Below are 72,089 nucleotides of genomic sequence, written 5' to 3'. Positions count from 1 at the left end.
ATTTAAAGTTTCAAAATAAATTATATACATTTTGATTTGAAAAAATCAATAGTAGTAAAGCATGGTCAAAATATACACTTTCTATCATTCCAACATTAAGAGAAATACATTGAGAGAAAGTATTCTGCTCAAATAAACACTCAAATCCAAAGAACAGAATCAAAAACATCTTATGTAAACTGTTAAGACCTGAGGGTGAACATTCTTAGACTCAATTAGAAAGTTTTTCAGTTGTGTTTAGTTGTAGGTGTTTGAATTCCTGTTTGATAAAAGCACTTTTTAAGAAGCTTTTGTGTAATTTGAGCTATACTGTTTAATTCTATTAACCATTCCATTAAAGCAGCTATTTGTAACTTTGAACATTAGGGTAAATAGATTGTGCAAAGTTCAGACTCACTCACTGTCAAATGGTTGAGAAATTGAAACTTAAAACATAGTTATGATTATTCTGGGTTATGAACTTCTTGCACTTGTTTTGAGCTCAGGGTTAATTAGACCAAGAGCTGATCATAGAGACTAAATGGCTTCCATGTTATTTTCTTGTTGCATCTGTGCTTCTTTGACTCTGGAAGGACTGGAAAAGTACTTGTATGGTCCATGAATTGTAGTCACTCAATTAATTTAAGAGTGTTCAGCTTCTTTTAAACTGCTGACATTTTTACGGTGAGCATGCAAATAAAGCTGTCACAAATGGAGAAATAATTTCCAAAATATGAGTGACAGGGTTGTAATAATTGAGGAGTCATTCAGCAGGCTGTAAGCAGACAAGTTCAATTTCTCTTTTGCAGACCCTTTAGCTTAATGTGGAAAGTTGATGGCAGAGCTCCTCGACATTTCATTTATATATATTCTTTTTAATTTACCCATGGGAATGGCAGATGTCTCACTCCTTCATGTATTACTGGCAGCACATCAGACTGACAGACAATATGACTTACGTGCAAAGATTAATTACATTTTGTTCTATATAACTTGTGAGCTGCTATTATTGTATATTTCTAGAATAGGGTGAGTAGTATAAGTAAGTGTTAGGTCATAGCAAAAGTTTATTATCCTAATTATTTTATATTTAAAATGTAATTAAATCTTTGAAATTATAAAAGTAATATTACAGTATAGAAATAGTTAAAAAGGTATTGATAAACTGAGCACAGTAGGATTATATTATTTTAGTAACTGTGAAAGTATTGACTATACTTTGTAGTTAAGGCACAGAATATTGGGACCATAACATTTTAGAAATGAAATATTTATTATATTTTAACTGAAACCCTTTCAGCTCTGTCTCACTTTGTGGAGTATCTCTGTACCTTTCTCTCGGGTTGTGATTGCGTTGTTTTTCTTCACATTCTCACACCGTTTACAATTCTTAATTGTTGCACTTAGTTTCTAGAGTCAGAATTCAGTGTAGGTTTATGGTGTAATAATGTAGTTCTAGGAATAAATATCAATTTTGTTCTCCTTTTGAAACTCAACAGAAAAGCGTAGGGATATTTCTATAAAGAATCATGATTTTAGGCTTTGGACTTTTCCATTTTTTCTTTGTATGTTTTTCAAGCATACTCCCCCTTTGCTTTCTTACCAACAATGCTTTCAGATTCAGTTTGTAACTGTTTATATTGAAAATCCTCTATACTTCTATGTAGTATATAATTTTAGCCCTCCTTGTATCCTGACATTCTTACACCATGGATTAAGCAAAATATTTTTAATTATATAAACAATCATAACATGGATTTTATGTTTATCTGATGTACATAATTCAGAGTTATGTGCTTGCTTTCCTTCTATAATCCCTGTCTATAATAAGTAAAATATAATTTAAAAGTTAAATCTTTATCTGTATCGTCATGTTGCTGAGCATCAATAGTGTTCTGATCAATTTAGTTATATTCCATCGATATCATCACACATTAATAATGTATAGTTAAAATTCAATTGAATTCAAAATATTTACTAAGAAATAGTCATTTTATTTGTTTAAAAATTTGGAATATTACTACATTCAAATCTCAACCTAAACAAGATTATTTCTATACAATTACCCTTCAACTCACAGCTTTAATTTTTCTGGTAGGTATAATTATAATTAGGTATAAGTGTAATTATTTTAGTTTTACTTCAATATAGTAACTATAAATGCATTTTACCAGAAAAAAAAAACAGAGAATCAGTAATAACATCAGTCAATTCATATCGATTTATGTACATGTATATTTTTAAAATATTTAACAAATTATCTCATCAGTAAATATTGCAGGCTTTCTCAAAATTAAATCTATATAATATGTATAAAATAAAAATGTCTCAATATTCTGCCAAACTAAGATATATATTCAGACTGAAAAGAATCACCTACATAAAATTTGGAGTATGAATAATCTAACCCCTGCTACAGGTGGTGCATTTATTTCACCACACGCTTTATGAGCACTGCTCATGCTGGGTCATAGGCTAACCCCTCATTATATAAAAATAAATTGTAACTCTAATAATTTTTTTCCTCTCTCTCTTACTCACTCTCTCTCTTTCTCTGTGTCTTTGTGTGCCTTTCACCTTTGTTCCTCCTTACAGTGCTTCACCACACTACCAGGTGGTATGTTAAAATGAAACAAATAGGAGATAGTATTGCTCCATTCGTGTATATATATATATATATATATATATATATATATATATATATATGTGTGTGTGTGTATATATATATGAATATATATGTGAGTATATATATATATATACACATATATTTCTTAGTAAAAAGACCCAATAAAGCTATGAAATGGATTCCAGCAAGCACAGTAAAATCCTACCTCTTTGATCTTTTAATCACTCCATGAGATGCTCTGAGCACATGTATAGATATATTCAGGGTTCAGTTCCTCTCTGCTGGTGTGTAAACATGACTTTGAATCAGAATACTTGCCTAAAACACCACTTGTAGTTGTGTAGATCCTTTGGCCTAGACATCCTCTTTATGTAGCTACCCTAAATCACCTCTCTCAAGTTCAAAGCTCCATAAATATCTAAGGCAGGGGAAATATGCCACCAGTCTCTTTGCTAAAACATAATGAATCACCTTTGCTCCAGTTATTCATCTCCATCTGAGCCCACCTCAGCCTGGACCTTATTGTTCATATCACAATCAGCATTTTTGTCAAAGCTATTCAACAAGTCTCTAGGAAGTTCCAAACTTTTCCACATTTTCGTGTCTTCTTCTGAGCCCTCCAATAGCCCTGCAGTCCAAGTACTGCAAATAAAGGGAGCTTTTCTATGTGAGAGATTGATTTTTTTCCTCTTGGGAGCTATCGTGTTAGGCCAACTCCCCAGTTTCCAGGTCCTTGGTGAGGAGGACCTGGTTCCACAGCTTCATCTTAGAATTCTGCTTCTGACAGGGAAGCAGTGGAAGAGCTGCCCTGCTAGGTGCTGGCTGCAATTTGGAGAGGGCCACCTGGAACTTAATTTAATGGGTTCATACATCTTCCTGAGGCATTTTTTTTAACAAATTTTATTTCAAGCTTTGGTTTGAAGTCATAATAAGAAAAACTGATCAAGGGACCCGGAAGCAGTTAACAGTGGAAGGCTAGAACTATCTATGCCTGCTAGGCCTTTCCACTTCTTGGATTTAGGTTATGCTTGCATTTATGGTATAGATGAGGTCTAGGGAACCCTCAAGTTACCAACAGTGGGAGAGTAGCACATAGGTAAACATAGGTAAGTGAAAATGCTCCTACACACCAGGCCTGCCTGCTACATAGGTGGAGGTTGCACTCACATTCATGGGTGGTACATAGAGTCGCCAGACTCGGGGATATAAGAATGGAAGAAAAAAGAGGACACTTTTCTTCTCTGCACCACACACACTGGGTTTTCCCTGGAAGAGAGAGAGGGACTAAGGGACACCTTTTCCCATCTATTTTAGATGGATAACCAATCATCTTTATGCTACACTCCTCTGTAATGTATCCTGAGTCACTGGGACTTTTTGACCCTCAGATTCTGGAGAAAAGCACCTCATATTCCTTTGTACAAAGTTGTGGCCTGATTATCTTCTGAAGAAAAGAGAATATTGGCCTCAGGAAGGATTAATTTCAGTACCATCCTGCAGCTGCACCTTTTCTGTAAACATAAGGGCAAATGGTCCAAGGCCTCATAGGTGCAGGCTTTCTTTGCCTTACAGGGTAATCTGGCCCTTTACCAATGTTGTAGGATGGATTCAGCCCTCCTAGTGGCCATCTCAGGAAAGGCTGCAAAGGGCAATTTCAAGGAACTAGGGAAGCAAATCCTAGAGGTACCTCTAGTGGGGGAGTTAACTCCCTCTATTCCACCCTACCCAGGTTCTCTGCCAAACTTGCCACATCGTTGAAATACTTATTTTAGGCAGGTCCAAGTCTTGCTTCTGCCACTACAACAGATGCCTGGTCAATATGGCTCCATTAAGTTTCAGGTCCCTTTTCTTTACAGGACTTAACGCAAATTAAGGGGGGATCTTGGCAAGTTTTCAGATGACCCTGACAGGTATACAGAGGCTTTCCAGAATTTAACCCAGGTATTTAAACTCCAGAAAGGACGTTATGTTACTTTTGAATCCAACTTTGACTGCTGTGGAAGACTGGCAACCAATGGCTGACTGCTGCTGGTTGCCTTGAAAGTGGCAGAAAATTTGGGGGATGAGCTTTATATTTTATATGTATAAATATATATATATATTCATATAGATATGAATACTATTCAGCCATAAAAAGGAACGAAATAATGGCATTGACAGCAGCAACCTGGATAGAATTAGAGACTACTATTCTAAGTGAAGTAACTCAGGAATGGAACACCAAATGTCATATACTCTCACTCACAAGGGGAGCTAAGCTATGCAGATGCAAACACATAAGAATGGTACATTGGATTTGGAGACTTGGGGGAAAGGATGGGAGGGGGGTAAGGCAGAAAAGACTACACATTGGGTACAGTGTATATTGCTCTGCTGATGGGTGCACCAAAGTCTCAGAAGTCACCACTAAAGAATTTATTTATTTAACCAAACACTACCTGTTCCCTAAAAACCTATTGATATGAAAAACAAATTTAAATAAAAACAGAAGGACAATATATAATGGTAAAAAATTCAATTCAACAAGAAGATCTAACTACCATTTCTACTGAAACTATTCCCAAAAATTTGAAAAAGAGAAAATTCTCTTTATCTCATTCTTTGAGGCCAGCATCATCCTAATACCAAAACCTGGCAGAGATACAAACAAAAAAAGAAAACCTCAGGCCAATATCCATGATGAACATTGACACAAAAATCCTCATTAAAATAATAGTCAACCAAATCCAGCAGCAAATCAGAAAGTTTATCCACCATAATCAAGTTGGCTTCACCCCAGGCATTTTATTTCAGTTTTTTACCTAGGAAGATTTATTGGTCAAAAATCTTCTCAATTCTATTTCTTGATTTTAAAACAATATAGCTAGCAGAACTCTTACCCTTGAGAATATTTTAAAATATTATATGTGCCTTATTTTGTATTAAGTAATCGCTTTTTATGAAGTAACTTCTGAGATTTATTTTAAAATTTTACTTCAGAGTGTACCTGTAAGTTATGGCCAAGATTATAATTCATGATAGAAGACACAGAATCTCCCAGAACTTGGTTTTTTATTTGGAAAAAAAAAAAAGATCTGTGCTGCATAAATGTATGTGTATGTATCTTATGAGGGAAATTTCAAACTAGACAACTAAACACTTTGGTAATGGCCAAGACAAAATTCTTTTTATTGTAATCTGTAAAAATAAGTAGAGAATATAACTTTAACTTTACTATTTAGCCTGAAGGAATTCTGTCTGTCACCATATTTAACTAACATAAGGGGAAATGAAAAAAAATTCTGAAAATGTTTTTATATACCAGGAGCATTAGAAATTCAATAAATCAAAATCAAAACCCCAACAAAAATTAAAAACAAACAAACAAATAAACACAACTGTGTTATTAGTGGAGACATTTTAAAATATTTAAGAATAATATTCTTACAAATATACAGCAGCTTACATTTTTTCATATATATATGATACATTGGACTTTGTGGACTTGGGGGAAAGGATAGGAGCGGGGAGGGATACAAGACTGCACATTGGGTACAGTGTACACTGCTCAGGAGATGTATATAACCCCCAAAAGCTTTGTTTGCTCTAAATAAAATTTAAATAGAAATAGTTGAATTCATTAGCTCATTATTAATACAATTAGTATTAATCAATCTTTAATCAATTAATACGATTATACTTAGCTATACATTTGTATTAATATTGTGTTAAATTTATAGATAAATTAGAAGAAAAATAAGCTTTTTCACTGCAAAACAGAGATCAGGAAACTTTTCCTGTAAAACCTCAGATAATATATATTTTAGATTTGCAAGTCTTATGGACTCTGCTGCACATATTCTGTCATTGTAGTGCAAAGCAGCTACAGACAATACTTTAAAGAATGGGCATGGGTATGTTCCAATAAAACTTTATGTACAAACAGGTATTAGAGACACCACTAAAACCAATGCTGTAGAGACATTTTAAATTTTTCATTTAATTTCATTTAATGTTTTCATTTCAGTTATTGCATTGTGTTCTTCAGCTCCAGGATTTCTGCTTGTTTTTTTTTATGGTTTCTATCTCAATGATATCTCATTTTCTTCATGTAATGTTTTCCTGAATTCATTTATTTCTATTTCAGCTGTTCATTTGTAGCTTACTGATGTTTTTGAGATAATTAATTTGAATTTTTTGCCATATAATTTATAGATCTCAATTTCTTTATTTTTAATTACTGAATATTTATTTTGTTTCATCAGAAGCATCGTATTTTCCTATTTTTTATGCTTTTTATAGCTTTGTTTTGGTGTCTGTGTATTTGAGGAAGAAGTCACCTCTTCTACTACTTATGGACCTGATTTGGAAGGAAAATACCTCCTCAATCAGGCTGATAGAGAGTCTGGAAGTCTTCAAAACCTTTCCTATAGATGTGCTCTTCATACTTCTCTCTCCTTACTGATAAAGATCAGAATTATATGTCTTACCCAATCCCACAGAGCCAGTCTGAGTCCTAAGAGCTGCCCATTTCTTCTCCCTAGGGCAGTGCATGATATAAGGCCTATATCCCTTAAACTACAAATAAATTAAGTGCATTAGGCCATTCCTGCATTGCTAGAAATAAATGCCTGAGATAGGGTAATTTATAAAGAAATGGAATTTAATTGGCTCATGGTTCTACAGTCTTTATAGGAAGCCTGGTGCTGGCATCTGCTTGGCTTCTAGGGTGGTCTCGGGACCTCCTACCATCATGGCAGAAAATGAAGAGTGGAGGGGTGGGGCAGGCACGTCATGTGGTAAAAGCAGGAGCAAGAGTCAACCTGGGGATGGGGAAAGGTGTCACATACTTTTAAACAACCAGATCTTACATGAAAACTCACTCTAGTGAGGACAGCACCAAGCTATGATGCATCCGCCCCCATGATCCAAACACCTCCAACCAGGCCCCACCTCTAACATTGGGAATTGCTATTCAATATAAGATTTAAGTGAGGACAAGTATCCAAGCCATATCAGTAGGCAAGTAAACAATTAAAGGAAATGGATTATAGTCATTAGAAACTGATGATAAAGATAAGCTTTTTTTCCTGGAAAGCATGAATAAGAGATAAAACATAACTTCCAGGATCACTTGTAAACCCCTTCTGTGTCTGGTATAATTATTATTATATTGATTTACTTTTCTTCTATGTAGGCTTTTCAGATTCCTTTTCAGTAAATATTTCTTTCACATCTCTCAAAACAATTAGGGTCAGAGAGAGTTTACACCTCCTTGATTTTTTGTAAGAAAATAAGTGCCTTTGTTAAGTAACTCCAATCTACATAAATAAGAACTTTATGCACACTACTCTTCATATTGAAACAATGGCCAATGTGATGGTGTTATGAAGTGAGGCCTTAAAGAGGTAATTAGGACATGAAGGTTTCTTGCTAGTGAATGTAACTAAGGCCCATATAAAGGAAGCTTGATGCAGCGTTTAGCCTTTTTGCCCTTCTAACTTACACCATGTAAGAACACAGTATTCCTTCTTTTCAGAGGATGCAAAAATAAGGCACCGTTTTTGTAAGCAGAAAAGAGCTATCACTACATGATAAACCTGCTGCAGGTTTGATCATGCACTACTCAGCCTCCAGAATTGTGAAAAATACATTTCTATTTTTTTTATGTTACCCAATCTGTTCTACTTTGTTATAGCAGCACAAATGGACTAAGACACTGGATGGTATTTCTTTATTGTTAATTGCTGGGTAAAACATCTAACCATTATCTCTGAACTAACATGAGTTTATGAGAAAAAGCTATGGAAGACCCGCACTCTTAGTTTTCACTTAGGATCCACTTAGGATCTGCTTTTATAAATGATTTGATATGTACGAAGACATTTCCTTCCCAAAGATTATAAGCACGTTTCTAAGTTTAGTTTATGAGATCTTTCCATTTATAAATTAGAAAAAAATGGTGGGCTTTATAATGGTATAGATAGAATTTTTAAATACATGCAATTTTATTTGTACGTCATCTTTATTGAGGTAAAATTTACAAAAAATACTCATTTTGTGTGTACAGTTTAACAACTAATTACAAAGACATGTAGTGATGTAATTTGTCACCACAGCTTTGTTTAGAACTTAAGGTTAATTACTTTAATGGTTTGGTCTCTGGTGGTCAAACTTGGATGTGGGTTAGGTGATGTAAGTAGCAGTTACATATGGATGAAAAATATTCATCATTTTCCCAGAGAAATGTGCCCTTGACTTTATGAGAATAAACATAGTTAATGATAAAATAATACTTTCTGTTATTTTTATTGTGTGTATATCTTTATACATTTCATATACTCACAGGGATTTGGGGAAGGATTTAGGTCTTTGTGCATTCACTAGCCATTATTGGACCATAGTGTCATTGAACAGAGCACCAGACACCTGATTATCTGCAGCAGAGTCTAACTATAGTCATACATTGTGTGTAAAGGACAGAAGCCCACACAGTATTTTAATGCCATTTACAGCATTTTCTTCTTTTTAGTACTTTGCAAATGTTTTAATAAAAAAAAGTTAAATAATTAACTGTTGCTGAATATTTTAAATATCTGTGCAAGAAACCATCAAAGGATAATATAGAATTTTGGAACTAGCAACTTTGGGAGTTGTTAACAGCCCTAAGTCTAAAGGGCAAGAAAAGGGAGTAGATATCAAATCCAAGTTCTTAGTGGTAATGTCCACAATGGGTTGCCACAGCTTTCTATTAACTAATATTGAACACGATAGTACTAAGAAGCATTCAGTGAGTCTTCTGGATTGAAAATGGTGTTCTGTGTTCATTGTGTGGCAACATCCTGACATTCTTGTTAATTTCTTTTTTGGCCCATCAGTTCAGGAAGAGAAGAAAGGACAGGTTCAACTTCCAGTTTCACAGAATAGTGCATTTACTTCCTGAACAATGCATTTCTTCTTCAGACAACAGGACCTTGGAAACTACTAAATCCTAAGGTCTTGGAGACTGGAAAAAATATTACTACCACATCTATTGCTGGTAATATCATAAGGGGCTACTTCCACTTCTTAGTTCCAGACTTATGCATTCTACTTATGGAGGTGATAACACCCTACACTGACCTCCTTCTTTTGGACAAGAAGGACATTTTTTATGATAGAAGATGTCATATTTTAGCTTTTAGTTAATCTATCTACCAATATAAAGTTAATTGCTTTAACTGATGGGCATACTGTAGTATGTGTTTTCAAAATATTACAAAAGATGATTCATCCTGTTTGTGACTATTTACTACGATAGCCTTGTGTAGGAGAATTTTTAGGCGCAAAATTTTTTGGCCTTAAACTCAATTAATAATTTATATCAATACCCATGTGAAGTTAGCTATACTGATAAATGCATGTCCTCTTCTCAATTGAAAGTTCAGAATATGGCAAAGAAACATTTAAGAATAACGACGGAACTCTAATCATGTAACCCAGTTTATTTTTTTTGAACCAAAGAATGTGAGAAGTAACAACAATCCCCAGTACCTGGCTAGTAAAAAACCCTAACTTGCCACATCATCATGAAGGTATTTCTTATCGAGTATTCCATGTGCTCAGCTCCCTGTGTCCCTCCAAGGAATATCACTGGGCAGAGGACACCTGCTGTCAGTCAAGGCAGACAGAAAAGTTTGGAGATTTAAAACTCTTATTATCCAGTCCAATCTTTTTTGTTTATATAGCTATGTAGCTTTTTGAGGAAAAACATGTTTAACCTGTAGGTATTTAGTATGTGGCTTTATGCTACATTTCAGTGAATTGAGTTTTTGCTGCAACCTGAGTAGAATTAAAATTGAAACTTAAGTTCAAAGTTCAAATGTAGTACATATGTTAACATCAATGAGTATGTTTACATACCTCTCATTTTGCAAAATGTATTCTTTCTTTAGAGGTAATGTGTGGCATATCATCACAATGAAAAAGACATTCACGAAGTTCAGGAAAAGTGATATTGTAAGAAAAATTGAGTGTTGGTGTAATATTGTAAAACATGTATTTGGCCTTCCACCCACTTTTCCAGCATAAAACTACTAAAATCAGTAGAATCTCCAAAATGATGTGTTTTTGTAAGCTAACTAATTGACTGATGGCTGGCAATTCCTATGTAACTTCGAAATGAAGGACAGTCATTGGAAAGACCCAAGCAGGAGTAGAGAGTTGCGACTTTCATCTCCATCCCCCAACCTCCAGGGAGGATAGAGAAATTAAAAGTTTAGGTTGATCGCCAATGGCCAATGTTTTAATCAATCATGCGTACATAATGAAGGCTTAAAAAAAAAAAAAACCTCAAAAGGACAGCATTCATAGAGTTTCCAGATACCTAAACCCACGGAGGTTCCTGGAGAATGACACATCTCAGGAGAGCACACAAGCTACACACCCCTTCCACTGTACCTGTATCACATGTAATAATTTTTATAATAAACTGATAAATGTATTTCATTGAATTCTGTGAAATGCAATAGCAAATTGATCAAAACCAAGGAAGGAGTTGGGGGAATGCTGATTTGTAGCTAGTTGGTCAAAGCATAGGTAAAACATACTGGGGCTACTAATTGGCATTGAGGAGTGTCTTGTTTGTCTGAACCCCTAACCTGTGGAATCTGATGCTATCTCCCAAGCATTGTCAGAATTGAGTTGGAGGACACCCAGTTGCTGTCTACTGGAGAACTGATTCCTTATTTGATGTGTGGGGAACACCCTTTATACATTAACACTTGGTCACAGAAGTCTTCTGTATTGATCATTGTTTAGTAAGTGAATAGAAACACTTTGAGATTAGCTTTTTGCACACAGTACAGACACACTGTACAGCCATCATGTCCAGGAGTTGGCAGAGATATTACCTCAATTAAAATACCATGTTGCATATCATTCTCAGAGTAATGGTTTAGTACATAATTTAAAGTTAAAACATTTGCTTTCTATTATGGTTGGAATGTGTGCTTGCCCTCCAAAATTTATGCTGAAGTGTAAGCTGCAACACAAGAGTATTAAGAGATGGAGCCCTTAGGAGATAATTAGGCCATGGAGGTTTTACACTCATAAATAGAGTAGTGTTTTATATAAAAGCTTGAAGGTGAGTTTGTCCCATAAGTCTCTCCTACCATCTGAGGACAAAGGGACAAGGCCCTATCTTGGAAGCGAGAGGAGCCCTCACTAGACACTGGACCTGCTTGGTCCTTGATCTTAGACCCCTAACCTCTACAACTGTGAAAAAAAAATTCATCCTTTATTAATTACCCAGCTTCAGGTATTTTGTAAAGCAGCATAAATGATATAAGATACTATCTAAATCAGAAGGATATACAGACATGAAGGATGGGCCTACATGCCTTCATAAGTGTGTGCTCAATTCAACATGAAGGGGGATTCCTACTAACAAAGGATGTCTACTCCATACATACCCCTACTTTTCTGGAGTCTCTGGGAAAGAGGGAATGAGGAGGATTCTGGTGCAACTATACATTTCTCCCTCAGATGATCTCAACTTTTTTTTTCCTGCACTTCTCACAGTGGTCGCAAGACCAGGGATGCAAGTGTTCATGCCACAAGCAAGGATAATCCCTAAGCCAGAATTTGCAACTATAACTTTAAACCCTTGCGTCAGAATTTTTAAGGACCTTAAAAAGTTGACTGTGCATTCACCGTATCTGGCAAGGTTGGAACTAACAGTAAATACTACTATGTTGAATTGTGGTCAGGATAGCCCATTAGTTCTGTATTTATATAACCATACACTATATAAATGGTAGACTGGAAGGAAAGAACTTTCTAGACTAAGATTGCTGCCAGCAATCAGGGCTAGCCCAGTGGGTGGACCTCACAACACTTCTGGTGGTAGAAAATTTGGGGTAAAAATAAGTTACAGATGGAGGGAAAGAGAAATCATCGCTGAAGTTAAAGGAATGAATAAGTGTGTTATGCAATGAAGGTAATCCAACAATATATTATTATCTCCAGAAAGGCTCAGAGCAAGAGCATAATATGATCTCTTAGCACAATTATACTAGATGTCTGGAATTGTGAAGCTATATGTTTGCCAAGATCAGCTGCACTTTTGGAACCTGACAAAGTCAAACAGCAGCCTGTAAAATTGCATGACATTAATCTGGGAGACACTCTGGTTGTACCATATGTTAATGAACTGGATCAACTGTTAATAACTAAAAGGAACTCTAATAAATAGCCAGTTTTTTGACTCCTATTTTTCAGGCTCTCTCTGCTAAAGAAGATATCATTTTTTTTGTTTATTTCCTGGAAGAAAATGTAGGGACTTGCTGTCTACTAGAATTTTAAATGGTGTTTTTTTATGACTCTCGGAAGACAGATCACTGCGTAACTGTACATTTTGATCACAAAATGCTTAGAAGTTTTATAATGGACAGTGACAGCCCACCCAGCAAGGCACAGTGCACTAATCACAAACACATCACCTTTGATTTATGGATAGAAAGTTATCCACAAATGTGAGTTTAAAAACCAATGGGTTTCTGGCAGAATTAAGCAGTGGACATTTTATGCTGAATCTGAGTTCCCCTGGGAAACAGCTCCACCCTAAAATAAGGAAGGATATGGGAGGCCTTTTGGCATACAAATGAAATTACATTTTTCTATGACTACCCCTTATCTATACTTACTATGGGGCATCTAACATTTTGGGGTGCAAAACATGTATTCTAACTTTACTCAGGTTATTAATATACAGAGGAAACAATGTGCTTGGTGGATTGACCAATACTGGTTCATGAAATGGAAAAGTGTCTTAGGAGAGACGAGTGCCATCTTATCTATCCCGGGAATGCCTGAATTTGTTTTTAGTGAGGAGCAGCATTCAGGGAAAATATAATTATAGGAAATTTTCTTCCAGGAAATAAACCAAAAATGAGAGTCAGGCTGGAAAGATAGTGAGGCTTTAGCGAACTGTGTCAGGCAGTCTAAGCAATATTGGATAATGCTAGAGCCCAGCCCCTGGAAAGATCCTGTGGGTCACTCTAGTAAATTATTCACCCTGAGAATGGGGTCATAATTTGTAGCCAAGCCAGTCAGTAGTTAATGGATAGCCTGGAGACTCACTACTTGCAACTGGCGTCTGGATTGAAGACCAGTGAGATTAAGCCCTTTACTTGTGGCATCTCACGCTATTGTCATGTATCTAGCGGCTTACTTGAATTAAATTGTGGGAAAAACAGTTGTTGTCAGCTGAGAATTAAATTGAACCATTGTGAAGGTAAAACATCCACATATTGGTGGCTGGAAGTTCTGTGTTGTGAGTGAATATATAGAAAATCAGTTTTTTTCCCCTAATCATTTTCTAATGTAGGGGTTTATAGGTATAAGTTTTCCTCTGAGCATTGCTTTCACTGCATCTCCAAAGTTTTGACATGTTGTGTTTTTATTGATTTTAAAGTATTTTATAATTACCTTTGTGATTTCTTTTCTGACTTATTGGTTGTTAACATTAACAGAATAAAAACTCGACTGCTATATACTTCCATCACTCTTCTTTTTCTGTTACTGAGGTGACAAATTATATCTCTATATATTGTGTGCTTAATAATACGGATTACTAATTGTCTTTTAAGCAATTGTCTTCTAAATTATAAAAAAAATAAAAAGTAGAATCACAACCAAAATTACAAAAATATTATATTTTATAATTGTTATGAATTTACCTTCACTACACATCTTTATTCCTTTACATGTGTTCACATTGCTGCCCAGCAGCCTTCTATTTAGAACTAAAATATTTTCTTTAGCATATTTTGCATGGCAGGTATGGTAATAGTAAATTTTCTCTGCATTTTAAAAATCTGAAAATGTCCTAATTTCTATCTAATTTTTGAAGGACAGTTTTTCAGGATGTACAATTAACATTTTTTTTCAGTACTTCAATTATGTCAATCCACTGCTTTTTGGCTCCAATGTTTCAGATAAGAAATTGGCTGATTATCTTACCAAGAATGACGTATTTATGATGAGTCACTTCTCTGTTTTCAAGTTTCTCTTACTGTTTTGACTATGAGCGTCTTGATTATAATGTGTCTTAGTGTGGGTTTTTTTGAGGTAATCCTACTTGGGGTTTGTTGAGCTTCTTGAATTTCTAGATTTATGTACTTTATTACATTTTTGTTATTCTCTGTAAGTAGTTTTTCAAATATTCTTTGCATCTTTTCTTTCCTTCTTCTCATTCTCAGACTTCCACAGTGTATATTTTGGTTTATTTGATAATACCCTACAATTTTCTTAGGTTCTGTTTATTTCTTTTCCTTTTTTTTTAACTGACTCAATAATTTCAATGACTCTTTCTTCAGGTTTGCCAATTCTTTCTTCTATCTGCTAATATCTGCTTTTGAAACCTTCCAGTAAATTTTTCACTTCCATTATTGTACTTTTCAGCTCCAGAGTTTCCTTTTGGTTTCCTCTTTAATTTCTCTTTCTTGATTGATATCATTTTGTTCATTCATTGTTTTCTTGTCTTGGTCTATTGATTCCTTTAGTTATTTAGATACATTTAAGACAGTTATTTTAAAATCATTTGTGTAGCAATTTCAGTGTCTGTGCTTTCTCAGAAATTGTTTTTGTAAGTTTATTTTGTTACTTTGAATGGGCAATACTTTCATGTTTCTTTATATACTTCATAATTTCTTTTGAAAACCAGACATTGATTTTTTAATGGACTATGAAATCAGATTATCTTTCTTGTTTAGGGTATTTTTAAAAATTTTTTAACGATTTCTCCAGCCTCTATACAAAAGACATGTTGTCTCTCAGTCCTGATGTGCTGCCAGATACATATGAAGAAGGATTAGGAAGCCCAGCATTGACTATCATGAATAACACTGCACACAACATGGGTGTGTCAATATATTTTCAAGATCCTAATTTTAATTATTTTTGGAAAAATACCCCGAAGTGACACTGTTGGACAATATGCTAATTCTGTTTTAATTTATTTCAAGAAGCTTCATACTCTTCTCCATAGAGACTTCACCATTTTTTATTCCTATAGATAAGGCACAAGGCTTACTATTTGTCTATATTCTCTTTAACATTCATTATTTTCTGTTTTATGGAAAAGTTACCTTTCTTATGCTCACTTTAGACTTAGTTTTCCTTTTCTTAGTTCCTTGATGTGTAAAGGTAGGTTGCTTATTTGAGATGTTTCATCATTTGTAATATGGTTATTTTTTGCTATAACATTTTCTCATACTACAAGTTTTTGCTGTATGCATAATTTTTGATTCCTTCTTCACATCCTTTTTTGTATCTTTTATGTGTATTCTTTGTGTTTAGAATGAGGATTACATGAAGCATTTTAAAATTATAACAAACTATTTTAAATGAAATGAAAAAAACTTTAAAATTTTACTTCAATCACATGTAAAACTTTGTCCCTTTACATCACCCATCCCCACTTAATATTCTTAATATCACTGAAGATATCTTCTTATATTGTTATTAATTTATATACACTTATAGCTATTTTATGCTTTTGTTTTTTAAGTTGCATATCAGAACTAAAAGTAATTTATGCACCAACATTAACTACAGAACTCCATATTTGATAATATATTTTCCTTTCCTAGTGAAATATTTATTTTTGTGTGCTTTTGCTTAGCATACTTTTTTTTTTTTTGATATAGAATTTCACTCTTTTTGCCCAGGCTAGGGTGCAATGGTGCAATCTTGGCTCACTGTAACCTCCACCTCCCAGGTTGAAGTGATTCCCCTGCCTCAGCATCCCAGGTAGCTGGGATTAAAGGTGCTTGCCACCATGCCCAGCTAATTTTGTATTTTTAGTAGAGACAGGGTTTCACCATGTTGGCCAGGATTGTCTCGAACTCCTGACCTCAGGTGATCTGCCCACCTCAGCCTTTAAAAGTGCTGGGATTACACGCATGAGACACGGCGCCTGACCTGCCCAGCATACTTTCATTTCAATCTGAAGGACTCCTTTTAATATTTCTTCTAAGTCTAGCGTTGATTATATCCCTCGTCATTTTTTTTTTTCTAAATCTGGGAAAGTTTCACTCCTCTATGATTTTTGAAGGACAAGTTTGCCAGATGTTATTCTCATTTGAAAAACTTTTTTTAAAATTTCCTTGCAGCACTTTGAATATATTATCTCACTTACTTTTGGTTTGCATGATTTTTGCTGAGAATCTTATTGATAATCTTATGGGAGTTTCTTTACATGTGGTAAGTCCCTTTTTTCTTGCTGCTTTCAAGATTTTCTTTTTGCTTATGACTTCTGAAACATTACCTTGTGCATTGTTGCAGACTTCTTTGGATTATTCCCATTTGAACTTCACTGAGTTGTTCTTGAATTTCTATGTCTATTATGCTCTGCAAAATTGGTAATTCTTTGTTCACAATTTCTCTCAAATATAATCTCTGCCCCAATATTTTACTCTTTTTTTACTAGGACTCTTATAATGCTTTATTGGTTAGCTTGATGGTGTATTTTAAGTTGCTTAGGCTGACTTCACTTTTTTATTGTGAATTTTTTCTTTAAATTTTTGCTCCCCTTCCTGAATAATTTCAAACAACCTATGTTCTTAAGTGTGTATTTTTTTTTATCTGTTTGATAAAGTCTTCTTGTGTTCTCCTCTAGTGAATGCTAAAAGTTCAGTTATTGTATTCTTCAGCTCCAGAATTTTTGCTTGGTTCTTTTTTTATAGAGTTTCACCTTTTCGTTAATGTTTTCATTTTTATAGGCACTATTTTTATTATTTTATATAGTTGTGTTCTCTCTTTGCTAATTGAGTATTTTAAAATGATAATTATGAATAATTTGACAAATAATTCATAGATCTTCATTTCCTTGAGGTTATTTTCTAGAAGTTTATTTTGTTCCCTTCATTGGGCCATGGTTTAGTGGTGTGTGTGTGTGTGTGTGTGTGGGTGTGGGTGTGTATGTATGCCTTGCTGCCTTGTGTTCTTTTGCTGCAATTTGGATATTTGAAAAAATAGCTGCATCTCCCATTATTTACTACTTAGCTTGATACAAAAGACTGTCTTCACCAGTCAGCCCAGCTAGAGATTCTGCAGGTCTCTCAAACCTTTTCTGGGACTGTGTCTTCTCTCAGCTTCTGTATGTAATTACCCAGATAAACTTTTTTTTTTTCTATTTTATCTTTAGGAGTTTGTAGTCTTTTGCTCCCTCTGCTGTCATTCTGTGGTAGGGCAGCCTTTTTAACACTGCCACTCGTGGTTTTGTTCTCAGTAGATCACAGGCATCCGAATTCTGCTAGTTCCTGTGATTTCTTTGAGTTAGGTGTTAGAAAATAGCTCCTTGTGCAGCCCCTCCAAAAACTAGACCATTAAAACACACTTTACTCTTCTCTTTCTTTCCTGTGGGAGAAGGTATGGCTAGGGAATTTTCTCCTAAGTGTGCCATGCTGTACTGGCTGTACTCTACAGTGAGCCAATTCTGTGAAATTTCTTAGCAATTTTAATGAAGTTCTTCTTGGCTTTGCTCTTGCCTGGGGTGCTGAAATCTTTGAAATTGTTTCTGGAGTATTTTCATAAAGGCAATTTGGTATATATATATATATATATATATATATATATATAATTTGTTAAGTCCATTTCTCTGTGAAGAGGAAAGGAACATGGCTTTCCTATTGTGCCAACATCAGTCTCCCTCCACCTACACACCACATATCACTTTCAAAGGATATGTACTGACAACAAGGCAATACACTCTTATGTTCTATATTAGGTAATGAGACTGTAGGCACTTATTTAAGTACTTTATACGATTTTGTCAGTTTGTAATATTTCATGTAATTTAAAAAGACTAGAAGATATCCCAAGAAATTCTTGCAATTAGAAAAAATAAAAATGGCATAGTTTTGGTGATGATATAATAATCCATTTGGCCGTTATTTGATTTTAATTATAATAATTTATATAGAAATTTATATTTGTATTAATAAATGGGGCTATAATTTGATTTACATGTCTTCAGACCATGCTCAACCTAATGTGAACATGCTCCAAAGGTTTACTTATAGCTGAGTAGTCTGGAATTTAAAATTTCTCTTTTTTTTATAGAAACATCTTATATAAATGTATGGCTAACTGGCAAGATTCCAAAATAGTAATATGTAAGTACTGACTAACTATAAAAACAACAGAGCTGAAATATTAGTAGATAAAATGTATACATAAAATCATTAAATATATAGTAGTCTTTAAAATCCTTTACAGGAAATCAGATGAGAAATTGATGAAGAAGTAGCAATAAGTAATATGGAAAATCTGCTTGTGGTGTTCAGGTCTATGATCGCAACCATTCCTGTGTAATTTATTTTGTTTCTTACATTGAGAAGTTGACTAAAGGCCTATAATGGCATGTGTCAAAGAGAGTTGAGCCCATTAATATACAGTTCAATAATAATACTTGTCCCATGAATCTATTAAGTATTAAATTAATGTATGAAAGTCATATAACATGATTTCTGGTAAATTCACTGTAAGAAATCATATATAATAGTACACTAATGTAGCCTTATTAGAACATTTGTACATAAAAAAACAAATAATAACGATAATTTAAAACTTATTTCCCTTTGAGGAAAGCAAAACTTGAAGATAAAGCAAAATAGATTTTAAGGAGATAATTGCTGCTTATAAATAGAATGGATAGAACACACAGAACAAAATATGAAGTGGAAGAAAAGAGCAAGACACTCATAATGCAAAAATACTTCCCTCCACAAGTTGTTTATGAAAAGAGATACCACGTATACTCATTCGCAGATGGTGAATAGGTGACACTGTTGAGATAGATTAAAATAATATGAAAAGAGATTGTGACTAAATTCATGTACACCTGTCATGGAAACAAGAAGTGTCACCATTTTGTAAAGTATTAACACATTGGAATAACTCTATTTTTTTTTTTTTTTTTTTTAGTTTTCCACTACTTTGATGGAAACTGTATGTAGATTTGATATACACAGACAGCTTGTATTTAATTTGGATAATAACTAATGGAATGACTGATAATTAATTAAATATCAATGAAAATAATAACTGTGTTCACTCTTTATCTAGACCTTAACCTAGTGTTTCCAATGTACTGCACATTGGAATCTGCTGGAGATCTTTATAAAACATAAAATCTGGCTCTTAATTCCAAAATCTGTTTTCATTGGTATGCAAAATGGGCATCATTTTTGTCAAAAGCTCCCAAGACTGTTTCAATACACAGCAAAATTTGGAACAGCTGCCTTTATTTGATATGCAAAAAACACATATTGTCTATATATATAGGAGAAATGCAAGTTTTTCTGCCTTCCCTTCTGATAACATATGGAAACATGACCCTTTCATTAAAAATATTCTTTCTCTCGCCTCCTTTCAATGATTCCCATGGGTTTTAGAACTCTATCCTTTGAGTTCCCTATTAAAAAAACAGCGTATCCCTGGACAATGTTGTTAGGGCAGCATAGGTGGTCAGTAGAAAACATACCAAAGGCCAATGAGATTCTGATTCCAGTTATCTCAAAAGACAATGCCAAATTGAAGGCCAAGGAAAGTCTTATGAGAAACCATTACTGAGAAGCCTAAAGTCTTCTATGCTACAGGTGGTCAGCTTCAGAGACCAAAGGGAGCCTCACAGTGTATGCAGGCTCAGCTCTCTGGATGGCCTCCCACCTTCACAACATCTTAGCCAATCACTGCATTTAATTAAAGAGAATAGACAGCCTTAGAACAAATACAAACAGTTCTCTCTAGATTACAATAAAATGACAAGAATCATAGTACAAATCAGTATTAATTATTAAAAAAATTTTAAAGACATACCAAATAAATTATTGTGCATTCTAAATATATACACATAATGGGGCCAGGTACGGTGGCTCATGCCTGTAATCCCAGCACTTTGGGAGGCCAAGGTGGGCGAATCACGAGGTCAGGAGTTCGAGACCAGCCTGACTAACGTGATGAAACCCCGTCTCTACTGAAAAAATTAGCCAGGCATGGTGGCATGCACCTGTAATCTCAGCTACTCAGAAGGCTGAGGCAGGAGAATCGCTTGAACCTGGAAGACAGAGGTTGCCATGAGCCGAGATCTCATCACTGCACTCCATCCTGGATGACAGAGCGGGACTCTGACTTAAAAAAAAAAAAAAAAATTATATACACATAATGGCAATAATACTTAATTTTTCCTTTATATACTTGTTTTAAAACTGCAATTAATTTATAAATATACCCTTTTAAAATTTGTAAGGATTTCAAAAATTTTAGTCAGGCAATTGAGATCATTAATATCTTTAACAAATCAAGCACAAAAATTAAAACTTCAACTAGATATGCCACTAAGAATGTAAGAGATTGAACAGAATAAAAAATGTAATAGACAGGCATACCTCATTTTACTGTTCTTTGCTTTTTTTGAGCTTTGCAGTTATTGTTTTTAAAAAAATTTGAAGGTTTCTGACAACCCTGCATCCAGCAAGATTTTTAGTGTTATTTTTTCAGTATGTGTTTTCTTTGTGTTTTTGTGTCATATTTGGGTAATTTTCACAACATTTTAACTTTATTTATTATTATTATATCTCTGATGACAATCTTCAATCAATGATTTCTGATGTTACTATTATAATTTGGCAGAGAGTTGGGGGGTACCACAATCCACGTCCATATAAGACTGCAAACATAATTGGTAAGTGTGTATATTCTGACTGTTCCACCAAATGGCCATTCTCATCTTTTTTCCCTCTCCTTGGGCCTTCCTATTTTTTGAGACATAACAATACGATATTAGACCAATTAATGACTCTTCAATGGCCTTTACTTGTCCAAGTGAAAGGAAGAGTTGCACATCACTCACATAAAATCAAAAGCTAGAAATGAAACTTAGTAAGGAGGGCAGATCAAAACCTGGATAGGCAGAAAGCTAGACTGCTTGCCAGTTAGCCAAGTTACAAATGCAAAAGAAAAAAATTTAAAGCAATCAACAGTGCTATTCCAGTGAACACATAAAAAGATAAGAAAGGGAAATAGCCGTATTGCTGATACGGAGAAAATTTTAGTGGTCTGGATAGAAGATCAAATTATTCTCAACATTCCCTGAAACCAAAGCCTAATCCAAAGCAAGGCCCTAACTCTCTTTAATTCTATGAAGGCTGAGAGATGAGGATTCTGCAGATCAAAAGTTTGACACTAGTAGAGGTTGATTCATGAGTTTAAGAAGCCATCTTCATAAAATAAGAGTGTAAGGTGAAGCAGCAAGTATTGATAAAGAAATTGCAAGTTATTAGAACAAAGGGGCTACAGGCCCCAGGCAACTCCAAAATCCAGCAGGACACTCATTAAATCTTAAAGCTTCAGAGTAGTTTCCTTTGACTCCATGTCTCCCATCCAGGGCACACGGATGCAATGGGAGGGCTCTCAAGGCTTTGGGCAGCTCTGGCTCTGTGGATCTGCCTGTCTTTTTCTCATCTTCCTGTCTTTTTCTGAGCCCTCCAAACTGTTCCAACCTCTGCCCATTACCCAGCTCCAAAGTTGCTTCCACATTTTCAGGTATCTTAATAGCAACACCCCACCTCTCTAGTTTCCTGTATTCGTTTGTTGTCACATTGTTCTCACATCTTCTGTATTCCTTTGTTCTCACATTGTTCTCACATCTTCTGTATTACTTTGTTCTCACATTTGTTCCATATTGCTGTAAAGAACTACCTGAGACTGGGTAATTTATGAAGAAAACAGGTTTAAATTACTCACAGTTTCCCAGGTTTTATAGGTACCGTGGCTGAGGAGGCCTCAGAAAACTTATAATTCTGAGAAGGTGAATGGGAAGCCAATATGTCCTACCTGACCAGAATAGGAGGAAGGTGGAAGGGAGCTGCTACACACTTTTAAACAACCAGATCTTCTGAAAACTCCATGACAAGACAGCACTTGGGGGGTTGTCCTAAACCATTAGACGTAGAATGCCCTCAAACTTCTCCATTTTACACAAACACTTGCAAATGGAAGCTCCATGAAACCAAAAAATTGCCCCAATAGAGTTTTTCTCCTTGTCTTTCCTCATTCTTAAATTTTTTCCCACTTACTTTCTTAAAAGGAGGAACCAAGCTGTGGCCTAGGGTTTCTTGTGTGGTGCATCAATGTGTGGTGCATCAATGTGTGATGATTGTAAGTGAGACCCCACATGTTTTAATGTTGAGTTGTTTCTCCCTTCTTACATGTATTAGTGACTCTTCGAAATGCTTGTTCTTCAGTGCCATAAAGAAACAGCACTTGAAAATAAATTTAATTTCTTCAGCAAGGCCATTTTTTAACTTTCTGCAGAAAGAGTAAACGCACCAGCAGTTTTGCCACAAGATTACACCGAACAAAGGAGACAGGGTCATTTATAACTTGATACGTCCATCTTACTGCTGTGTCCAGTTTCTATTGGCAGGAATAGGACCTCACATTCTGTATTTGTCCTGATTGGCTAACAACTTAGAACTTTATAAAAGAGCGAAAGTCAAAGGAGAACAAAGGAAGAAGGATGTAACTTGTTGAATGTTGAGAAAGGTTAAAAATATCTTCAAATAACTCTCAACAAACCAGGTATTGATGAGATGTATCTCAAAATAAGAGCTATTTATGACAAACCCACAGCCAATATCGTACTGAATGGGAGAAAACTGGAAGCATTCCCTTTGAAAACTGGCACAAGACAGGGATGCCCTCTCTCACCACTCCTGTTCAACGTTGTGTTGGAAGTTCTGGCCAGGGCAATCAGGCAGGAGGAAGAAATAAAGAGTATTCTATTAAGAAAAGGGTAAGTCAAATTGTCCGTTTTGCAGATGACATGATTGCAAAGTTAGAAAACCGCATCATTTCAGCCCAAAATCTCCTTAAGCTGATAAACAACTTCAGCAAAGTCTCAGGATACAAAATCAATGGCAAAAATCACAAGCATTCATATACACAAAGAACAGACAAACAGTCAAATCATAAGTGAACTCCCATTCACAATTGCTTCAAAGAGAATAAAATACCTAGGAATCCAACTTACAAGGGAAGTGAAGGACCTCTTCAAGGACAACTACAAACCACTGCTCAACGAAATAAAAGAGGACACAAATGGAAGAACATTCTGTGCTCATGAATACGAAGAATCAATATTGTGAAAATGGCCATACTGCCCAAAGTAATTTATAGATTCAATGCCATCCCCATCGAGCTACCAATGACTTTCTTCACAGAATTGGAAAAAAAAACTACTTTAAAGTTCACATGGAAGCAAAAAAGAGCCAGCATTGCCAAGACAATCCTAAGCCAAAAGAACAAAGCTGGAGGCATCACGCTACCTGACTTCAAACTATACTACAAGGCTACAGTAACCAAAACAACATGGTACTGGTACCAAAACAGAGATAAAGACCAGTGGAACAGAACAAAACCCCAGAAGTAATACCACACATCTACAACCATCTGATCTTTGGCAAGCCTGACAAAAACAAGAAATGGGAAAGGATTCCCTATTTAATAAATGGTGCTGGGAAAACTGGCTACCCATACATAGAAAGCTGAAACTGGATCCCTTTCTTACATCTTATACAAAAATTAACTCAGGGTTGATTAAAGACTTAACTGTTAGCCCTAAAACCATAAAAACCCTAGAAGAAAACCTAGGCATTACCAATCAGGACATAGGCATGGGCAAGGACTTCATGACTAAAACACCAAAGCAATGGCAACACAAGCCAAAATTGACAAAAGGGATCTAATTAAACTAAAGAGCTTCTGCACAGCAAAAGAAACTACCATCAGAGTGAACAGGCAACTGACAGAATGGGAGAAAATTTTCACAATCTACCCATCTGCCAAAGGGCTAATATCCAGAATCTACAAAGAACTTAAACAAATTTACAAGAAGAAATCAAACCACCCCATCAAAAAGTGGGCAGAGGACACTTGAACAGACACTTCTCAAAAGAAGACATTTATGCAGCCAACAGACACATGAAAAAATGTTCATCATCACTGGCCATCAGAGAAATGCAAATCAAAAACCACAATGAGATACCATCTCACAACAGTTAGAAAGGCAATCATTAAAAAGTCAGGAAACAACAGGTGCTGGAGAGGATGTGGAGAAATAGGAATGCTTTCACACTATTGGTGGGACTGTAAACTAGTTCAACCATTGTGGAAGACAGTGTGGCAATTCCTCAAGGATCTACAACTAGAAATACCATTTGACCCAGCCATCCCATTACTGGGTATATACCCAAAGGATTATAAATCATGCTGCTTTAAAGACACATGCAAACTTATGTTTATTGTGGCACTATTCACAATAGCAAAGACTTGGAACCAACTCAAATGTTCATCAATGATAGAGTGGGTTAAGAAAATGTGGCACATATACACCATGGAATACTATGCAGCCATAAAAAAATGAGTTCATGTTATTTGCAGGGACATGGATGAAGCTGGAAAACACCATTCTGAGCAAACTATCGCAAGAACAGAAAACCGAACAATGCATGTTCTCACACTTAGGTGGGAATTGAACAAGGAGAACACTTGGACACAGGGACCATCACACACTGGAGCCTGTAGTTAGTGGGGTGGGGGGAGGGGGAAGTGGTAGCATAAAGAGATATACCTAATGTAAATATGGAGTTAATGGGTGCAGCTAACAGGTGCAGCACACCAACATGGCACATATATACATATGTAACAAACCTGCACGTTGTGCACATGTACCCTAGAACTTAAAGTATAATAAAAAAATTAAAAAACAAAATAAAAAAATAAAAATATAAAAGAAAAAAGTAAATGACCTATCCCTCACCCCCCCCCAAAAAAATACCTTCAAATAAGCGAGAGGAACAGACTATATCCTAATGCTTGCTTTGACCAGTATAAGCATGCCAGAGTAAATATTTAGGCTACATTGTAGGAGCTAAGAACATAAAGTACATAGATTTCTTTATTATGGCTAGCAGATATTTTAAAATGTCAGCACTGGTCTTTGAATAAATTTTGCTTCTAAGAGAATTTACTATTTATTCTTAATTAGATGGGGAAGTAAGTCTTTGAAGAGGAACTTCTACTTTACTTTTTACAGTGAAGCAGCCTAGGGTCACTGGAGCAGTCATGTTGTTTGAAGTATCACCGGGAGTTCTTTGTCTCAAGACCCAAAAAATTAAGGATCATGAACACCAACGGTAATGTTGGAAGAGAAGTTTAATAAGCGAAAGAGAAAAGCTGTCTACTATGAAGAGGAAGCCCGAGAGGGTTTTCATTTCACAGTTGAATGCAGACTTTTATATACAAAAATAAAAGCTAATGAGGCAGAGTGTTTCGTGTGCATAATGCATGAAAAACCGGTTGGAATGGATGTCTTATTTGCATACATACAAATTCTTGTTAGCTCCACCTCTTCCCTCTAGTGTGCATGCAGGTCCTTAGCCTGAATTACTGCATGTTGTTTTATTTTGCTTATTGACTCTGTGTCACTGCGGATGTGTCTGGTTCTGTGTAACTTTCCTTATCTATACAGCTACAGGTCTGTCTTAGGAAAGCACCCTGTGCAAGTTCCTTTATCTGAGTATGTCCGAAAAGAAAAGGAATGTGGTCACTGAAGACCATCGTGAATAGACAGAGCTCACTGGTTGCACAGAAGACAAAGGCTTTGGACTTCTCTTCCTTACCTGCGCTTGCAGCTTGATTTTCTCCAGACTGTTATTTTTGGGGGAGGGCTTCTACCAAGAACCTTGTCCTAACTATTTGCCTAACTGGTTCCTTATTTTCTATTCTCATTAGTTCCCTCTCCAGACGTCTATCACCTCCATGACGTCTCAAAACACTGAGTGATCAGCTCTTACATACATTTGCTAGATGAGCTTTTTAAACTCATTGTGTTGGGGGGGTTCTCTGTTTGGCCACTCTACATCGTGAAGGTTTAACACCCCAGACATTCCAAATAGGCCCCTTTCGCTTGGAGAAGCAAAATGTCCTTTCTCCTCAGTGCTGAGGAGCTCAGTCTCTCATCTCTCACTGATCTACAAAAATAATAGTTGAGCTCCTCATGCAAATGTGCGGACAAGCCATTTGAGCTTATCTTTGGGAGAAAAGGCAATGGAGAGTACCCCTTAGAACGTACTCCTGAACTATAATTAGGATTCTAAAAGACAACTTCCCAGGAGAAAAAAAAAATTTCAGAAAAAAACGACTATCAACCAAAGGGAGGTCGAGGGCTCAAGAAGACTTACCAGTCCCACTGGAGAAGAAGCTCAAAATTGGAGAGGCATTCAGTGGGCCTCTGTTGCTACCTTAGCTTCAAGTTCAGGCATGTTTTATGGTGTCCTGAGTTTTGTCTGAGGCCCCACATATTCAAATGTCAAGTTGCTATGATGAAAAGAGTCAAACATTTAAAAATATTTAAAGAGTTTTATTCTGAGCCAAATATGAGTCAATGATGGCCTGTGACATAACACTCAGGAGATCCTAAGAACATTTCCCCATAGCGCTCAGGCTACAGCTTAGTTTTATACAATTTAGGGAGACATTAGTCATCAATCAATACAGGTAAGTTATACATTGACATGGTCTGAATAGGCAGGACAACTGGGAGCAGGGGCTTCTAGGTCATAGGCTAATTCAAGGATTTTCTATTGGCAATTGATTGAGTTATATTGTTGTCTAAAGATATAGAATTAATAGACAAGAATGTCTAGGTTAAGATAAGCGGCTGTGAATAAGTTTTATCATGCAGATAAAGCGGTCAGGCAACAGGCTTGAGAGAATATAGATTGTAAATGTTTCTTATCAAACGTAATGAGTCTATTCTATTGTCTTTAAGGTCTGTGTTGATGGTAGTGCTTTTAAGATTTTCCCTAATTCAAAAAGGGAGGAGGGTATAATGAGGCATGTCCTATCCCACCACCCCACTTCCCATCATTGTCTGAACCAGTTTTTCAGATTAAGTTTGAAATGCTCTTTGCTGAGAGTAAGGGTCCATTTAGGTGGTTGGGGATGCTTAAAATTTTATTTTTGGTTTACATCTACATAGAGTTGTTGAATAATTAGAACATAATGCTAATATTTTACCTAATGTCATTATCAGCCTTCTGCTTATTAACACAGAAACCAAAACCGTGTCTTTTAACCTATACATTTTTTCCTGTCTCAGATATTTTCAGTAAATACAAATTTCAAATTAATTTCTCACATTTACTATTAACAATTTATGTTTTATTCCATTGGCTTGACATGTCTCAGTAACTAATATACAATTTTTATCATTTTCCCTGTTTCTAAACTCTTATCTTTACATATCACTCTATGTTGAGATGCAAGAATTTCTTGCTAAGGAAAAGCTTGATCTTGTGACTGTCCTTTAAAACTTGAGTAAGTAATTATTTGCCTATAAATTATCATTCAAACTAATAATTGTTTATTTAAAACTAATTTCTCCTGTTTCAAACTAACTTTGTTCTGTAACGTCCTGCCCTGAACTTTCTCTGTGGTCACTACTCACTGGAATGACTTTTAAATATCCTATACTTTCGTCATGCTTCTATTGATTGTGAAATGCTTCCTTTGGCAACAATAAATCCTAATGAAGCTTTCTTCTCACCTCCTAAGTCAAATGTCTTACTAAAGCTTTTATTAATTATCAGATATTAAAGCAATTGTGCATTTTTCTCCTCTGAAATACTGAACACTTTGCACTTATTATATAAAATTAATAAAAATAGTTACCCAAAGTCTCCAAGTGTATTCTCAGTAATTCTTTGTATTGTCCTTCCTTGTGAGCAAAGGATGTGAACCATGAGTTCTTCTAAACCATCTGGCACCTTGGATTTAGTGTGGAATTAATGTAAGTGTGGTTGTGTGCATATGTTTCTGCACATGCATTATTAAACCTAAAGAATTTTAAAAAATTTCTTTATCATCAATCCAGATAATAAAAGTATCTTTATGTGTTTTATTTCTAAGCTCTAGAAGGTTGGAACAAATTTTCCCTGATACATTGCAACATTGCATTTCTTTTTGATATCTTCAATAAATGTGAAGCTGGCAACCAACCAATGAACTTTATTTACTCTTAAAATATTAATTTTTAACTTCTGTGCTTATATTGTCATTTCAATTTCATGCTTAGTAACTACAAAACTATTGCAGATCATTGTGTGAGGGAAATGTCATCATGAGGCCCGAGAAGTCAGCTTTGGTATTTCTGTTCCTGCAACTCTTCTGTGCTAGTTGTGGATTCTGAGAGAAGGTCCTGGTGTGGCCCTGTGACATGAGCCATTGGCTGAATTTCAAGGTCATTCTAGAGGAGAGCATAGTGAGGAGCCATGAGGTAACAGTATTGACTCACTCAAAGTCTTTGTTAATTGATTACAGGAAGCCTTCTGCACTGAAATTTGAGGTGGTCCATATGCCACAGGATAAAACAGAAGAAAATGAAATATTTGTTGACCTAGCTCTGAATGTCTTGCCAGGCTTACCAACCTGGCAATCAGTTATAAAATTAAATCTTTTTTTGTTGAAATAAGGGGAACTTTAAAAATAATGTGTCAGAGCGTTATCTACAATCAAACACTTATGAAGAAGCTACAGGAAACCAACTACGATGTAACGCTTATAGACCCTGTGATTCCCCGTGGAGACCTGATGGCTGAGTTGCTTCCAGTCCCTTTTGTGCTCACACCTAGAACTTCTCTAAGAGGCAATATGGAGCGAAGCTGTGGGAAACTTCCAGCTCCACTTTCCTATGTACCTGTGCCTATGACAGGACTAAAAGACAGAATGACCTTTCAGGAAAGATTAAAAATCCAGTGCTTTCAGTTTTCTTCCACTTCTGGATTCAGGATTATGACCATCATTTTTGGGAAGAGTGTTAGAGTAAGGCATTAGGTAAGAGATTCTTATTTTATTTTTAATTTAATTATCAAAATAAATATTTTTAAAAATTGCCGTACATCGTCTATGACACATATATGCAGGTTAATGAGTTTTTATTATAGAAAATGTTATAGCTGTTCTTCATAAAGAAAGTAGATTTGTTCTAAGTGTAAGGTAACCTACTTCCTTAATACCAGTAATAAACTTACAAATGATCATCATTAACAAGGAGATTATATTTTGTATTTCCTCCAAATAGCCCAAATCTACATCGCATATTTTTGAGAATCATTGATTGTTTTGACTGTTATACCATTTCTATTGAAACAAGATGCTAATCCTTCTTTTCTCTCTCATCAAAAATTTCAAAAAAAAATCTTCAGAAAGTCCTCTTTATTTTCACACAGGTGGTTAAATTGAAACATTTTCTAGAATTCTCTAATTTCTTAGTTGATTACTTCACAAAAACTTGAAAAAATATTACAAAAAGTTAAATGACTTATGGTCTTGTGGCGCATGAGATACAAATTTTACTTTACTGATATATATCTATTTGACTTATTTTTATTTCTTTGCTTTACTGATAAAAATTGTTTTACTTTGCAGTTTTCATACACAGTTGTGATCAGAGCTGGTAAATGCAAGACATGATTTTAATCCAAATATGTTTGAGAATTATGTAGAAACATGAACAAAGGAACAGTCATAATAGACACTAAATTATTGTTTAAAGTATTCCACTGAATTCTAATACATAGATTGTTTCACCGAACTAATATTCAGAGGATCCCACTTCAAATGTCCTTAGCCTTAGACATGTTTTGAAATTACATGTATTGATTTGCTCTAATTAATTTTGTATTCAGTAAGCTCTGCCTAGCTTAACATTTTATTTCCATAAGTTCTTATGCATAGGCATATTTCATTTTATTATCCTTTGCTTTATTGTGCATCACAGAAATTGCAATTTACAAATTAAAGTTTTTTTATTATACTTTAAGTTTTAGGGTACATGTGCAAACGTGCAGGTTAGTTACATATGTATACATGTGCCATGTTAGTGTGCTGCACCCATTAACTCGTCATTTAACATTAGGTATATCTCCTAATGCTATCTCACCCCTCTCCCCCACCCCACAACAGGCACTGCTGTGTGATGTTCCCCTTCCTGTTTCCATGTGTTTTCACTGTTCAGTTTCCACCTGTGAGTGAGAACATGCGGTGTTTGGTTTTTTGTCCTTGCAATAGTTTGCTGAGAATGATGGTTTCCAACTTTATCCATGTCCCTACGAAGGACGTGAACTCATCATTTTTATGGCTGCATAGTATTCCATGGTGTATGTGTGCCTCATTTTCTTAATCCAGTCTATCATTATTGGACATTTGATTTGGTTCCAAGTCTTTGCTATTGTGAAAAGTGCTGCAATAAACATACGTGTGCATGTGTCTTTATAGCAGCATGATATATAATCCTTTGGGTATATACCCAGTAATGGGATTGCTGGGTCAAATGGTATCTCTAGTTCTAGATCCCTGAGGAATCACCACACCGACTTCCAAAATGGTTGAACTAGTTTACAGTCCCACCAACAGTGTAAAAGTGTTCCTGTTTCTCCACATCCTCTCCAGCACCTGTTGTTTCCTGACTTTTTAATGAACGCCATTCTAACTGGTGTGAGATGGTATCTCATTGTGATTTTGATTTGCATTCTCTGATGGCCAGTGATGATGATCATTTTTTCATGTGTCTTTTGGCTGCATAAATGTCTTCTTTTGAAAAGTGTCTGTTCATATCCTTTGCCCACTTTTTGATGGGGTGGTTTGTTTTTTTTCTTGTAAATTTGTTTGAGTTCATTGTAGGTTCTGGATATTAGCCCTTTGTCAGATTAGTAGGTTGCAAAAATTTTCTCCCATTTTGTAGGTTGCCTGTTCACTCTGATGGTAGTTTCTTTTGCTGTGCAGAAGCTCTTTAGTTTAATTAGATCCCATTTGTCAATTTTGGCTTTTGTTGCCATTGCTTTTGGTGTTTTAGACATGAAGTCCTTGCCCATGCCTATGTCCTGAATGGTATTGCCCGTTTTCTTCTAGGGTTTTTATGGTTTTAGTTCTAACATTTAAGTCTTTAATCCATCTTGAATTAATTTTTGTATAAGGTGTAAGGAAGGGATCCAGTTTCAGCTTTCTACATATGGCTAGCCAGTTTTCCCAGCACCATTTGTTAAATAGGGAATCATTTCCCCATTTCTTGTTTTTATCAGGTTTGTCAAAGATTAGATGGTTGTAGATGTGTGGTATTACTTCTGAGGGTTCTGTTCTGTTCCTTTGGTCTATATCTCTGTTTTGGTACCAGTACCATGCTATGTTGGTTACTGTAGCCTTGTAGTATAGTTTGAAGTCAGGTAGCGTGATGCCTCCAGCTTTGTTCTTTTGGCTTAGGATTGACTTGGCAATGTGGGCTCTTTTCTGGTTCCATATGAACTTTAAAGTAGTTTTTTCCAATTCTGTGAAGAAAGTCATTGGTAGCTTGATGGGGATGGCATTGAATCTATAAATAACCTTGGGCAGTATGGCCATTTTCACGATATTGATTCTTCCTATCCATGAGCATGGAATGTTCTTCCATTTGTTGGTATCCTCTTTTATTTCATTGAGCAGTGCTGTGTAGTTCTCCTTGAAAAGGTCCTTCACAGCTCTTGTAAGTTGGATTCCTGAGTATTTTATTCTCTTTGAAGCAATTGTGAATTGGAGTTCACTCATGATTTGGCTCTCTGTTTGTCTGTTATTGGTGTATAAAAATGCTTGTGATTTTTGCACATGGATTTTGTATCCTGAGACTTTGCTGAAGTTGCCTATCAGCTTAAGGAGATTTGGGGCTGAGATGATGGGGTTTTCTAGACATACAATCATGTCATCTGCAAAGAGGGACAATTTGACTTCCTCTTTTCCTCATTCAGTACCCTTTATTTCCTTCTCCTGCCTCATTGCCCTGGCCAGGGATTCCAACACTATGTTGAGTAGGAGTGGTGAGAGAGGGCCTCCCTGTCTTGTGCCGGTTTTGAAAGAGAATGCTTCCAGTTTTTGCCCATTCAGTATGATATTGGCTGTGGGTTTGTCCTAGGTAGCTCTCATTATTTTGAGATACATCCCATCAATACCTGATTCATTGAGATTTTTTAGCATGAAGCATTGTTGAATTTTGTCCAAGACCTTTTCTGCATCTATTGAGATAATCATATAGTTTTTGTCATTGGTTCTGTTTATATGCTGTATTATGTTTATTGATTTGAGTATGTTGAACCAGCCTTGCATCCCAGGAATGAAACCCATTTGATCATGGTGGATAAGCTTTTTGATGTGCTCCTGGATTCGGTTTGCCAGTATTTTATTGAGGATTTTTGCATCGATGTTCATCAGGGATATTGGTCTAAAATTCTCTTTCTTTGTTATGTCTCTGCCAGGCTTTGGTATCAGGGTGATGATGACCTCATAAAATGAGTTAGGGATGATTCCCTTTTTCTATTGATTGGAATAGTTTCAGAAGGAATGCTATCAGCTCCTCCTTGTACCTCTGGTAGAATTTGGCTGTGAATCCATCTGGTCCTGGATTTTTTTGGTTGGTAAGCTATTGATTATTGCCTCAATTTCAGAGCCTGTTATTGGTCTATTCAGATATTCAACTTCTTGCTCGTTTAGTCTTGGGAGATGTATGTGTCGAGGAATTTATCCATTTCTTCTAGATTTTCTAGTTTATTTGCGTAGAGGTGTTTATAGTATTCTCTGATGGTACTTTGTATTTCTGTGGGATCGGTGGTGATATCCCCTTTATCATTTTTTATTGTGTCTATTTGATTCTTCTCTCTTTTCTTATTTATTAGTCTCACTGGTGGTCTATCAATTTTGTTGATCTTTTCAAAAAACCAACTCCTGGATTCATTGATTTTTTTGAAGGGTTTTTTTTGTGTCTCTATATTCTTCAGTTCTGCTCTGATCTTAGTTATTTCTTGCCTTCTGCTAGCTTTTCAATGTGTTTGCTCTTGCTTCTCTAGTTCTTTTAATTGTGGGGTTAGGGTGTCAATTTTAGGTCTTTCCTGCTTTCTCTTGTGGGCATTTAGTGCTATAAATTTCCTTCTACAAACTGCTTTGAATGTGTCCCAGAGATTCTGGTATTTTGTGTCTTGGTTCTCGTTGGTTTCAAAGAACATCTTTATTTCTGCTTTCATTTCGTTATGTACCCAGTAGTCATTCAGGAGCAGGTTGTTCAGTTTCCATGTAGTTGAGCGGTTTTGAGTGAGTTTCTTAATCCTGAGTTCTGCTTTGATTGCACTGTGTTCTGAGAGACAGTGCAATTTGTTATAATTTCTCTTCTTGTACATTTGCTGAGGAGTGCTTTACTTCCAACTATGTGGTCAATTTTGGAATAGGTGTGGTGTGGTGCTGAGAAGAATGTATATTCTGTTGATTTGAGGTGGAGAATTCTGTAGATGTCTATTAGGTCTGCTTGGTGCAGAGCTGTGTAGAATTCCTGGATATCTTTGTTAACTTTCTGTCTCGTTGATCAGTCTAATGTTGACAGTGGGGTGTTAAAGTCTCCCATTATTATTGTGTGGGAGTCTAAGTCTCTTTCTAGGTCTCTAAGGACTTGCTTTATGAATCTGGGTACTCCTATATGGCGTGCATATATATTTAGAATAGTTAGCTCTTCATGTTGAATTGATCCCTTTACCATTATGGCCTTCTTTGTCTCTTTTGATCTTTGTTGGTTTAAAGTCTCTTTTCATCAGAGACTAGGATTGCAACCGCTGCATTTAAAAAAAATATTACCCAATAGGCTGTACAACGATGCCAATACATAATGTCAAGTTGCAAGGCATGGATAATGGGAGAATGTGAGATGACGCTCTAATGGGTATAAAGCTTCCTTTTGAAGTGAAAAAAATTAATTTGGATCTAGATAGTGGTGGTAGTGGCACAACATTTCAAATGTGTTACATGCCAATGAATCATACAGATTAAATGCTTAAAGTGTATAATTTTGTGGTGTGAAATTCGTATATCCGTTTTTTTTTTTTTTAAAACAATTAGCTGACCAGATGTGATCGACCAAGAGGCCATAGTTTGTCAGCCCTTGGTTTATGCTCCAAGTTTAATTCCCACATGCTTGAAATAGTAAATGTGGGCATTTTTATCATTTGCATTAGAAACATAGCATGTTTTGAAACTATAATGTATTATGCAATTATGTGAACACTAAAATTATTATTGTGGAAATTTTTTGACTTGTTTAATGATAATAGTACAAATTTTATTTTGCTGTACAAATTGTTAGTGCTTTGCAATATTAATGAATTTGTTCTTTAAATAACACATGATATTGATAATGTGATGACAACTATTTCCATTCCATTAGTGAGGTAGCTGAGGCAAATAAAGTTCAAGTAACTTATCCAGTCCCACATCATTATATAGTGGTTCCCAAGACTTGAATCAAGGCCATCTGGATCCAGAGCGCCAGCTCTTAACCACCATGTTATATTGACTCTCCCATTTGGGGTACAGATATTTTCCAAGTGTAGTATCACAGTTTCCCACTATGTAGATATATATTAATTGTAATTTTATTACAAATGTATAATTTAAAATATGTAGAATTATTATTCCAGGTGTGTATCACTGCATAACAAATAGTTTTCAAATGTAGGGCCTTAAAACAACTGTAATCATTTATTATCATGTCTCAGAATCTGTGTGTTAGGTGGGCTCAGTTATGTGTTCCTTCACAGAGTTTCTTAGGTAGCTACTTTTCTGTGGTGCCCGGGTCAATAATTATCTGAAGATCATTCACTTAAATACTTAGAGATTCATGTTGAAAGGCTCCAAGTGCTAGTGGGCTACCAGGATTCCTTAGGCATATATTAGTGTCTCTCTACAAATTGTCATTTATTATGGGGACTACAGGTTGAGTTATTTAGTAATAGTGAGCGAAAAAAAAAGACATGAAAAGAAGAAACAGAAAGAGTGAAAGAGAAACAGAGAGAGAATATGCTGTGTTTCCAGCAGTGCTTTGAAAGTTTAGCTGCATTATTTTCATTACATTCTTTTTGTTGAGATAGTTACAAAGTTTGCCAAACTTCAAAGGGAGGGAATATTAATTGATAGGAAAATTGTCAGTGTATTTATAGTCATGTCTCAAAATAACAACAAACATAACCCTTTGAAGAAGGCAGCAGAAGTTATTAAACTATTGTAAAATTCATAAAATATTAAAAATGGTACAAGAAAAAATATTAAAATTACATGAATTTAGGTTTCTACAATTATTGCCATTTTTAAACATTGTGTTATATTTATTCATACATATTTTCAAAAATAGAACAAATGTCCTAAAAACAAGCTGCAAGTGGATAAAATAATATATGAGAAACATTGTCAAGTTTTTTGAATGACACTAGCGAATTAATAATGTGATGCCACATTTTGAAACTTCCTGTCTTAAATGGATGTGTTTATTTCACAAATTAAACTTTAAATATCATAATTAATACATGAAAACTTTCTGGAAAGTTAAACATTGCAGAATTATACAGAATAAAAATTTAAATTCTCATCCTTGTAATTACACGTGTTTTTCGAGATTCTTTCTTCTTTGTACCAGTTTGCATATATTTTATTTCATTCCAAAAAATACTTTTTTGTTTTTCTGGAAACTACTTTTTCTGTTTAGCAATGTGATAGTCAGCCTGTTTTCTGCAATGGCTCCACTCATACATTTGTTGGAGGTACATGTGTTCAGTGGCTGAAAGCCATTTAAGTGCTGGAGGAATCATTCTGTTCATACATGCGCTGATGTGCATGGATTTTTCATGACAGATTCCTAAATGTAGAACTTCAGTTTCAAATGGCATATTTACATTTTATTATAAGGGTTATTTCAAATTATACTCCCTCAAAATAGATTTCTCAGGTTTTTATAGGGTGCAAATCTTCTCTATGACATCAATTTGTTGGCATTACTTCTATTTTACTGAGCATCAGTAACTTTTTAATCTTTTATATCTTATGGGCCATTTTTACTTTGAATTGCTTCTTCATATTTTAATCACTTTTTAATTAGATTGTCTGTCAGTTTTGGTTAGTGATTTGTAGTTCTCACTGAACAATGGATACCAATCTTTTGTTATGTGTGTTATAGGATAGGTTTTATGTGAATTAATTCAGATTTATAAGCATGATAAAACAACATTATTAATCTTTGGCACTATATAAGTTCTGTTTTTCTTTATATCTGTATTAATTCCTAGATTATTTGTATAAAATTTTCTATAATCTCTCTATCTCATCAATGTTTTCGAGTGTGTGTGTATATGTATATTACATGATTTATCTATGTCTATATAATTATAAAAATACATATATGTATATATATATGTTTTTAATCAGACCTTATGCTGTAGAATATTTTTGGGAGAAGTGATTAATGCAAGACTTTTTAGAGACAAAGACAACTAGGTTTCTGTTAATCTGGACTAGTTTGATCATAAAGCGCTTCCCTGATGTGTAGATTAAAGGATATTTATGGCTTGATTTAGCTATTTTCCACAAAATTTATAAACTTTTTGTATCCTTTGTATATATTTTTTGACTCACTAAAAATTTATGTTTCCATATTACATTTTTAGGAGGGATGAATCAAAAATCTCTGTGGAAAATAAAAAAATAGATATGATCATTTAAAGTACAGTTATGTAGAATAATAATAATTATTTCAAGCTGTCTTCAAAATACACATTGAATTTCACCACACATATATTAGCTAGTTAATTGATGCTGTGTCTTGTTTTAAAAGAAATGGACATATATGTGTACCTGTGTATTTAGCAAGATTGAAAAGTCACTAAGTCCCTTTAGAGTATAATTTCTATATTATCACAACCTAAAATAAAGGACTTACATTTGTTATTAAAAGTCAAATATGATAATAAAACCCATATGAAATTTAGGATTGTTTTTTCTAGTTCTCTTAAGCATGATGATGGTGTTTTGATGAGAATTGAATTGGATTTATAGATTTCTTTTGGCAATATGCTCATTTTCACAAAGTTGATTCTACCCATCCATGAGCATGGGATGTATTTCCATTTGTTTGTGTCATCTATGACTGTTTTCAGCAGTGTTTAGCAGTTTTCTTTGTAGAGGTCTTTCACCTTCTTGGTTAGGTATATTCTTTAGTAATTTGTTTTTTCTTTTTTTTTGCAACTATTTTCAAAATGGATGAGTTTTTTATTTGATTCTCAGCTTTGAAACCTGCATAGCCAAAGAAAGACTAAGAAAAAGAACAAACCTACAGGCATCACATTACCCAACATATTACAAGGCATATTGCAAGTTACCAAAACAACATGGTATCAGTATAAATACAGGCATATCAATCAATGGAACAGAAGAGAGATTCCAGAAATAAAGACAAATACTTACAGCCCAATGAACTTTGACAAAGCAAATGGAAACATAAAGTGGGGAAATGACATCCTATTCAACAAATGGGGCTAGAATGATTGGCAGTCCACATGTAGAAGAATGAAACTGCATCTTTGTCTCTCCCTTATAAAAAGTCAACTCAAGATGGATCAAATAATGAAATCTAAGACCTGAAACAATACAAAATTCTAGAATGTAACATTGGAAAAACTCTTCTAGACATTAGGTTAGGTAAAAACCTCATGACCAAAAATCCAAAAGCAAACGCAACTAAAACAAAGATAAATAGTTGTGATTTAATTAAACTAAAAACTTCTGCCAGCAAAAGAAATAATCAGCTGTGTAAACAGACAACTCACAGAATAGTGGAAAATATTCATGAACTATGCATCTGACAAAGGGCTAATGTCCATAATCTTCAAATGGCAAAAAAAAAAAAAAAAAAAAAATCCACAAGAGAAAAATAACCCCCCCAAATTAGGCTAAGGTAATAAATAGACAATTCTTAAAAGAAGATATATAAATGGCCAACATATATGAAAAAATGCTCAACTTCACTAATTATCAGGAAAATGCAAATCAAAACCACAATGCAATACCAGTATACTCCTGCAAGAATGGATATAATTTAAAAATCCAAAAATAATGAAATACTGTCATGAATGTGGTAAAGAGGGGACACTTTTATGCTGCTATGGGAATGTAAACTAGTACAACTACTATGGAAAACCATATGAAGATTTCTATAAGAAATTACAGTAGAAGTACAATTTGATACACCTATTACTCTACTGTGTATCTTCCCAGAGGAAAGAAAATTTTTATATGAAAAAGACCCCCACACATACATGTTTGCAACAGCACTATTTGCAATTAAAAAAAAAAAAGAATGGAACAAGCGTAAATGCCCATCAACCAACCAATAAGTGGATAAAGAAAATGTGGTATACATACATACACACACACACAGATGTTGCAGGAAGTCAGGGACCAAATGGAGGGACTGGATGAAGCTGAGGCAGAGGAACATAAATTGTGAAGATTTCATTTTAATATGGACCCGTTCTCTGCTCTCGAACCCTGTTTTCTGTTGTTTAAAATGTTTATCAAGACAATACATGCACCACTGAACATAGACCCTTATCAGTAGTTCTGCTTTTGCCCTTTGCCTTGTGATCTCTGTTGGACCCTTATCAGTAGTTCTGCTTTGCCCTTTGTCCTGTTCCCTCAGAAGCATGTGATCTTTGTTCTGCCTTTTGCCCTTTGAAGCATGTGATCTTTATACTTACTCCCTGTTCATATACCCCCTCCCCTTTTGAAACCTTTAAACAAAAACTTACTGGTGTGTGGGCATCATGGTCCTACCAATATGTGATATCACCCCCGGCAGCCCAGCTGTAAAATTCCTCTCTTCGTACTCTTTCTCTTTATTTCTCAGCCATCCAACACTTATGGAAAATAGAAAGAACCTACATTGAAATATTGGGGGTGGGTTCCCCCAATATTTGGCACACCAACATGGTTTTCTTTTTCCTAACTGCATGTGGGAACCCGATTCCCTTTGGTAAATGAGGAGAAACGTTCATCTCTCTGGTCCACAGAAATGCTTGTTCGGCTCCCTGACAATTGGTGAGTTGTCTGAGTATTGTCTGGGGTAACTATGGGTCACATGGAGTCTAAACATTATTTCTGCTATATTAAACTCTTGTTAAAACAGGGAGGAGTTTGAGTGCCCATGGAAAATATGGTCACTATATTCAGGGCAGTGGAGGAATACAGTCCTTGTTTTCCTGAAAAGCGAACGTTAGATGTGGAACTATGGGATCATGTTGGTGCAAAATTCCAGGAACTGGTCCTGACAGGAAATTATGTTCCCATCACTGTTTGGGGTGATTGGACCTTGGTACGTGCTGTCCTAATGACATACCAATCCTGTGACCCCCTGCAGTTACCACAGTTTTCTGAATCTGGTGACCCTCTACCTCTTCCTCAGCTTTTCTCTCCCACTTGGCATTCGTTATCTGCTCAGCCTCTTCCCTTGCCTACTTTTCCTCCACCTGATGATGTTGAGGATTCAATATCTAACTCCGGTGACTTTGGCTTAACGTTCCCCCTGCTGATCTTATTTCTTTTCATGAAGAGCCAGTATTTGTAGCTCCCACAGCCCCGACTTGGACAGCCTGGGACCATATCTACATTAACTCTTCCCTCTCCAACTCTTTGCAGTCTTAGCCTCCAGAGCCATCTAATCACTTTAGGACCAAACCACAATTTACCTGTAATTCTGCAAGTCCTCCCCCATCCACTGCAGCCCCTCACCCTCCTGTAATTTTGGTCCCTCAACCGGTCACTTTGCCATCCACTCAACCTGCTTCTCTGTACCCTTCTTCACACGTGGATGCCCCTGCCACTCTGGTTGCACAGGATTGGGCCAATAATCACCAGTATGTTTCTGCCTCTTCTGCTCCCCCAATGCCTCTTTCTCACACTCTTATACCAGTCCGACCTCCTCAACCTCAGTTTGCCTTATCTACACATAATTTTCCTGTCACTTATATGCCAACTCCATCTCATGTGCCTGTTCTTGAAACTTTCATGCAATGCTTATTACTCCAGAATAAAGAAACAAGTGGATTAGAGGCGTGGGCTCATCCAGTTGTGCTGGAATCTCCTAACACTCAAGGGGTACAAGTGTGTCGATATGTGCCACTCAATCTTACCTTTTTAAAAGAATTCAAGGATGCTTGTACTCAGTATGCTCTTACTTCTCCATATGTTAAAATGGTATTACAAACTCTTTGTACTGAGGTCATTTTGCTTCCTTTAGACTGGGACTTCTTGGCAAAAGCTGTTCTAACTCCATCTCAGCATTTACAATTCCATACCTGGTGGTCAGAGGAGGCCTGTCTACAGGCTCAGCTAAATCAGGCTGATGGCATTCTAATTACTCAGGCTCATTTCACAGGCTCCAATAATTACTCTGACACTACCACCCAATTAGGCTTTTATGCTCTCACCATGGAACAAGTAACAAAGGTTTGTATGAGAGCTTGGGATAAATTTCACACCCTAAGCCAAGCTCCTGTTTCTTTTACTACTGTTAAACAGGGTCACAATGAATTTCATCCTGATTTTTTGGCTAAATAACAAGACGCTGTTCAAAAATCTGTCTCTGATGAGCACGCTCGAGGTATTCTCCTTCAAATGTTAGCTTTTGAGAATGTGAACCATGAGTGTATAATGGCCATGCGTTCCATCCAATGAGAAAATTTACCTGATCATGAGGTGTTGCCTGCATATATTAAAGCTTGTGAAGGCATTGGATCAGAGACCCACAAAGCTATTCTGTGGGCACGGGCCATGAAGGATGGCAGCTAAACTGGCTTGACTGATTCTTTTCTTGGAGCCTGCTATAATCGTGGTCAACTTGTTCATACTCAAAAAATTTGCAGTGTTTAAAACTTAAAAGCTACCATGCCAGCTCAACAAACATGGCCAAAAGCTCCTGCTACTGTTTGCCCTCATTGTCATAAAGGTAAACATTGGGCAAGTACTTGCCACTCTAAGTCTGATACAGATGGAAATCCCTTGCCACAGAATCAGGGAAATGGGAAGCAGGGCTAGTCCCAGGCCCCAATATCAAATGGCACACCTCAGACTCAGACCAATGTTGCATTTCCGATTGAAGAGGTCCTAACGCAGCCCCCAGTACAAACAAATTTACCTACAGCAAACCCAGATGGGTCCCAGCCTCTTCTTCTGTCACAGTACACTGCTTGTCTACCTCCACAGTAGGGGGCAGGGTGGTTGATCTCCATAGTACCATTCCTCTAAATTTACTACCTAATTCTTGTCTTTTAATTGTCCCCACGGGGGCCACTGGCCCTTTACCTCAAGGTTCCATGGGCCTGGTGTTAGGTAGGACATCCACCTCTGCTAAAGGTATCATAGTTCCTACTGGTCTCATTAATTCTGATTCCTCTGATGAGATTAAACTTATGGTGTCTGCCAAAGTTCCTGTTTCCATTCCCATTGGTGAGTCAATTGCTCAATTACTTTTATTACCTAATATTGTTTTAAACAAAGGAGATAAGACAGGGGCCTCTGGGATGGGCTCCCACAGTGAAAAAGCCGCTTATTGGATTAATGTAATTTCTAAACAATGGCCCACCTTCACCATACACATTCAAGGAAAAAGGTTTGAGGGCATAGTAGATACTGGGGCTGTTTCTATTATTTCCTCTAATGTATGGCCTTCCTTCTGGCTTAAACATCCCACTAACATGGGATAAGTAGGGGTTGCAAAAGCTGATGAAGTTCACCAGAGCACATTTATCTTGCCTTGCACTGGCCCTGATGGTCAAAAGGTACAATTCAGCCTTATATCACACCAATCCCCATTAATCTTTGAGGCAGAGATTAGCTGGCACAATGGGGGGCTGCAATTAATATTCCACATAACTCTTATAGTGTTCCCAGTCAATATATAATGGAAAACATGACGTTTGTTCCTGGAATCGGTCTTGGTCCAAAACATGAAGGAATTACTAAACCTCTTCAAGTCACTATAAAAAAAGACAAGGCTGGTTTAAAATCATAATTCAACCACTCCTCATGCTCAATTACATTTAGCATTGTTTACTTTAAACTTTCTAAATGTTCCTAAAGACAATACCCTGACTATAGCTGAACACCATTATACAGGCAAAAAATTCTCCCTAAATGAAAGCAAGCCAGTGTTATGGAAAAACTCCCAGATCAATACCTGGGAATCTGGAACAATTATAACATGGGGAAGAGGATATGCTTTTGTTTCACCAGGAGATCATCAGTCACCGGTCTGATTGCCCACTAGAAGACTTTAACTTCGTGTGAATACTGACAAAACCACAGGGAAGAGACGTCTGCGTCAGAGACCACACTCCTACCTGGTGAGATCTGTGCCGACTTGTCAAAAACTGGCATGCCAAATCAAAATGGGTCTGGTTCAATCCTCCCTAATGGCAACGGAGATCCCTCTAACTAATCCCACTTCTCCTAATTCCCTTTCTTTTTCTCCTTATGAACCTAAAAATCTCACCATTTCTATTAGCCTGAAAATGACGTCCCTCTGTTCTTCTCTTCCTCCTTCAGCACTGGATCTTGCTTCCAATAGGTTTCATTTAATAATTCTCTTCTTTATACTTTCTGTGTCACCAGTTTCCCCTCAAACTGAATGATCTGCTTCAGAATTATTCCTACTGGGCTTAAGTGCCTTTTCCTCCACTTATTCAACCTCTCACCTAAATGGATGCTCCTGTGGAAATCTAAAGTAATGATATACGTGTGTATATATGTGTGTGTGTGCATGTATTGGGGGAACCCACCTGCAATATTTCAATGTAAGTTCTTTTTATTTTCCATAAGTGTTGGCCGGCTGAGAAATAAAGAGAAAGAGTAAAAAGAGAGGAATTTTACAGCTGGGTCATGGGGGGTGACGTCACATATCAGTAGGACTGTGATGCCCCATAGCTACAGATGACTGTTGTCCCACTCAACCAGGAGAAGAAAGCACTGCATTTAATGTTACTATGGGTTATAAGTACCCTCCCCTGTGCCTCACACATGCACCTGGTAGTATCCATTTAGAAACTCAAGTCTGGGCTGTTTATCTTCTGGAGATATTAGCTACAGGGGAATGGGGACATTTGGTCTCCGGCACCTCCCTTTCTTCTTTAAGACAAATGAAAAGGGGAGTAATAGGAGATACCCCATACCATCAATATAAACCTGTAGGAAAACAATGTCCTAAAAATTTTGAGTGGCCATCTAAAACTTTAAATTGGGAAGATTGTGTTCACTCACATGCAGTAATATTAAAAAATGACTCATGGTTTAGTAATAGAGTGGGCACCAAAGGGCTGTTTAAAAAACAATTGCTCCTCTGATGGAAGGGAATGCCTGGAGGCTACTTATTTTATTTCTTATTGGAAGGAAGAGGATCTTCATCCTACTTTGCATAGGAGGTTCAGCTCATTCTTTCCCTTAAAATGGGAAGATAAGGGCATAACTCACCTGAGGCCTCATATGATATTCCCCTTTCTGAGCCCAGAACACTCAGAACTTTGGAAAAAACTGGATATTGCCATGTCCAGACTGCGAGTATGGGAAGGAGAAAATTTTCTGTCTGTTGTCCCAATTACTGCCCCTCACATCCGTGATTATGAACCCCATGATAAATCCCGTTTGAACCCTTTTCCTCTGTTTGATGCCGATCCCCCTTTATGGGACTCCAATTGGCATTATGATGATTCTTCTCAACCCAGGTATGCTCCTCTACCTCTTCAGCATCCCCAGGCACCTTGGATTGCTTCTTTATGGCAGAGAACATTGGGCGTGGCCACAGCCACTCCTTTCCCTCAGTATCAGTGTAGATTCAAACATTCTGCTTTTTTTACCTCCAAGTTGTGTTTTTCTATACAGTGTTGTGTTAAGCTTCCTTACATGCTGTTAGTGGGAAATATCAAAATTTGGACAAAAAATCAAACTGTCCAATGCACTAATTGTCATTTATACACTTGTGTTAACTTGTGTTTTGACTCCAGGAAAAGTAAAATGTTAGTTTGAGCTCGAGAAGGAATCTGGATACTGGTAACTTTACCCAGACCTTGGGAATCTTCCCCCTCAGTACATTTAATTAATGAAGTGTTACAATGAATTCTCAAAAGATCTAAGAGATTTGTTTTCACTTCATTTGCTGTGATCATGGGCCTAATTAGAGTCACTGCACTGGCAACCACTGCTGGAGTGGCATTATACCAATCTATTCAAACAGCTCATTTTGTCAATGATTGGCAAGTCAATTCCACCCAAATGTGGAATTCTCAACAAGGGATTGATCAAAAATTAGCTAATCAAATTAATGATTTAAGACAGTCTGTTATTTGGCTTGGAAATCGGCTGATGAGTCTCAAACATCACATGCAAATGCAGTGTGATTTGAATACTTCTGATTTCTGTATCACACCATATTCCTACAATGAGACTGATCATTCATGGGAAATGGTCAAAGGACACCTTCTGGGTAGGGAAGATAATTTATTCTTGGACATAGCTAAATTAAAGAAACAAATTTCTGAAGCCTCTCAAGCTCATTTATCCATTGTGTCTGGAGCTGAGGCGTTAGATCAGGTGGCAGAAAGTATTTCTGGACTAAACCCCACAACTTGGATTAAGTCTACTGGGGGCTCCATGGTAGTAAATTTTGGAATAATATTTCTCTGTTTAATCGACTTGTTTTTAGTGTGCCGGACCAGTCAAAGATTCCCGTGTCAAAACCTAGAGAACAAACAAGCCTTCGCACCATGGCACATTTATATAAAAACAAAGGGAGGGATGTTGTGGGAAGTCAGGGACCCTGAATGGAGGGACTGGCCGGAGCTGTGGCAGAGGAACATAAATTGTGAAGATTTCATTTTAATATGGACCTTTGTCAGTTCCCAAATAATACTTTTCTAATTTCTTATGCCTGTCTTACTTTAATCTCTTAATCCTGTTATCTTCATAACCTGAGGATGTATGTCACCTCAGGATCACTGTGATAATTGTGTTAACTGTACAAATTGCTTGTAAAACATGTGTGTTTGAACAATATGAAATACGTGCACCTTGAAAAAGAACAGAATAACAGCAATTTTGAGGGAACAAGGGAAGACAACCGTAAGGTGTGACTGCCTGTGGGATCACACAAAAACAGCCATATTTTCCTTCTTTCAGAGAGCCTATAAATGGACGTGCAAGTAGGGAAGATATCGCTAAATTCTTAGCCTAGCAAGAAATATTAATATTAGTACTCTGGGAAAGGAATGCATTCCTGGGGGAGGTCTATAAACAGCCACTCTGGGAATGTCTGTCTTATGTGGTTGAGATAAGGACTGAGGTATGCCCTGGTCTCCTGCAGTACCCTCAGGCTTATTAGGGTGGGGAAAATCTCCACCCTGGTAAATTTGTGGTCAGACCAGTTCTCTGCTCTCGAACCCTGTTTTCTGTTTAAGATGTTTATGAATATATGCACCACTGAATATAGACCCTTATCAGTAGTTCTGCTTTGCCCTTTGTCCTGTTCCCTCAGAAGCATGTGATCTTTGTTCTGCCTTTTGCCCTTTGAAGCATGTGATCTTTGTACCTACTCCCTGTTCTTACACTCCCCCACCCCACCTTTTGAAACCCTTAATAGAAAACTTGCTAGTTTGAGGCTATGCTGGGCATCACGGTCCTAACAATAGGTGATGTCACCCCCGGTAGCCCAGCTGTAAAATTCCTCTCTTTATACTCTTTCTCTATTTCTCAGCTGGCCAACACTTATGGAAAATGGAAAGAACCTACATTGAAATATTGAACGTGGGTTCCCCTGATACACACACACACACACACACACACACACACACATATATACACATGCATATACATACTACGTATATATATACACCATGGAATACTACTAAGGTGTAAAAAGAAACAAACTAATGGCATTAACAGCAACTTAAATGAAGTGGGAGAGCATTATTCTAAGTGAAGAAATTCAGGAATAGAAAACTGAACATCGTCAATTGTCACTTCTAAGTCGGATCTAAGCTATTAGGATGCAAAGGCATAAGGATGATGTAATGGGATCTAAGGATTCAGATGGGAGGCCGGGAGGGGGTGAGAGATACAAGACTATACATTCAGTGCAAGGTACACTTCTCACATGATATGTGCAACAAAACGTCAGAAATTACCACTAAAAAACGTATGCATCTAATCAAATACCACCTGTTCCCAAATAACTATTGAAGTAATTAAAAATATCAGAATAAAATCAACCAGACAAATATTTTTGCATATCTGGAAAAAATAGAATTTGCTCATGAAACCAAAGATGTGGCAAAACAGTTCAATTTTACAGTAGGAAGCAGGTAAGAGTGGCTATATTTCTAATTCCACATAATTTCCACTGAGAAATGACATGAGCTCTTAAAACAGTAAACATTTGGCCATCAATTTTAGCAAAAAATGTGACAATGAAGCTGCATGCAGTGTAAAAGTAAAGGAATACTACTTATCTCAAAATATCAAAAGGAAGAGAGAGACTTTTTATACAATTTAACTATATAATAGTTTCTTTAGCAACAGTTAAAACAACAGAATCCTGTTCAAAATGAAGCCAAATTATTCTGAGGATGTGACTACTGATACTGTCAGTAGACTTCTTAATGTTCTTGTGTTTATGTAAAATGTGTGAAATATAGTTAAGCTGAGTAAATTTTTTCATGTAACTTGTGAATTCAAACAACAAATCTCAATATAAGTGCAACAAATTTCAATATGAGCTCAAATGGCTTTATATTATTTTTTAATTTCCCTAGTATTTTCTTCATTGCCACAAAATATTTCTAACCATTACCTGGGTGGTAAATCTCTGAAAAACAAATTTTTACTTGACAAGGGAGATTTGAAAATTTTTTTTTTTTGTCACAGGAAGAAAGAAATCTTGCATAACAATCTTTTCTTTCTTGCTGGAATAAACTGAAGTTGTCCTATCTATCTGGTTTTCCAGCTTCAAATGTCAGACATAACTAATCTCTTTTTCCCTTCTTCCCTTTTCTAGCAAACTTCCAGAAACAAAACAGACAAAACTTTGTGATGATAAATATCACAGTTGCCACACAAGCCAGGAGAAACCCAATCACATCCAAAGAGTGGTACTGGAACCAGGTGAGGTCACGGGCTGCAACTCGAAGGTGTTTGGCTCCTTTGTGGCGCATGACAAATTCAATCCAGAAGACTGCTCGATCCAGGGGCTTTACTGGTTGATCATGTTGAATTCTTGATAATTTCATAATATTCTCTTTATATCTGAAGGATAAAAATAAAGATACCAACACTGAAAGTAAGTTAATTTGCCTGTACATATCAAGTCTATGAAAGGCTTTTAAAGCATCAAATAATTCAAAATAAATGTCAAAGAATTGACAGAGAATTTGTGTATTTTAATTTGAGTTATCATAGATAGTTTGGCTTTTAAATTGGACTTTTCTCATTGACAAACATTTTTAAAGCAGAAATGGAAGGTCAGGTGAGAAAGTTAATTTTTTTCAAGCAGAGAAAATATAAGGCCTTTTAATTGGTTTTTAATTGTTTAATGTTAAGTTTTTGTGGGTCCATATTAAGTGTATATATTTATGGGGTACATGAGATGTTTTGATACAATATGAAATAATCACATCATGAAAAAAGGGATATTCATCCTTTAAGCATTTATTCTTTGTATTATGAACAATCCAATTACATTCTTAGTTCTCAAACAGGCATATGAGTACATGCTCAACATCATGAGCCATTTTAAGTGCTGTAAGAAAGACTATGAAAATGCAATGTGAGAATTATCATCTGTAAGTTCCTAAAAAGGAATTTTATCAGGGTGAGTGACATACCCTCATAGCTCGTCACTTTTCTTCTACATTACTCTTTTGTCTCCTACTGTTTCCCACCCTGTAGCCAGAATGATTTTTTGAAATTAATGTCAGACTATGGCACTCTTCTGATTAAGATTTTTGGCTGGCTTCTCATTATTTTAATCATAAAATTCAACTCTGTTATTTGGTCTACAGAACCCTACATCGTAAGACACTGGCAAGCTTTTTTCTAACACTTTTCCTCTGCACACTGTCTTCTAGATTGGCCTTCTAATTTTCTTTAAACTTCCAAAGGTGTTCTCATCTTAGAACTTTACACGTTTTGTCCCTTCTCTCCTGCTCTTGGAGTATTCTTTCTTGCTACAACCCAAGGCATGTGTCTGTCCCTTTTTGTGGCTCTAAGTGTTACCTCTAAGAGAGGCTTTTACTGGACAATGATGGAGCCTCCAGGATATTCTCTGTTTTCTGTGCTTATTTTCTATTTGATTCCTAGAATTTTGTAAATGATTTATATATCTCATAAAATATACATTTAAATATAAAACACAAAAGATAAATATACATACACTAAGTGAATAGTTCAAAAATGGAAGATCATCTTGAACATTATCTTGAGGTGAAGATACCAATTTACCTACTGTTCAGGTCCTGGTATAAGCTATCACAACCTGCCTACAATAATTCTCTTTTTCTGAACCATTTAGTGACTACTTTTGTCCTCCAACTAAGGATTAGCCTGACTTCAAATAACAACATTAGTTTTGCTCGTTTATGTAATTGAATTACATATTATGTACTCAAAAGTGTCTTTTTCTTTAATGTAGCAGTTCTTGGGTAATTCCATTACTATGTAGTATTCCATTGATTGATAAACCGCAGATTATGTCTTCATTTTATGATGAATAGATATTTGGGTTGCTAACAATTTTTGGACACTGTTGATAATTCTGTCACGAACACTCTGCTATACAGCATGAGATTTATATATTTATGTATATCTGTTGTGTATATAATTGAGAGTAGAATTGCTGAGATAAAAGTGCATGCAAACTTATGAGTTACTTCTTGACTTTAAATTTTTTTGAAGTGTATTTTGTTAATTTCCAAAATTTAAAGATATTTTAGTAATCGTATTTTTAACCTCCTTTATTTCCAGTATGGCTGGATCATATAGTCTTCATGATATTGAATCTTTTATATTTCGTAAGTCTTGATTTATTGCCCACTACACATCACTTCAAGGAAAGATTAAATATTTGACGTACTCTAGGAAAATGTGTCTTCAAGTTGATATATACAATACATACATGTGTATTGTTTATGTATATATGTGTGTATATCATTTTAGATTGTAAGACTCCATTTGTTAATTGTGTTCTTCAAATGTTTTATGTCCTCACTCATTATTTGCTCCTTTATTAAAAGTCTGTTTAGATTGAGTGAAAGTATTTGTATAATCACATTTAAATCTACCACATTGTTTTATGTTTCTTTTCTATTTGTCCAAGCTGGTTTGTGTTTCTTTTCAATTATTTCCCATCTTCTTGAAAGGTACATTGATCATTCGTTATCCTTCCATTTTCTTTGGGATAAAGTATTTTTAAAGTATTCCTTTAGATGATACCCTCCTTACACAAAAACTTTATTGAGAGTAGTTATAAATGCTGAATTGATGGTAGCTGGACTCTGCAAGTAATTTTTCACATTGTTATCTTTGGGGCGTGAACAAAATCAATTATTAAAAATTTAACTTAAAGTTATATTTTTTGTGCTTCAAAGACCATCATCAAAAAGTAAAAAGTTAGTGCACCCAGAATGGGACAAAATATTTAAAAATTATATATCTGATTTGTCCCATAATATATAAATAGTTCTTAAAACTTAATAATAAGACAAATAGAAAAGTTAAAAATGTTCCAAGCATTGGAATAGACATGTTTTCTAAGAAGATATATGAATGATCAACAATCACAAATAAAGATTCTCAACATCTTCAGCAGTAATGAAAATGCAATCCAAGACCAGGATGAGAGATCATTTTAAACCCTCTAAGAAGGTTGTATCAAAAAGAAAATAAGAGGTCTGGCAACAATGTGGAGGAATTGGAACCATGTTGTACTGCTGATGGTAGTGATGAATGCAACAAGTACTTTGGAAAACAGTTTAGCAGTTCTTCATAAACATATAGTTCTCACATGAGGCAGCAATTCCACTTATAGTATCAACTCAAAAGAAAGTAAAACATGTTTATGCAAAAACAAGTATAGCAATATTCCTAGTAGCCACAATTGGAAACAATCAAAAGGCCAATGAACTGACAAATGAACAACTACATTATGACATATCCATACTATAAAATATTACACAAGTGTAAAGGAAATGAAGTATTATAACACAAAACAATATGAAGTAAAATAAAAACCATAAGAAAACAACAAAAAATTAGGCTATGTGAAATGTCATTTACACAGCACCTGAGACTGTATGATTCCATTTATATGAAATATCTAGAGAGAATAACTTATAGAGAGAGAAAACAAATTGGTGTTAGACTAGGACCAAGCAGTTATGAGAAGTGATTTTGGTGTCATTGCAGTTTCTTTTGTGTTGATAAAAATGTTCTAAAATTATATAATGGTGATACTTTAATGACTGTAAACATAGTAAAAATATTTGGATTTTATGGCATAAATAGGTGGATTTTAAGCTATCGAAATTAAATCTCATTTTCAAGTCTGTTAAAATAATGATGATAAAAATTAATTTTTCAGCAAGAAAATAGTTATATTCTGAGTCATTTTAGATATTTAATTAAAACATTTTATTATATTATTTCAAGTTTATTCTTCCTTTCTTCTATGGATTCATTATGTTAAAATTTTAAGAAATGTATTTTTTATATTATCTATATCATTTTAAAATTATTTTCGTTTAGAAAATTGCTTCACTAACTGGTTACTCATTAGATGTATGGGATTCAAACACAATTTTTAAATAACAGATGATAAAAACAAAGCAGATTTCAGATTGGTTAAATCATTTAAATTCTTTCAAGATTACTCTCTTATAAAAAGGATGAAACTCATGCTCACTATTGACAAGAGAAGCTGTCTACAAATACCACCTACTGAAAAACATTGTTCTACTCACAAAGGATCATTAATTACTGTCTTCAGTGCATTCAGCAGGTCTGTACTCGACATTGTGTTGAAGTCCAATCTAACAGCTGCTCCCTTGGCCTTCATGTGAGCAATGTTATCAGGCTGATCCCAAAACAATGGAATGCCCACCATAGGGATCCCATGGTAGATTGCCTCATAGATGCCATTGGCTCCACCATGAGTTATAAAAGCTCTGGTTTTTGGATGACCTAGGACTGGATGAATTTTAGCAAAATTATTCATAGGAATAAAATGAGATGAACAATGAAAGGCTCTGAAAGTGACAGTGTTTTCTAGATAACACATTGAACTAATTTGCTATTACTTTTCAGACTTCAGATGAAAAAGCACGTACTTGTTTAGGAGATGTAACTGAAAGCTATGTGGTGTGTGTGACTTCAGACTGCAAAACTTAATACAAGATTTTCAGCGGGACTAATGAAAAGTGCATTCGAGATTTTTTAAATGTGCACAAAAGAGGACAGCAAAGAGATGGGCATGAAATAAAGTTTTATTTTAAGTACAGTCACAGAGTGTGATATGCGGGGTATGCAAGGCAGCAGGCAGTGGGTTGGTGGTGGTGCTAGGATTGAGGAAATACAGGTCACACTTCATCATGAAATGTGTCGTTACTTTAAGATTAAGATTAGGAATTTAGTCCTCCAGAAAATACAGAGTCACTGGTGATAGAAGAGCTATTATATTTACTGGCATTTGAAATAATCCTGCAGGAGAGGAGAAAACAGGTGTGAAGTTGTAGAAACAGGAGACGGAGAGACAGCCCAGGGAGATATTGAAAAATTCTGTGAGATATAATAGCACCTGAAATAAAGATTATCTCTGATTCTGACCATAAAGAATGTGAGTATATATCATAAAATGCCAACAATTCTACCATATTCTTTTCCCCTAGGACTGGAAAATAAATACAAAGAAGTTCTTTTTTGTTTTCCTGTAACAAATATTCAATAAGCATGTTTCATTAACCCTCTAATGTGCAGTTACTAATATATCCAGTATTTGTTCACCAGAGTGTTACCTAGAAGGTCATTCTGGGGTATCCACTTGTACAGCCGAGTATTGAGACCTAAGGCATCTGGTTTATTCCCGTCAAATCTCCACAGAACCTGTTACAGTAAAGAGAATATCTTATTCCATGAGTGGAACTCAAAAATTATAGAATGTTAGAACTGTATAAAGGGTAGGAATGAGATCAAGGGATGTTAGTAAATAAATCTACTCAAAGATTGATGTAAAAAGAATACTCACATTTTATTTTCTTAACTTTTATAATGATTTAGATATATAAGAAACCATGATTTTCCAAAACAGTACTATAGAAAAATAAGACTATCAATGAAAAGTTCAAATATTCAAAAAATTGTTACACTGTTTAAAAGAAGACCTACCTGTGACCAACCATCATATGAAGAAAAATAACATCACAGATCATTAGAGAAATTCAAATCAAAACCATAATGAGATAGCATCTCACACCAGTCAGAATAGCCATTATTAAAAATTCAAAAAATATCATGATGTTGGCGAGGTTGTATAGAAAAGGAATGCTTATACTCTGTTGGTTGGAATGTAAGTTAGTTCAACCATTGTGGAAGACAGTGTGGCCATTCCTCAGAAACCTAGAGGCAAAAATACCATGAAACCCAGCAATCCCATTACTGGGTATATAACCAAAGGACTATAACTGGTTCTTTTATAAAGATCCATGAACATATATGTTAGTTGCAGTACTATTCACAATAGCAAGGACATGCAGTCAACCTAAATGACCATCAATTATGGAATGAATAAAGAAAATATGGCATATATACACTACGGAATATTATGCAGCCATAAAAAAACAAAAATATGTATTTTGCAGGGATAAGGATGGAGCTGGAGGCCGTTAGCCTTAGGAAACTAACATAGGAATTGAAATCCAAATGTGACGTGTCCTCACTTATGAGTGGAAGCTAAAAGATGAGAACACTTGGACACATAGATGGCAACAACATACACTGAGATGTATTGGAGGGTGGAGGGTGGGAGGAAAGAGAGGATCAGGTAAAATAATAAACGAATATTAGTCTTAATACCTGAGTGATGACACAATCAGTACAACAAACCCCCATGACACAAGTTTACCTATCTAAAAAACCTGCACATGTACTCCTGAACTTAAAAGTTAAAAATAAAAGTTAAATTAATTTAATTTAAAAAATAAAAATATTCTAAAAAAAGTGTAAAAAATTATAGCGAGTCATTGTAATTCTAGTGTAATAAAACAGTAACTATTTAGTAATGACCTGTATGTTTGTTTTATGTATTTTATATTAGTTTTCATCTCCAAATTTAATTGTAATGTATTCGTTTGTTTTTGAATAATATGAGAAGTAGTTTAAATGTATCTACTTGTCGGTAGGTTATTATATTAGAGCCTGTTGTCCTTTGAATGACAAAATAGCAAGTCTATAAAATAAGATACTTATAAGAACTAAATAAATGCTGCCAAGATTTTATGTATAACTTCATTGGAATTACAAATTATCAAGCACTATTTCCCAGAAAAATTTCAAGCGACAATTTTTGACACAAATTCAGAATATTACCATTATTGTTACTTTTGGATTTTTTTTTTGGCCTAGAAATGAGGAACCTTTTGGTATCATGAATAAAAATAAAGCTAATGAATAAACTCAAAATTGTACTTTGCTAAATTTGGTCAACTGATTATTAACACTTAGATAACGTGCTACAAAGCTTTGACAACAGTGATTAATATGTTCTGCTATAGCCAAGACATTCTTATTTTAAGTTACTAATTTTGAAACTCCAAAGCAATCCTCATAAAGTGAACAATAATTTACAGTGTTTAACTTTTATTTGCTACATCAGTGTTACAGTAACTCAGGTTTCAGCAAAAAGTTACAGGTCATTACAAGATAGCTTTATCAGATAGGAAATTAAAAAGTCATTCACAAATACACAAAGGTCCCTGGTTTACTCTATACAGAAGAAAATATATTCCTACTATGTTCTATGGAGGGGACATCTGAACCTGTTCCCCTGCCTCTCTTCCTTCTCTTTGACTCCTTCCTATATTTCCTTCTGCTGCCTCCATTGGGAGGAGTTGTTAATCTGGTAGTTAGTGCTGAGTCCTTGTGGGGCCACATTTTATACTGGACAGGATCCACCTTCAGGTCAGGATCCATCTCCATCCTTTCTCTTTCATCTTCCTGCTTCAGGCAGTGTTCTCTATTTGTTGTCACATATTTCACATAAGCATTTGACTTAAAGTACAAACAGAAATAGTACATTCCTTAATTGTAAACATTCACCAAGAGCTTCCAGAGTACGGTAAGTAATAGAGATGGCCCAAGAGTAAGTCAAATCTTCTTCACTCATTGGATACTGCTGAGATTAGCAAAACAGCTTTGAAGAAAATGATCATAAGTCTTCCTTGTATTTCTACAAAGATGCAGTTCTGGATATATATTTTTAGTTGAAAACACTTGAAAGTCATTCTAAAGACTACATTAGGCACCATTTTCACTTACCTGAAATATATTCAGTTAATTTCAGCAGTATGTATGACTCTTAATATCAGAAATTAAAAATAACCATGAGTCTCAAGTTCCCTGTTGTGGATACCTATGGAGTACTGAGTTCCCACTGATACTAATAGGAGCCACTCCTGAATACCAAGGGTAGTAACTCCCCCAGGGCCACATGTAACCACTAAGTCTGAGGCACGACTATTACTTGTGTTGGTGGAAGCTATATAAGCATATTTAAGGATGTATTTGTCTGTAAAGAGTTCAATCTACTCTTAATATTCTTTCTATGCAGATCACAAACATTAACAGCCTCTTTCAGCAGTTTTCCACACCAGTAAGGCCCTTTATCTTACTTTTTGTGGGATCTTGGCAAGGGCTGTTGCAATTACATTGGCCCTTTCTGCTGTCATGTTACTTATCACTGACCCCAGAGAAAACACCACAACACCATTTTCTCCAGAGCTCTGTACAAACTCCTCCATTTCCTGTGAAAATAAATAATTGTTTCATCACAAAAGAGTATCACCACAGCAGGCACTACTGAAAGAATTGGTACCAAATATTAAAGAGAGAAAATCAAGTATTTTGAGGAATTATTGGAGTTAATAATATTTTTTAACTGAATCATTCAGTTTCTTTGCAAGAAGATGTTTGAGATAGTTGGACTCTGTTAAGGATATTTGTGTAAATATGTGTGTATATGTATGTATGTGTCTGCATGTGTGTAATGGAGGAAAGAAATGGAGCTATTACATTGTAGTCAGGGAGATAATGTTAAAAAATATACCCAGACCCTTCACTTATAATACTATAATTACTAACATAAGTTCTTGGAATAGTGGCACCACTCGGCTTTAATCCTATGTTTTTGTTCTACTAAATCACTTGTGTTTATTTCAGGCAGGTTTTCTGTAGAATTCTTTTAGTTTGAAGCCATTAGTGGTCTACTTCCCTAAATATGAGCACTGAGGAAAAGATATTCACAGTTGGGATAATTTTATATCTACATTTATGTTCCTCTACAATGCTTTATGCTTCACTTAAAGTTTGTCAGAGTTTTCCAGTAGTTTTTCAAAAAATAAAAAATGAAAATAAAAGCTGGTGGTTAAGAATCACTGACATTCCTGAGTCTAGTATTGTGATTTGGAATTTTTATGAAACAGTCTTGGGAGTCTCATTTATCATATGGAATTGTAGAGTTTATAGTTAGTTGTTGAATAATTGTACCTTTTGGGTTTTTGTTTAGGTGGAGCACCTATTGCCCTGAAATCACACTGTTAAATTGATGTGCTATTTATAACTGCATGTGAGGAACTCTCATCAACACTTTGTTGTGTCTCAGAGGCAGCACTGGCACCAGAATAGGAGAGGCCACCAGGCCTTTCTTCAGGGGAGATCTTGTCTCTCTTTTGAGTAGCTCACGCACACCACATTACACTCCTGGTGAAGATGTGCTTGGCTGCAATTGATTGAGAATTCTTCTGACTTGAGTTCCGCAATGTATACCGATATTTAAATTTAAGTATTTTCAGATTTAATCATTGGGGTAAAACTTTTCCAAATGGTTTTTAACAAAACAAAGAAAAAAACGTCTAAATGTAAACAGTGCATCACATATGGCAGAGTGTTTTCTTAAAATATGATTTTTAACCTTACGTTAACATGAGAGTCCTTGTACTACTATTCCACGTAATACCTGGGGCTTGTAGGTGTTGTGTGTGATTGCAGTTACCTGTAGCCACATTTAATGTAACTCGTTTTCAGTGTTTCATCTCACTGGCTTGATATCAGAGCCTTGTTTTTCTACCAGGTGTTGAAGGAATCTAATCTCTGTTTAGAGATTCATCACCGATATTGACTGGTTGTTTCTCCTTTTGTGATAATATTATAAAAATAACACAAAATTAATGTAAGAAATTGTATAAAAGTATGAAAAGTTTTTTAAAAAATAATTTTTCTAAAATTTCTACCTACAGATATTATTTATAGAAAATATGTGTTTTTTTATTATGGATTTTGTCCTATTTATATAGGTCAACGTGTACATGTGACACTTATTTAGAAAATTTTAATCTTATTATATATACATTTTATCCTGCAAAAACTTCCACCTTGTTATATTTATCATTTTCCAACTCACTTTATTTGTACTATGGCTGATGGTGTAATTGAACATTTCATTGATAAAATTATTTTAATGCTATTGTATGCACATACATTTTAATCATTCTTTCATATAAGATGTTGGATTACTTCTAATGTTAATTTTGTGAATATTTTCCCATAATGTTTAATAGATACACCTTGATTTTTTTTATGATTTCACATGAATATATTACAAAATTAATAACAATATGCATTTTTAAATCACTTGATACATTTTGTGAAGTGTCTTATTCTCTTAAAATATATAGAAATTATCTGAGAATGTAATATATAATTGAAAAGAAAGCAACCTGGGTTAGCAATTATTTTACATAATAAACAGTTAAATAGCTGGTTTCACAACCGTTGACTTGCATTCAAAGCTTTCTGCAAGTTAATAACAAGACCTAGTATTAGTAATGACCACTATTGTACTACTAGTCAACCTTTTTTCTTGTCCTTCTACACCTCCTACTCTCTTCCTCCTCCTATTTGCACTGTCAGTTTCCCTTAATGTGAATGGGAAAATCTTTCAAGAGTAATGTAGAGTGACATAGATTTTTCATTAGTCTTACTTCAGCTTTTCTCTCTTGAGAAAGTGACTATATAAAGCCCATACAATTTGCATTAAACATAGATACTGAGTTTTAACCATGGAATAAAATCTCAGTTTTATGTAAGCAAAAATGTTCTTTTAAGAGGTTGAGTAATAATGCATTGAAGAAGGCTTACTTTGTATATATGTCTTAAAATGTGATATTCATTTAAAATATATGAGGTTCTTGTGTTCCTTCAAAAAGAATATAATCTTATATGCTGACGGAAGTTTCTTCATATTGAAACTAAGGGCACTATTCACATGCAAGTGGTAGAAATTATTTCGTCTTTATTATGCATGCATTGTTCACTATCTCTGTGCTTCTCTGTCAGACACCTATGATGTTGAGATAAGTTCATCCAGAAAGCTTTACTGAGTTGCTTGTCATAAGGCATACATCATCTGCTCTAATAGGGTATGTTTATGCTCTAAAATGTAAAATTCTGGGATCTCAATGCAGAAATGATTTAAATGCTTTATTAAAGTCAAGTGAACCCTGGGTTTGTCTGCACATATTTAAGGCACACATTTATAGTGTTGAGGAAGGGTTTTAAGCTGGAATACTGGTGAAGATCCTTGTTACTTATGGTAGAATTTTAGAATTTCAACTAGCTCATCTTACTGTCACAATTGATATGTCTAATTTTAATCAAGTCCACAGGGTATCTGTCATCTATGACTTTGCAAGAGAATATAACCTTGATGTGCTGAATAATCTGGTTCTCTTAAATGAGGAATGATATCTCAAGTGACTTGCACATGTTAAGTAGTTAGTAGTATTAGTAATGATCACAAAATAACCATAATTGCAAAATTAATAACATTTCTGAGTCACTGACGATAATGCCAGTAAGTGTTTTGTCTGTTTTAATATTTTTTCCACACAACACAATATGAAGTTGGCACTATTTCTGTAAATGTGGCCCTAATGATTTCTATCAACATTCTAGTCCACTTTTCCATCATCTGTTACCTGAATCCATGGAAAATTTCCTGAATGGTTGGCTCTTTACAGTGTGGCCCTTCTGTAATTTAATCCATTGAATATCTTGGAGGCTTTTCTTAAAAAAGAGAATCGTTTCATATATATTTATTTGTTAACTCTTTTTAGTAGTTTTTCAATATTCTTAATAAATATTTCCACTCTTAATATGTATCTGGCTCTAATTTACCTCTTAGTATCATCTGATTCTTAGTCATTCCCTGAAAACAAAACCTGAGGACTTGAGAACTGTCCTGACCACTTTATCTGCTTTCCCTTTTTGTCTGCCTCTCCCCATCATTCTTTGACCTATTCCTGCATAATTTTTAGCCCTCATCTTACTAATCAGTGACTCCAGGATACTTTCTATTATCTCCACTGATGCTTTCTTGACATTGGGTTTTTCTTTGAGATAATAGTTTTTTATAACATTTTCATTAATTACTTTTCTGTATTTCAAAGTAGAATGTAAGGTATGTGGGGACGGAAACTGTGTCTATTTTTTTTCTCTGAAATTTCTGCACTTACTTGTGTTTTGTGCTAATCCCTTTGTAAGTATTATTTGAATGAATGACCAATACCTTCTTAGGTGTTGCATAATCAAGACTTTACTTTAATCAACCCTATTTTCAAAGTCTCCTTACTATTCCTCTCTATTTGTAATATGCATAAAACTCACATATGTGTCATGGTATTAACATATACATGAGTTTCTATTTGGTATCTGCTTTACACCACCTACTTCCCATCTTTCTTTCAGTGTAAGTCAAACATTTTGAATGAAAACTATAGACTGATTTCTACTGAAACTTCGAAGCCAACAAAATAAAACCAACAAAAGTATGTTTACCTTAGGTAGGGATTTGGCAGGTTTGCAGTGGAGTCCTCCAACAAAATCAACGTTTGGTAAGAATGGATGAGGAAATTGAAAACTCCAGGAGTTTCGCATAAGCCATATGTCAGCTTTTCCCATTGTCTCAAATAAGGTAGTGGGTCTTCCTGACAGGAATAAAGAAAAGAAAAAGTGGATGATGTAAGATAATTACTTTACATAACTTTCTGAAAGGGGTTAGAACAATGTAGGCAAAGATGTAGGTAAAGTTTATGTGCTTTGAAAAATATATAAATATATATGAATAGTATATTTTTTATGTATTATATATTTTGCCCATGTTTATTTATAAGAAAGGCAAAGTGGTGGGAGAATTATGAAGTTAAGCGACATCTCTAATGTCAAGTCAGTATACTCACAATTATTAAAATAAGTCATAGAGAATTAAACATCAATTTATTTTCTCTTTAAAGCTTCAGTAGTTGCATATAGATATTTAAACAACTCTTTGAGCTCCATAATCAATTAATTCTACTGTACCCATAAAACCAATTTTCTAACAGTCTAGTTTACACAACTCCTTAAGCTAATCCTTTTATCTTTGGTTCTTCAAGTGAACTCTGGACTATTTTGAGAGTACGGCAGAAATCCTTGTACCAACTACTCATTTGGATTTGAGCTAAGATCTTAATAATATTATCATTTAAGTAAATATATTTGTAAATTATAGCTAGAAATTTTGAGAAATTATTGAAATAGAGATCTGTACTCAACCTTAATCTGTCTCATATTTTTAAATAAAGAGACATAGTTTCAAATAAACTATATAGATATAACAACCTTCACACTTCAACAAGATAATTGGACTTTAAATGCATGTTTTCCAATTCTTTAGTTAGGGAGTATAGAAACATTAGAAACTTCAAATTACCCTTATTGACTTTTGCATCTGAGATGTAGACATTATCTCTCTCTACTGTGAAGGAAACCTTCTGGAAACATGGGAATATCTTTCAATATCTAAATAAGAAAACTGAGATTTACAAGGAAAACTTTCTGCAGTTATATAGATAGTTGTAGAAAAATGTGTAATTACTCATTCTAAATCTATGCATTCAGTAAGATGTTACTTGATGGATTTTACTGATTTTAAGATCTAAAACATTATATAGTGAAACAGATGTGTAATTGCTTAAAGTCTTAGGTGTACTAATATATAGGTTTATGATTTCCTGGGGTGTTCTGTATGAGTGATGGCCACAGGGTTTTAACAGACCCTATAATTTAAGCTTTTCTATAATATCTGTGAGATTGATAGATCATCCTGTATTTTCATTTCATAAATTCACTTACCAAAAACTCCACTCCCCTGACTTTATGGCTTTATACAAGCTCTGCTTCAAAGACACAAATAAGTTAGATCTTCATATTCCCGATTAAACAAATTCTTACCTAAAACTTCACTGTAAAACTGATCCCACTTCTTCATATCACACATTTGGAACCGAAAGTCAAAATAAAGCACATAGATCATATTTTTTACCCTCTCCATGAAAGTCATTTGATCACTTAATTTTGACATAACAATAGGTATGTAGGAAGGAGGGAAAATCAGTCCTCCACTGTGCCTTTCAATTGTGTAGCCAGGAGTAAAGCAGAGACTGTACACAAAGGGTATGTTAAATAGCTCAGCCAGCAGCTCACCACAGGGAAAAACAGCATCTGCAAAAACGATGTCAAATCTTGACTCTTGTAGTTTTTTCATAAGTTTCTTATTTGAAACTACATCTTTACAGAAGTTTCTAAATATGTCATGAAATTCCCACAGGATTTCTTGTTCTTGTGAAAAATATAACCAAAAGCTATCTTTTCGAATGTCTGACCATCTCTTAACCTGTTGCATGATGATATTCTCAAATTCAGTTTTAGTTACAGATGTAGGATAAACTTCAAATTTAAGAGTGGATGCATCATTGGGATCAAAAAGAATGGAAGCTGAGGATGCCAGTACAGTCACCTCATGACCTCTCTGAACAAGCTCTTTCAGGATTGTCTTCATATTCATCCAATGGCTGTATTCTGCGGCCCACACCAGCACCTTTCCACAACTCCCAGAGCTAAAGTAACAACTGAGATTTATCAGCAGAAGAACTGAAGTCCATTTCAGAGTCATCCTGGGGAAATGCGATCATTCTTTTCAAGTCACTGCTTCTTTCTCATACTTATATACAGAGAAAAATCAATCAAGTTAAAACATAACTCCTCCAATCCAAAGTAAATATATTATAGGAGCATCCTGAGTACATGGATGGCAAGGAGACAAACAAAGTTCGATTACTTCATATTTACTCAAGGATGTTTTATGTTTCTTTTATGTTTATATTCACTGTCATCCACCTAAGATTAATGACCTTGCAAGTACCCTGTTTTATGTAACCTATTTTATAATAGTGTAAAGAACAGTGGCAAGTGAGAGAGTCCTGCAGGGCCCTTGACACAGAATAAGAGATGAAGTGATTGTACAATGCAAATAGCATTTTTGAATATCGTGGTTCAATGAATATCTTGTAAATCTTTGTTGGAGTATAACTCAAATACCATATGATTCATCAATTATTATTTAAAATTATTTCCAAGTAAATTCACAGACTTGTGCATCCAACATAACAATCAGTTTTATCTAAAAAAAACAAAATATCCTGTGTATTAGCTCTCATCTCCCCACCAAATTTCTGCATCCACCCTGCACTGGGCAACCAGTAATCTAATTTCTGCCTCTGGAAATACACCTATTCAGGATCTTTTTAAAAGTAAATGGAACAATATAATATGTGGTCTTTTGTGGCTGCCTTCTTTTATTTAGTTTAATGTTTTTAAAGGACCATCCATAGAATAGTGTAAATAAGGACTTCATTTTTATTGCCAAATGGTATCAGATGCTATTTATAAACACAATTTATTTATTCATTTATCAGTTGATGGATATTGGTTTTCTTCCACTTTTGGCCATTATGAATAGCATTGATTAACATTGATGTGCATGAATTCAGTGGACATGTTTTTATTTTTCTTGGGTATATGCCTAGAAAGGCAATTACTGAATTATGAGGTAAATGTAAATATAACCTTTTGAGGAATTGCTAGACTTTTTCAGAGTGAGTGAATAATTTTCTATTCTCACCAACAATGTATGAGGGTTTCAATGTCTCCACAACCTTGCCCACCCTTTTCTTTCACACAGCCAAAAAGGTTATTTTTTATTTTAATTTATAAACACACTCTAACAGACCCAAAAAAGGAAGGTTTCCTTCCACATATTTGAGGGAAAAGTGAATAAATTAAATAATAACATACCTAATACTTCACTGTAAAACTGATCCCACTTCTTTTTGTTAAAAATCTCAAATGCAAAGTCAAAATGAAGAAAATGCAACAGATTTTTCACCTTTCTACAAATGTATTTTGGTACTAAGTTCTGATATCACAACAGTTACATCAGAAGGAGGTAATCTAAGTCCTCCACAGAGTTCTTGGTACATACTGCCAGTTGTAAGTTGATGATTGCAGACCAAACGTAAAACAAATGTTTAACAGTTGTTCAGATAGCAGCTCACTTCTGAGAACTGACATCTGCAAGAATGACATAAATTCTGGAATCTTGTTGTTCCTCATAATTTTCCTCTTCAAAACAGCATACTCACAGAGCTTTTGAACAGTATCAGAACATTCATGATATGCAGTTTTTGCATCTTTGAATCATATGCCAACAATGTACTCTTTGGAAACTTATATGTCCACATCTTGATCAACTTCATAAAAATGAAATCAAGTTCCTTCTGAGTAAAAGATGTGGGATAAACCTCAAATTTAACAGCAAATTGTTGGAATCAATGAGGATGGAAGCTGAAGGTGACAAGCACAGTTACCTCATGGTGTTCTGAGCAAGTTCATCAAGTATCAACATTAAATTGATACAAAGACTGTATTTCATTGGCCACACCAGCACATTCTCACAGGATTCAGGGCTAAAATACAACTGTCAGCATAAGAAACAAAAAAGCCCATTTCTTAGACAACTTGTTAAAATGCTATCTTTCTTTGTAACTTTCTCTAACTGGGTACATATCAATATCAATCAATGTCACAATGATTTGAGTATTGACAATAGAGGTTTTGGAAAGCAAGTGAATAAAGAAAAGGATGAATGATTTTGTGTTTGTATGTGTGAATAATCAATTTCATTCTTATTGTAAATGTGGCTGTCTCCAGAACAAGAGATAATTTAATTGTATATGAAGAGTTTCTAGTATAAGAAAGCAGCATTGTGTCAACAATGAGGCAGGGGTGTTATCTATTCTTATTTATCTTAACATTCTCAAATAGACCGTCTTCATTTTCTCTATGTATTTTCACAATTATGATATTAACATCATTTCATGTTTCCTGACATTATTTTTCTGACCATAGAAATTCATTTTCTTTTTATCCAAACAAATATGTTTAAGTACAATTACAGTTACTTTGCTTCATTGGCAAATATTTTGTCTAAATTACAGTATTTTATTTTTCTGAATATTTGCAGCATTCCTTATGTTTCTCACTCCTAGAAAGTATTTATCTTCTAAATGCCTACTCCTGAACTTGTTTCACAGATTGCCTTGTAATTCAGGTAATTTGTACTTTTAAAAAGTCTCACCAGAAATTTACATCAAAGTAGAATTAGGAAGGAAAAGATGCATGTCACAAAATAGACAAGTTTGTTTTTATTCTATTAATAATCTGTTAACCTGAAATGAGATGTCTTTCTCAAAAGGATGTTGGAACACAGTTTCTGAGCAAATATTGCCCGCAGAGTGGCAATATTGGTCAATATTTTTAATGTCCTTGAGTGCATGCATTATGTGTCACCCAGATTTTCCTTTTGGGAATATACAAATTACTTTCCAGCTGATGAAGTGATTAACAACTGACATACCTCACCTATAAGCTCTCTGTCTCAGAACAGCACTGCTGAAAGCTATCTAGTATAAAGTGACCTTTCCAAGACAGCCCATATCCAATGCCTGGTCATATATAAGATTTTGAAGGCCCATTCTCCTCATTTCAATGTGGACCAACTCTGAAGGGCTAACTTAGCTTCAAACTCCCAGTGGGTGAGATGAAACCTATGCTGAGACTGCATGTCTTAGCATGCTCAGGGTGCTATATAGAAAAATACCATACATTGCCTAGCATATAGACAAAAAACATTTATTTGCCACAGTTCTTGAGGCTGAAATTTTCACAATCAAGATGGTGGTATTGGGCATTCCTCCAAGATGGCAGCCCATCACCATGTCTTAATGGGGAAAAGAGATGAATGAGTTCTTGTGAGCAAATTTTGGAATGGAATTGATTTCACTAATGAGGACTCTGCCTTCGTGACCTAAACACCTCCTAAAAGGTTCTGTCTGCTAATACAGTCATTTTGGTTATAAGAATTTTAACATATTAATCTTTGGAGCACTCAAACATTCAAACCATTGCACTGAATTATATCTTAATTTGTTCCACCGTCCAATCTTGCTTCCTACTTTTTCACAGGTGTTATTTTCAATAAAACTCCCAAATTATCTGCCTCAAAAGCATATTCAGCTTAGAGTCTACCTCTTGGAAGCATCCAGCATTTGATAATATGTACCAAGAGAGGTCAGAAAAAAAGAACAGACAACAAAATGAGATTTGAGAGTTGGATCATTCACTACCAGCTGTAATGAGAATCCTATCACTATTGGTAGGGAGAACACAAATAGACCCTGGAATGTGATAATTTAAATTTTTCATACTTTCAGTAATGGCAAATTATGTTGGTAATCTTTTGAAAGGGAAAATGTTACTTATTAGGATATATCACAAATTTATCAATATGGGAAAAGTAGAAATTATGACCACAATAGAGGCGAATGTTTTTTTCTTCAGAGTTAATGCTTGGGAGAAAATAATAGAAGAGTGAGGACTAATAACGATCAAATTAAGGCAAACGGTGAAAGCCAGAAAACTCTCCTTGGAAGTGTTCCCAGATAAAGCGGCCTTGACTCAGACACCGAGAGAAGGTTCTCGGATTCCACACAGGAAGGAATTCAAGGTGAGTCACAGAGTGCAGTGAGAAAAGATAGTTCATTGAAAGCTATGACATTACAGAGTAGGGCATCCTCTGAAGGGAAGGAGTTGAATGCAACACCTTTGTTTCAAGTTTTTCTTATATAGGAGTTGTCTCTCTAAAGGACCTATTCACAAAGGTCCCTGGATTTTGTCTGCAGCTCCATCTCTGTGCAATATCTGGGAGACCCCTCTGCCAGTCCACATGTCCTTGAAGGTATGAAGCCCCATCTAGCCAGAATTCCAGATGTCTACAATGAGAGGGAGCTGTCTACTACTCCTTTGACTCACCCTTCCCTAGAAACAGCTCAGGGTAGAGAACCAGCTGTAGTATTCAGGCACCCCATTCAGCGTCCTCAGCCTTCTTTCTCTTCAGCCTCAGTGACTACTTCTTTCCTCCATCCACATTCAGTATTTTCTCTCTAAAGATCTGTTCAAATTATGTTGGTATGAAAATAAAAACCTGGTGTTCCCCTGGTGGCAGTGGCACTTCCTGACTGCATCTAGTTGATCATCTTGAGCACATTCCTGTGTATATATTCTTTTGAGAATTCTTTCTTGATGTCCCTTCCCCATTTTTAAATGGAGTTATTTGTGTATGTTTTGTTAATTTGTTTAAGTTCCTTATAGATTTTTGATATTAGGCCTTTATCAGATACATAGTTAACAATTATATTCGCCCATTCTGTAAGTCATCTGTTTATTCTCTTGATAGTTACTTTTGTTGCACAGAGGCTTTTTAGTTCAGTTATGTTCTATTCTCCTGATTTTGTTCTAGGGTTTTATAGTTTTAGGATACTGTACTAGCCTCTTCTCATGTTGTTACTAAAGACATACCTGAGCCTGGGTAATTTAAAAGGAAAGAGGTTTAGTAGACTCACAGTTACGCATGGCTTGGGAGGCCTCGCAATGATGAGAAAAGGCAAATGAGAAGCAATGTTATGTAATACATGGAGGCAGGCAAGAAGGCTTGTGTAGGGAAACTCTCCTTTATAAAACTATAAGATCTCAAGACACTTATTCACTATCATGGGAATAGCATGGGAAAGATGCGCTACGATGATTCAATTACCTCTCACCAAGTTCCTCCCACAACAGGTGGGAATTATAGGAGCTACAATTCCAGATGAAATTTCGGTGAGGACACAGCCAAATCATATCATTCTTCCCTTAGCCCCTTCCAAATATCAGGTCCTCACATTTCAAAACCAATCCTGCAGTTCCCCAAAGTCTTAACTAATTTCAGCATTAACGCAAAAGTCCACAGTCCAAAGTCTCATCTGAGATAAGGCAAGTCCTTTTTGCCTATGAGCCTAAAAAACAAAAGCAAGTTAGTTACTTTCTAGATACAATGAAGAAACAGGCATTGGATAAATACACTCCTTCTAAATGGCAGAAATTGGCCAAAACAAAGGGGCTACAGGCTCCATGCGAGTCTGAAATCCAGATAAGGCAATAAAATCCAGGGGACAGTCATTGCCAAAATGATCTTCTTTGACTCCATGTCTCAAATACAGGTCACACTGATATAAGCAGTGGGATTCCATGGTCTTGGGCAGTTCAACTCCTTTGGTTTTGCAGGGTACAGCCCTCCTCTTGGCTGCTTTCATGGGCTGGCATTGAATGTCTGTGGTTTTTCCAGTTGCATGGTCTAAACTGTTTGTGGATGTATCATACTGCGGTCTGGAGGATGGTGGCCCACTTCTCACAGCTCCACTGGGTAGTGCTCTGGTGGTGACTCTCTGTGTGAGTGTGTTGGGGATGGCGGGGGGGCTTCACACCACACATTTTCCATTCACACTGCACTAGCAGAGTTTCTTCATGATTGTCTCACCCCTGCAGCAAACTTCTGCTTGAACATCCAGGCATTTCCATAAATCTGAAATCTAGACAGAGGTTCGCAAGCCTCAGTTATTGACTTCTGTGTACCCACAGACTCAACACCACATCAAAGCTGGCAATCTGCCAAGGCTTGGGGGTAGCCCCACTGAAGCCATGGCTTCAGCTGTACCTTGGTCCCTTTTAGCCACAGCTGAGACACAGGGGACCGAGTTCTGACACTGCACAAAGCAGCAAGATGCTGGGCCTAGCTCACAAAACCATTTTTTTCCTTCTTGGCCTCCCAGCCTGTAATGGGACAGGCTGCAGCCAGAAAGACCTCTGACATGCCCTGGAGACACTTTCTCCATTGTCTTGACTATTGACAATTGGTTTCTAATTACTTATGCAAGTTTCTGCAGTTAGCTCAAATTTCTCCTCTGAAAATGGGATTTTTCTTTTATACCACATCATCAGGCTACGGGTTTTCCAAACTTTTATGCTCTACTTCCCTTTTCAACATAAGTTCCAATTCCAAACCATATCTTTGTAAATACATAAAATGGAATACTTTTGACTGTACCCAAGTCACCTCTTGAACACTTTGCTGCTTAGAAATTTCTTCCATCAGATGCTCTACATCAGCTCTCTCATGTTACAAGGTTCCCAAATCTCTAGGCCAGGAGGAAAATGCCACAGGTCTTTGCTAAAACATAGCAGAGTCACATTTGCTCTGTTACCAACAAGTTCCTTATCTCCATCTGAGACCACTTCTGCCTGGACTTTATTGTCCCTATCACTATTGGCATTTTGCTGAAAGCCATTCAACAAGTCTCTAGGAGGTTTCAAACTTTCCCACATCTTCCTGTTTTCTTCTGAGTCTTCCAAACTATTTCAAACTCTGCGTGTTACCCAGTTCCAAAGTTGCTTCCATATTTCCTGATATCTATACAGCAGTACCCCACTACCTAGTACCAATTTACTGTATTAATCTATTCTCATGCTGTTAAAAAAACATACCCAAAGCTAATTTATAAAGGAAAGAGTTTTAATGGACTCACAGTTTCACATAACCAGGGAGACCTCACAATTATGGCAGAAGGTGAATGAGGAGCAAAGTCACATCTTACACGGCAGCAGGTAAGAGAGCTTGTGTAGGGAAATTCCCCTTTATAGAACAATTATACCTCATGAGACTTATTTACTATCAAAAAAAAATATGGGAAAGACCCACCCCTATGATTAAATTACCTCTTGCTGGATCCTTCCCACAACAGGTGGAAATTATGGGAGCTACAATTCAAGATGAGATTTGGGTGGGGACACAGCCAAGCCATATTAGTTAAACATTTACATCTTTAACCCATCTTCAGTTGGTTTTTGCATATGGTAAAAAGAAGATATCTATTTCAGTGTTCTGCATATGGCTAGCCAGTTATTTAGCACCATTTATTGAAGAGTGAGTTGTTTCCACATTGTTTGTTCTTATTGACTTTGTTTAAATCAGATGACTGTAGGTGTAAGGCTTTATTTCTGGGTGCTTTAACTGGTTCCATTGGTCTATGTGTCTGTTTTTGTACCAGTACCATGCTGTTTCAGTTACTGTAGCCTTGTATTAAAGTGTGAAGTTGGGTATTGTGATGCCTCTGGCTTTGTTTTTGTGCTTAGATCTGTTTTGACTTTGGGGCTATTTTTGGTTTCATAGGAATTTTAGAATTTTTTTTTCCAATTGCATTGAAAATATTCATGGTAGTTTGATAGAAATAGCATTGAATCAGTAAATTACTTTGGGTAGTATGGTCATTTTAACAATATTAATTCTTTCTATAATTGAGCATGAAACACATTTCTTTTCGTTGGTGTTGTTTCCAATTTTTTCAGCAGCATTTTGTAATGTTTGGGGTAGAGATTTCTCACCTCCCTGGTTAGCTGTATTTCTAGGTATTTTACTTGTGGCTGTTGTAAATGGTAGTGCATTCTTGATTTGGCTCTCAGCTTGGATGTTGTTGGTATAGACAAATGTTACTGATATTTGTGTAATGCCAAAGGTTTTTGCCTTAGCCACACCAAAGATTTGGTGTGGCCGCAGCCTTCGGTGAGAGAGAGACAGGGATCAACTGAGAGAAAAAAAAGCTGTAGGCTTTATTAAGCAGAGTGATAGTACAAAGCTTCCACAGCGTGGAAAGTGTCCCGAGAGGGTAGCCAGTGTTAGACTTTTTGATCACCTATTAAACTCTTCTAAGGTGAGAAATACATGTGGTGGAAAGATGTTTCCAGAGAGAGAAACAAAGACAATTAACACGTCTTAGGTCTTGGGAAAACCGGGATTGTAACTTAAGTTTTATCTACTTTATAACCTTGCAGTGGCATGGCAAAGGGGACAGAATCTCACAGGATTTTACAAATTGTGTTTACAAGGAATTGGAATTGGGAGCATAGATAAGGTCTGCTGGTCACAGAAAAACTGGCCTTTAACATTCCTTTTAGTTTCAGGGGAGGGGGAAGGGAGAGAGGGAGCACAAACACAGGTAGGCTTACAGCAAAAGTTTCGCCGTTTATAGCTTTCTTGGGGGAAGAAAACACATGCACAAATTCTGATGTTAGGAATATTTTAAGTATATATCTTCAATATTATTCATCCAGGACCAAAGTAAGTCTTGATGTGGAAATGTGTGAGTTTCACAGCTTTCTGAGCCCCTACCCGACCCAGGAATCCCAGCTGGAACCTCCTCTCAGTCCCCAGTCTAGACAGGACATACCAATTGATGTTGGGAACTGGGCGGCAGTCATTCTGGCTACTTCCTGCTGGTTAGGGGCAAAGAAGGGGCCCTGCACAGAGGGGCCTCTGTGTTACCCTCCAGAGGGGAACTTTTTACGCCAGTGAGGGACCAGTGAGTGGATCCAGGTTTACTCGGTAGAAGCGTGAGTTAAGCTCATTTGAGGTTTCATTTGTAAGACTATTTGTAGCTTGATGGCCTCGATCCTGAAGAAAACAAATTTGACAAGGAGGTTAAAAATGCAAGGCCCAAAAGCGAGTAATAGTAGGATGGCTGTCACAGGTCTACAAAAGGGAGGAGCCAAGGTATCCATTGGTTAAACATATTTCAGGGACCTAAGTGTTCAAGCTCCTTTTTTCTACTTTCTATTCATTCTCTTATTTCTTTGACCTTTTCAGTAATGATTCCTGACTGGTTAATGAAATGGCAACATTCTTCTCCTAAGAAGAGGCAGGTTCCTCCTCTTTCAACTGTTAATAAGTCTAGGGCTCTCTGATTTTGAAGGACTACCACAGTTAGAGAATTATGCTGGCTTTGTAGGGTCACTAGAGAGTTGGTAGCTAATTCCATGTCATCATTGAATTCTCATGATAATTTATAACAGAATTGGGTGGAGGAGGCTATGCCTCCAATTCCAGTCCCAAGCCTGCCTAGTATTCTGGCTCCTACAATAAAAGGGACAATAAGTGTTCACGTGTGGCAAGATTGGGGTATAAAGAGACTTTGTAACTCTTGTTCAGTATATATGGACATGGGAGGTGCTAGAAAGGAGAGAAAGCACAGTTCTTTCGGAGTGCCATTTAGGCGTTGATAGGCTGTGATATCACAGATGAAAAAAATGCCTGAAGGTAGACAGGTGAAACCTGAGGTCTTGCACTAGTCTCCACTATTTGGTTTTGTATTCCTAGAATTGGGGTGTTCCAAGGACTGCTACATATTTTTACCAAACCTTGAGCTTTTAAATTTCTAACAATATCCTGTAATCCTCTGAGAGCTTCAGGCCTTAAGGGATATTGCCTTTGATAAGGAAAAATGGTAGGGTCTTTTAGCTTGGTTTGGACTGGATGAGCATTCTTTGCCCTTCCAAATTATCCTTTAAGGCCCAGACCTCGAAGTTGATTCCCTCTTCAAGTAGGGGACAACAAACGGGTAATTTGTTCCCCATATTCATGTAGATAATGGCCCCAGCTTTGGCTAATATGTCCCTCCCTAATAAGGGTATGGGACTTTCAGGCATTACAAGAAAGGCATGTGAAAAGAGCAAAGTCTCCCAATTGCAGCTGAGGAGGCGAGAGAAATACCTGGTTACAGGCTGTCCTAAGATTCCTCGGATAGTAACAGACTTTGAGGACAGTCGTCTGGGGCAAGAGGTTAAAACTGAGAAGGCCGTGCCAGTGCCCAGGAGGAAATCCACTTCCTGGCCCTCAATGGTCAAACTTACCCAGGGCTCTGTGAGGGTGATGGCATGAGCTGGTGCTTGCCCCAGGCACCCTCAGTCCTGTTGCTGAATCATCTGGTTGGGTGCTTCTGGTCCAGAGGGCCTTCATCCTCTGGGGCAGTGCACCAATTGGACATGGGTGAGGGGGTGGTTTGTTTTTTGTTGAACATTCTTTCTTAAAGTGTCCTTGCAAACTGCACTGATAACAAGTCCTACT

At 35.8% G+C, this 72,089-nt stretch overlaps 1 protein-coding gene and 1 long non-coding RNA gene across 2 annotated transcripts; one reads left to right on the top strand and one right to left on the bottom strand.

The window, feature by feature from the left end:
- Positions 1 to 13,717: 13,717 nt before the first annotated feature.
- LOC107974300 (uncharacterized) lies at positions 13,718 to 22,730 on the top strand. Its single transcript, XR_001716942.3, has 3 exons — positions 13,718 to 13,859; positions 18,692 to 18,744; positions 19,556 to 22,730. It is a non-coding gene; the product is annotated as an uncharacterized LOC107974300 (long non-coding RNA).
- Positions 22,731 to 47,107: 24,377 nt separating this feature from the next.
- On the bottom strand, positions 47,108 to 61,874 carry LOC129143733 (UDP-glucuronosyltransferase 2B11). Its single transcript, XM_054683049.1, has 6 exons — positions 61,154 to 61,874; positions 59,720 to 59,868; positions 55,498 to 55,629; positions 52,627 to 52,714; positions 51,577 to 51,796; positions 47,108 to 47,866 (listed from the first exon to the last, which is right to left on the bottom strand). The coding sequence occupies exons 1-6, from the start codon at positions 61,872 to 61,874 to the stop codon at positions 47,587 to 47,589; spliced, it is 1,590 nt and encodes a 529-aa protein (XP_054539024.1). The 3' UTR covers positions 47,108 to 47,586.
- Positions 61,875 to 72,089: the final 10,215 nt, after the last annotated feature.

The sequence above is a fragment of the Pan troglodytes genome, chromosome 3 (genome assembly GCF_028858775.2).
Source record: "Pan troglodytes isolate AG18354 chromosome 3, NHGRI_mPanTro3-v2.0_pri, whole genome shotgun sequence".
NCBI classification, from domain to species: Eukaryota; Metazoa; Chordata; class Mammalia; order Primates; family Hominidae; genus Pan; species Pan troglodytes.
This window is presented reverse-complemented; position numbering and strand designations above follow the sequence as displayed.

What these genes read in the sequence shown, in the direction of transcription:
- LOC129143733 (XM_054683049.1), bottom strand. Translation starts at nt 61,874, where the DNA reads ATGACTCTGAAATGGACTTCAGTTCTTCTGCTGATAAATCTCAGTTGT. An exon ending in CTGCCAAATCCCTACCTAAG is followed by an intron (nt 55,630 to 59,719) that starts GTAAACATACTT and finishes TTATTTTCACAG; the next exon opens with GAAATGGAGGAGTTTGTACA. An exon ending in ACCCCAGAATGACCTTCTAG is followed by an intron (nt 51,797 to 52,626) that starts GTAACACTCTGG and finishes ATCCAGTCCTAG; the next exon opens with GTCATCCAAAAACCAGAGCT.